General features: G+C 48.6%; 3 protein-coding genes across 3 annotated transcripts in view; 2 read left to right on the plus strand and 1 right to left on the minus strand.

Annotated features, from left to right (window-relative positions):
* Nucleotides 1–2,017: 2,017 nt before the first annotated feature.
* Nucleotides 2,018–5,956, minus strand: LOC310661548 (uncharacterized protein). Its single transcript, XM_083407875.1, has 3 exons — nt 5,893–5,956; nt 4,265–5,220; nt 2,018–2,479 (listed from the first exon to the last, which is right to left on the minus strand). Exons 2-3 carry the CDS (start codon nt 5,171–5,173, stop codon nt 2,105–2,107), a joined length of 1,284 nt encoding a protein of 427 aa, XP_083264001.1. The 5' UTR covers nt 5,174–5,220; nt 5,893–5,956; the 3' UTR covers nt 2,018–2,104.
* LOC310661521 (mucin-17-like) lies at nt 5,502–33,012 on the plus strand. Its single transcript, XM_083407796.1, has 11 exons — nt 5,502–6,093; nt 9,069–9,182; nt 11,887–12,005; nt 12,154–12,212; nt 13,371–13,525; nt 15,240–15,296; nt 22,472–22,634; nt 25,645–25,806; nt 28,297–28,397; nt 30,993–31,054; nt 32,797–33,012. Exons 1-11 carry the CDS (start codon nt 5,610–5,612, stop codon nt 32,833–32,835), a joined length of 1,515 nt encoding a protein of 504 aa, XP_083263922.1. The 5' UTR covers nt 5,502–5,609; the 3' UTR covers nt 32,836–33,012.
* A 24,358-nt stretch (nt 33,013–57,370) lies between these two features.
* LOC310661587 (mucin-3A-like) overlaps nt 57,371–72,089 on the plus strand; it is a 17,101-nt gene continuing 2,382 nt past the window's right edge. The window contains exons 1-10 of the mRNA XM_083407959.1: nt 57,371–57,472; nt 58,692–58,799; nt 61,042–61,160; nt 61,304–61,362; nt 63,349–63,509; nt 64,987–65,049; nt 66,418–66,580; nt 67,290–67,451; nt 69,878–69,975; nt 70,689–70,750. Of these exons, the coding sequence (XP_083264085.1) occupies nt 58,784–58,799; nt 61,042–61,160; nt 61,304–61,362; nt 63,349–63,509; nt 64,987–65,049; nt 66,418–66,580; nt 67,290–67,451; nt 69,878–69,975; nt 70,689–70,750 (903 nt within the window). The 5' untranslated portion in view covers nt 57,371–57,472; nt 58,692–58,783. The remainder of the gene's footprint in view (nt 57,473–58,691; nt 58,800–61,041; nt 61,161–61,303; nt 61,363–63,348; nt 63,510–64,986; nt 65,050–66,417; nt 66,581–67,289; nt 67,452–69,877; nt 69,976–70,688; nt 70,751–72,089) is intronic.

A 72,089-nucleotide genomic window follows, 5' to 3' on the forward strand; every position in this document is an offset into this window, starting at 1 on the left:
TTGTTCAGAAAGCCAGACTATCATCTTCAACTCCAGCCCTGTCAGAATGTTTGGGCTCTGCCCATTTTAGCCTGTCCCCAAATATGTGAGGTACATACCCTCCAACATTTCTGTGATGAAATTAAAGGTAAAGGTAAAGGGACCCCTGACCGTTAAGTCCAGTCGTGGATGACTCTGGGATTGCGGTGCTCATCTTGCTTTACTGGCTGAAGGAGCCGACTTTTATCCGCAAACAGTTTTTCTGGGTCATGTGGCCAGCATTACTAAGCCGCTTCTGGTGAATCAGAGCAGCACGGAAACGCCGTTTACTTTCCCGCCAGAGCGGTACCTATTTATCTACTTGCACTTTGATGTGCTTTCAAACTGCTAGGTTGGCAGGAGCAGGGACAGAGCAACGGGAGTTCACCCCGTCGCGGGGATTCGAACCGTTGACCTTCTGATCGGCAAGCCCCAGGCTCTGTGGTTCAGACCACAGCACCACCCGCCTCCTATTAGGGGATGTCCTATTCCTTTAATTTTTGTTTGTTTGTTTGTTTATACATACCCCACCCATCTGACTGGGTTGCCCCAGCCATTCTGGGTGGCTTACAACATATATAAAAACTTAATAAAACATTAGACTTTTTTTAAAAAAAAATCCCTATAGGGCTGTCTTCAGATGTCTTCTAAAGGTTGGTTAGTTACTTATCTCCTTGGCTTGGGGGGTTGCATGACTCCATAACCTCCAACATTTCTCCGACGAAAACAGGGGCATCCTATGGAAAAGTGGGACATTCCGGGATCAAATCAGAAACCAGGACGGCTTCTGTAAATCTGGGACTGTCCCAGGAAAATAGGGATATCTGGAGGGTCTGGAGGCAATCAGAAAGAAATATGTGCCTTGGGCCATGTGTGCAGATCGTCTTTATTTCACCACTGAGTCAACAATCTGCCAAAAATCTGGGAGGGGGGGGGAGAGATGTTATTCCTGAGGCATGGTGGCTGGTTCTTGGAGCCTTTTTTGCTAGTGGTACCTCATCCATGGAAATCGCTCCTCCTATCATCTTGCCTGTTGCCTGATGGTCTTTAAAGGTAAAGGGACCCCTGGCCATTAGGTCCAGTCATGGATGACTCTGGGGTTGCGGCGCTCATCTTGCTTTACTGGCTGAGGGAGCCGGCGTACAGCTTCCGGGTCATGTGGCCAGCATGACTAAGCCGCTTCTGGCGAAGCAGAGCAGCGCACAGAAACGCCGTTTACCTTCCCGCCGGAGCGGTACCTATTTATCTACTTGCACTTTGACGTGCTTCCAAACTGCTAGGTTGGCAGAAGCCTGATGGTCTTTAGACCCTAGTCAAAAACAGTTTGGTCTCCCATGGACTTCCAGCAGTTTCTGAAATCACTTCTGGGTTATTCTTGAGCTGTTTTTCCTGTTGCTGGCAAATGCTCCCATTTTTTCCCTGGTTCACTGTTATTGTTGCTGCACTGTTAGCTGTTTTAAAATATATGTTGTAAGCCACCATTAAAATGTTTTATTGGAAGGCAGGGTGCAAATATTTTAAATAGTCAAAACAAAACAAAAAGGTGGATTTTAAGACTGAGCAGCCCCACTGATTTTCAGACTAAAGAGAATAGAGTTGGATGATAGTTGACTGAAGTCAACACTGTTTTGAAAATGGTTCTCGAATGGTCAGTCTCATAGGATGGTCTCACTGGAGAAAACGAACAACGTTCACACCCTTCAGGGAATATCACAGATTTTCGATACAATCTGTTGGGTCCCTGTTGGTCTTTTGTCATTCTTCTAGAATTTTCTAGTTTCACTGTTGAATACTCATAGTTCAAAATGTATTGGGATTTAAGGGACCTGTTATTCCATTTACAACATATAAACCTGCTCCCTCAAATACTTCAGAAATAGAAACAGATTTCAGGCCTCAAAAAGAACCATTGAATTTAAGAAATCCAGACTAGCTCATTAAAGGTATGGAGCAAAAGTGACATTGCTAGTATTGACTTTGCTGTTTTGACAGGTGGATTCAGAGATGAAGTCAGCGACAAAATTCAGACTCAGGATCTTGAAAAATGGGAAACGCGGTTGATGGGAAAAGAGGAAGATAGAAACGTTCAGAAAGCAGCACTTGATTCCAGACATACAAGAGATCTCAAGATGGACGTGTCTCCTGCCATCAGTGACACACAAAGACAGAATCCCAGCACAGACACAATGCACACAAGCACAGAAGAAAGGATTGAATCTGCTTTTTCAGCTTCCATACCAGAAAAAACAATTTCCCTCTCACCCGAAACCAGCAGTGCAACTGAGTACACCATCTCAGAGTCCACTGATGCCAGCAATGTCCCAGGGTTTACAAGCACACCACCAGAAGACACAACTTTTTCCTCACCAGTCACCAGCAGCGCAACTGAGAACATCACCTCAGAGTCCACTGATGCCAGCACCATCTCAACTTTTACAAGTGTGGCACCAGAGGACACAACCTTCTCCTCACCTGACACACAAAGCACAACTGAATTCATCACCTCAGAGTCCACTGATGCCAGTAACATCTCAACTTTTACAAGTGTGGCACCAGAGGACACAACTTTCTCCTCACCTGACACACAAAGCACAACTGAATTCATCACCTCAGAGTCCACTGATGCCAGTACCATCTCAACTTTTACAAGTGTGGCACCAGAGGACACAACTTTCTCGTCACCTGACACACAAAGCACAACTGAATTCATCACCTCAGAGTCCACTGATGCCAGTACCATCTCAACTTTTACAAGTGTGGCACCAGAGGACACAACTTTCTCCTCACCTGACACACAAAGCACAACTGAATTCATCACCTCAGAGTCCACTGATGCCAGTACCATCTCAACTTTTACAAGTGTGGCACCAGAGGACACAACCTTCTCCTCACCTGACACACAAAGCACAACTGAGAACGTCACCCCAGAGTCCACGGATGCCAGCACCATCTCAACTTTTACAAGTGTGGCACCAGAGGACACAACTTTCTCCTCACCTGACACACAAAGCACAACTGAATTCATCACCTCAGAGTCCACTGATGTCAGTACCATCTCAACTTTTACAAGTGTGGCACCAGAGGACACAACCTTCTCCTCACCTGACACACAAAGCACAACTGAGAACGTCACCCCAGAGTCCACGGATGCCAGCACCATCTCAACTTTTACAAGTGTGGCACCAGAGGACACAACCTTCTCCTCACCTGACACACAAAGCACAACTGAGAACGTCACCCCAGAGTCCACGGATGCCAGCACCATCTCAACTTTTACAAGTGTGGCACCAGAGGACACAACCTTCTCCTCACCTGACACACAAAGCACAACTGAGAACGTCACCCCAGAGTCCACGGATGCCAGCACCATCTCAACTTCTACAAGTGTGGCACCAGAGGACACAACTTTCTCCTCACCTGACACACAAAGCACAACTGAATTCATCACCTCAGAGTCCACTGATGCCAGCACCATCTCAACTTTTACAAGTGTGGCACCAGAGGACACAACTTTCTCCTCACCTGACACACAAAGCACAACTGAATTCATCACCTCAGAGTCCACTGATGCCAGTACCATCTCAACTTTTACAAGTGTGGCACCAGAGGACACAACTTTCTTCTCACCTGACACACAAGGCACAACTGAATTAATCACCTCAGAGTCCACTGATGCCAGTACCATCTCAACTTTTACAAGTGTGGCACCAGAGGACACAACTTTTTCCTCACCTGACACACAAAGCACAACTGAATTCATCACCTCAGAGTCCACTGATGCCAGTACCATCTCAACTTTTACAAGTGTGGCACCAGAGGACACAACTTTCTCCTCACCTGACACACAAAGCACAACTGAATTCATCACCTCAGAGTCCACGGATGCCAGCACCATCTCAACTTTTACAAGTGTGGCACCAGAGGACACAACCTTCTCCTCACCTGACACACAAAGCACAACTGAGAACGTCACCCCAGAGTCCACGGATGCCAGCACCATCTCAACTTTTACAAGTGTGGCACCAGAGGACACAACTTTCTCCTCACCTGACACACAAAGCACAACTGAATTCATCACCTCAGAGTCCACTGATGCCAGTACCATCTCAACTTTTACAAGTGTGGCACCAGAGGACACAACCTTCTCCTCACCTGACACACAAAGCACAACTGAATTCATCACCCCAGAGTCCACTGATGCCAGTACCATCACAGCTTTCACAAGCGTGGCACCAGAGGACACAACTTTTTCCTCACCAGTCACCAGCAGCGCAACTGAGAACGTCACCCCAGAGTCCACAGATGCCAGCACCATCTCACCTTTCACAAGCGTGGCACCAGAGGACACAACTTTCTCCTCACCAGTCACCAGCAGCACAACTGAGAACGTCACCCCAGAGTCCACTGATGCCAGCACCATCTCAGCTTTCACAAGCGTGGCACCAGAGGACACAACTTTCTCCTCACCAGTCACCAGCAGCGCAACTGAGAACATCACTCCAGAGTCCACTGATGAGAGCACCATCTCAGATTTCACAAGCGTGGCACCAGACGACACAACTTTCTCCTCACCAGTCACCAGCAGCACAACTGAGAACGTCACCCCAGAGTCCACTGATGCCAGCACAATCTCAGCTTTCACAAGTGTGGCACCAGAGGACACAACTTTCTCCTCACCTGACACACAAAGCACAACTGAATCCATCACCTCAGAGTCCACTGATGCCAGCACCATATCAACTTTCACAAGCGTGGCAGCAGAGGATACAACTTTTTCCTCACCTGACACACAAAGCACAACTGAATTCATCACCTCAGAGTCCACTGATGCCAGCACCATCTCAGCTTTCACAAGTGTGGCACCAGAGGACACAACTTTTTCCTCACCAGTCACCAGCAGCACAACTGAAACCGTCACCCCAGAGTCCACGGATGGCAGCACCATCTCAACTTTCACAAGCGTGGCACCAGAGGACACAACTTTCTCCTCTCCTGACACACAAAGGACAACTGAATTCATCACCTCAGAGTCCACTGATGCCAGCACCATCTCAGCTATTACAAGTGTGGCACCAGAGGACACAACCTTTTCCTCACCAGTCACCAGCAGCGCAACTGAGAACGTCACCCCAGAGTCCACTGATGCCAGCACCATCTCAACTTTCACAAGCGTGGCACCAGAGGACACAACTTTCTCCTCTCCTGACACACGAAGGACAACTGAATTCATCACCTCAGAGTCCACTGCTGCCAGCACCATCTCAGCTGTCACAAGCGTGGCACCAGAGGACACAACTTTTTCCTCACCAGTCACCAGCAGCGCAACTGAAGACATCACTTCAGAGTCTACTGATGCCAGCACCATCTCAGCTGTCACAAGCGTGGCACCAGAGGACACAACTTTTTCCTCACCAGTCACCAGCAGCGCAACTGAAGACATCACTTCAGAGTCTACTGATGCCAGCACCATCTCAGCTTTCACAAGCGTGGCACCAGAGGACACAACTTTTTCCTCACCAGTCACCAGCAGCGCAACTGAAGACATCACTTCAGAGTCTACTGATGCCAGCACCATCTCAGCTTTCACAAGCATGGCACCAGAGGATACAACTTTTTCCTCACCAGTCACCAGCAGCATAACTGAATTCATCACCTCAGAGTCCACTGATGCCAGCACCATCTCAGCTTTCACAAGCGTGGCACCAGAGGACACAACTTTTTCCTCACCAGTCACCAGCAGCACAACTGAGAACGTCACCTCAGGGTCCACTGATACCAGCACCATCTCACCTTTCACAAGCGTGGCACCAGAGGACACAACTTTTTCCTCAGTTATTACAAGCATGGCACCAGAGGATACAACTTTCTCCTCACCAGTCACCAGCAGCGCAACAGAGAACGTCACCTCAGAGTCCTCAACATATATTACCACCACAACAACAATTGTCACCAGTAATTCAACAGTAGTTAGTGACAAGACAACACCAGAAGTTAGTACTATTATTCCTACCACATATCCTCCTGCAACACCCACGATCCCAGATACCCAGAGCAGCCACACACCTACTCCTCAAGGTAAGAATCACTTCTTCTTTGTGTATACTGTATTTTTAAGAGGGTTGTTTTTGCTCCGTCTCCAAAACTGGAACATCAAGATAGCTTCTGAATTGGGTTGCATGGACCCAATCATGAGGGTTCCTCTTTGGATTCCACTTATCAGGCCCCTAGAGGCATTCAGGCGTCTTCCTTTAATATGGTTTCTACCCAAAGAATGAGCGTGTCCTGAATTTTCTTCCTTTCTTCAGGGACACACACACACCTCCTCCGTATCTCCCTCTGTGCAGATCAGATTGGGATTTCTTTCATAATGGGACAGCCTCATGTAGACATGCCTCTTTCCCCCACCTTCCTCCACAGAATAATTTTCTTCTTCTTCCTTGTATCCCCCGTCGCCAATCTTCAATACGATTTCCTGTCTCGGTGGAGCTAAGTCTGGCCTCAATCTCCGCCTCTGTTATCCCAGGGGCTTGAGTGGAGATACCATAGGTGGGGCTCTTCCGTCCATCTGCTGGCTTTGGAGATCAAAGTTTATGTGCCCATGAGCTTTGCCCCTAGCTCTGCCCCAAAGCCAATGTGGGACTTGTGTCATGCTCAGGCAATTGTTGTTGTTGTTTGGTCGTTTAGTCGTGTCCGACTCTTCGTGACCCCATGGACCAGAGCGCGCCAGGCACTCCTGTCTTCCACTGCCTCCTGCAATTTGGTCAGACTCATATTGGTAGCTTCAAGAACACTGTCCAAACATCTCGTCCTCTGTCGTCCCCTTCTCCTTCTGCCCTCCATCTTACCCAACATCAGGGTCTTTTCCAGGGAGTCTTCTCTTCTCATGAGGTGGCCAAAGTATTGGAGCCTCAGCTTCAGGATCTGTCCTTCCAATGAGCACTCAGGGCTGATTTCCTTCAGAATGGAGAGGTTTGATCTTCTTGCAGTCCATGGGACTCTCAAGAGTCTCCTCCAGCACCAGAATTCAAAAGCATCAATTCTTTGGCGATCAGCCTTCTTTATGGTCCAACTCTCACTTCCATACATTACTACTGGGAAAACCATAGCTTTTACTATACGGACCTTTGTTGGCAAGATGATGTCTCTACTTTTTAAGATGCTATCTATGTTTGTCATTGCTTTCCTCCCAAGAAGCAGGCGTCTCTTAATTTAATGGCTGCTGTCACCACCTGCAGTGATCATGGAGCCCAAGAAAGTAAAATCTCTCACTGCCTCCATTTCTTCCCCTTCTATTTGCCAGGAGGTGATGGGCCCAGTGGCCATGATCTTCGTTTTTTTGATGTTGAGCTTCAGACCATATTTTGCGCTCTCCTCTTTCACCCTCAATAAAAGGTTCTTTAATTCCTCCTCACTTTCTGCCATCAAGGTTGTGTCATCTGCATATCTGAGGTTGTTGATATTTCTTCCGGCAATCTTAATTCCGGCTAGGGATTCATCCAGCCCAGCCTTTCACATGATGAATTCTGCATATAAGTTAAATAAGCAGGGAGACAAAATACAGCCATGTCGTACTCCTTTCCCAATTTTGAACCAATCAGTTGTTCCATATCCAGTTCTAACTGTAGCTTCTTATCCCACATAGAGATTTCTCAGGTTCAACTCAGACATCCTTGAAAGGGGGTTGGGAAAATCCATGGAGGGGAAAAGACTATCGGTGGCAACTAGTCATGCAAGCTCAACAATTGGATGCAACTTGCCTCTTAGTACCAGTTGCAGAACAAAAGATTGCCAGACTAATAATAATAATAATAATAATAATAATAATAATAATAATTTATTATTTATACCCTGCTTCCAGCTGAATGCTGGAAAATTAAAAAAATGTGGTGATTTGCACACTCTCCAGTGGGAGAGAGCCCCCAGGAGGGTTTAAAAGAGGCAAAGTTAAACAGCAGTATGGAAACAAACTTGAAAGAGAAGTTGCTGAATACAACTTATTACTAAACGGAAAACTATGGAGAGACCTGGTCTGAATAGAGATATTGGATTCTTGTCTCATTACATATGCTGAAGCGATTTTTGGTCATCTGCATACTATCCCTTGCTTCTTCCTGTAGAACTAATTGCAGTCGTTAGCAGTCGTCAACAGGTTTACCATACCCATTGAGTCAATCACCCATCTCCTACTACCCTTCTGAGAAAAACCCCTCTCCACCCTCCCACTATATATAAGGGTCTGGTGACTTCTGTTTCAGTGTATCTGAAGATGTGTGCATGCACATTAAACCTTATACCCAGAACAAACTTAGTTTGTCTCTAAGGTGCTACTGGACATTAATATATATATATGAAATATATATATTTCAATAGCAGTATGGTGTGGGGTTGTAGGTTGTTAGATCCTTTTTGATATCCTGTTTAGTTTGCTTACAGTGTTTGCGTGCCCCCCCCCCCGCCCCCATCTCCCCTTCTGGCAATGAACAGACCACACACTGTTAAGTACGTTTAAAATGCTTTACTTACAAAATCAAAATGGCTTGATTCATGCCTGCATGGGTGCAAAACACACACTCTTGTTTCAAACATGTGGTCTGAGCAAATTCAGACACCCCTGTTCTGATTGGTTACATGGCTGGAACACAGTGAGAGAAAGGAAGAGAAGCAACTTCGCTTCCGTGACCTAGATGAGTCTAGGAGCAGACCTCTCTGGTCTTAACCCCTTCATGCACTAACTAGCCCTCCTGTGTAGTTTGACTGCAATCCCCCACACATTCTACTCCCCCATCCTTTAAGCTTGCTTTCAGTGACACGGTGCCCCTCCTGATGTTTTGCACTGCAGCTCCTATCATCCCTCCCCATTGGACTTGGTAAAGCTGGCTAGGGTTGATGGGAGTTGGAGTCCACCACATATGGAGGGCGCCAGGTTGGGGTATACTGATTTAAGCTGTGAGTGGCAGTTCCCCCTGTCATTTTAAGGGATTCTGTTGTGGTGGGTGGGGTTTACTTCCCAACATTTCTTCTTTACAGAGATTGCTGCTTCTCTCTTCCAGCGAATGAATGTGAAAATGGAGGAACATACAATGGTGTTAAGTGTCTGTGCCTTGATAATTTATTCTATGGGCCGCGGTGTGAATTTGCTGCTGAAGAGATCGATTCGGCTACATGTAAGTAGAAGCGAGAGCTGTCTGACCCTATTCTTCCAGTCTAGTAGAAACTCCTGCCCTCTGCAGTGGCTTTTGTATTGAGAAAAACCAGGGCATCAGCCAGTGGCGTAGCGTGGGTTGTCAGCACCCGGGGCAAGGCAAGTAATTTGCGCTCCCTAACCCGTGGATTTTAGTAGGGGCAGAGAGCTGCGAGTGCGAGCGTGCGCCCCCCCAGATGTTGCGCCCGGTGCGGCCGGCACCCCCTGCACCCCCCACGCTACGCCACTGGCATCAGCACACCCTCCAACATCCCTCAGATGAAAACAGGGACATTTCTCACTCCCTGCCAACTAACCCTCCTCGGACCCCCATATTTTTTTTGCCCCCTCCCCAGAGCATATTCTATCAGAAGAAGGGCGAGTGCCACAACCACATAGCTAAAGGTAAAGGACCCCTGGATGGTTAAGTCCAGTCAAAGGCAGCTGTGGGGTTGTGGCGCTCATCTGGCTTTCAGGTCGAGGGAGCCGGCGTTTGTCCACAGACAGCTTTCTGGCTCATGCGGCCAGCATGACTGAACCACTTCTGGCACAACGGGACACCGTGACGGAAACCAGAGTGCACAGAAATGCCATTTACCTTCCCGCCAGAGCGGTATCTATTTATGTACTTGCACTGGTGTGCTTTCGAACTGCTAGGTTGGCAGGAGCTGGGACAGAGCAATGGGAGCTCACCCCGTCGTGGGGATTTGAACCGCTGACCTTCTGATCGGCAAGCTCAAGAGGCTCAGTGGTTTAGACCACGACAGCAATGGGAAACAGCACATATGCCCTCCTCCATCCTGAAAAAACCCTTAATCCCTAATGCCTATGCCTCAGAGCTGGTGCATCACACGGGGCTGGACCTTGGATGGAGCAGCAAGGAGATGTCCCCTTGCCGCTGCCACTTGGGACAAGCGCCAGCTCATCTTCCTCCGCAAGCTCAGGAAGAGCAGCACTGGCATGGGAAATAGGGACATTCCAGGATCAAATCAGAAGCTAATATGGTTTTCGTAACTCTGGGACCATTTCTGGAAAATGGGGACATTTGGAGGGTATGCATCAGGTGGTCCTCCTATCCCATGGACCCGAGCTGACCAGTTCTAGAGTAGACATGTTTTTAATCACATGGCTAGAAGCCCCCAAGATGGGACTGTAAGATGCTGGCAAAAGCTTCTTCACTTTAGGAGGACCAATTTGCACAATGTTAAAGGTCAGGCTTTGGAAGCTGCTCAGAAGCTGCTGGATCGAACGAGTGAAGACATGCCCAGCTTTGACCAATAAACTGGAAGCGAGCTTGCAGGTTATGTGGGGGCCGTTGTGGGTAACAGGAGAGGATATATTGATTCATATTATCCTTCCTGACTTGCGCTAGCAAGTTTCTTTATACAGCAGAGTGTGTTTCCCCTTTGCACAGCAAGAAGCTGGTTGCAGACTCCTGTGAGTCTCTTAAGATCAGGCATGTCCAAAGTCGGTTTTGGGGACCTAATCTGGCCCGCCGGTCAGTTTAATCCAGCCTCTGTGGCAGCCCTCACAGCCCTTCACTTCATCAAATCTGTCCCTCTTTGAAAAAAGTTTGGACACCACTGCTTAAGATAATAAGCAATTCAATCTGGCTTGCCCAGATTGAAATATGTTCTGCTATTCCTGGTAAGACTCTTTTAAAAGAATAAAGACACAATCTCTCCTAAATAAAGAATAAAGACACAGATCTCTCCTAAAAGAATAAAGACACAATAGTCTTATTCATAAGTAACAAAAAGTAGTTTTACTCATGATCATGCAGAGCACGGTGTGATCCCTGAAGGTAGGTTTTAGGCTTAAAGCTACAAATATGTACAAACAGGTCTACCCCATACAGTGGTAACCTCGGGTTACATACGCTTCAGGTTACAGACTGTACTAACCCAGAAATATTACTTTGCGTTAAGAACTTTGCTTCAGGATGAGAACAGAAATCGTGCTCCGGCGGCACGGCAGCAGCAGGAGGCCCCGTTAGCTAAAGTGGTGATTCAGGTTAAGGACAGTTTAAGGTTAAGAACGGACCTCCGGAACGAATTAAGGTACGTAACCAGAAGTACCACTGTATGGGAGATAACCCAGGGACGTGCAGCCCAGGTGAAGCAGGGAGCAGACAGGACGAAAAAGGAGAGAGGTGGCTACGTGACTTGGCCTTTTACCAGGTCTGGAAAGGTCGCACCCATCTAACTGTTGTTGTTTAGTCGTTCAGTCGTGTCCGACTCTTCGTGACCCCATGGACCAGAGCACGCCAGGCACTCCTGTCTTCCACTGCCACCCGCAGTTTGGTCAGGTTCATGTTTGTAGCTTCGAGAACACACCTAACCCACCTAACTAGTCACATGCAAAAGCAAGGATGCTCCAGCCAGGTGTAACAGGAAGTTCAACTGGCCGGACCAACATTCCCCACGCATGTTCACTCTAGGCAAACAGGAAATGTTGGACTTGACTGCTCCAGAGGATTACATCCCACGAGTTACACAGACCTTGTCTTCAGCAGTTTAAGTAGAAATAGTATTTTTTTAAAAAAATCAAAGCTGTTGGCTGGTGTGAAGAACCTGCTGCTCTTGCTACCGGCACAGGGACTACCTTCCGAGGTTTGACAGCTACTTTGCTGGAAAGCTCCTGGTCCCTGCTGCTAATATGGGTCTCTCTCTTTCTCTCCTCTTTAGTAAACGTGCCCGTGGAATTTGCTGCCAAGGTGAAGATCACCAACCAGGAGTACAAAAAGGAATACGACGACACAAACTCAGTGCAGTTTAAAAATCTGGAGGCAGAATTTAAGAAGGAGGTAACCATGAGTCGTTAGCTCACCCTAGCACATCTTCTCTTGCCACTCTCACCTGAAAAGGTCTTTCTCTTTGTTTATGAAGATATTTCTGTTTCATGCCTTTGTTTATTAAGATATTCTGTGTTTCCCACCACCCCCGACATTATAGATGGGACAAATCTACAAGAATGTGGACGGATACCGTGATGTGATGATACTGAGCGTGAAGTGAGTACTTGAGGCAGAGACCAGCTTGCGAGAGAGATATACAGTGGTACCTCAGGTTACATACGCTTCAGGTTACAGACTCTGCTAACCCAGAAATAGTACCTCGAGTTAAGAACTTTGCTTCAGGATGAGAACAGAAATTGCACAGCAGCAGCGTGGCGGCAGCGGGAGGCCCCATTAGCTAAAGTGGTGCTTCAGGTTAAGAACAGTTTCAGGTTAAGAGCCAATCTGGACATATAATTCAGTTATGCATACTTTTAAAAAATCTATCGATTTTATCTATATAGTATTGATAATCCTAGAATCGTAGAGTTGTAGAGTTGGAAGGGACGTTGCGAGTCATCTGGTCCAACCCCCTGCAATGCAGAAGTCTTCACCACAACCCTCAGATTAAGAGTCTCATACTCTGCCAACTGAGACGCGGGTGGCGCTGTGGGTTAAACCACAGAGCCTAGGACTTACCGATCAGAAGGTCGGCGGTTCGAATCCCCGTGACGGTGTGAGCTCCCGTTGCTCCTGCCAACCTAGCAGTTCGAAAGCACATCAAAAGTGCAAGTAGATAAATAGGTACCACTCTGGTGGGAAGGTAAACGGCGTTTCCGTGCGCTGCTCTGGTTCGCCAGAAGTGGCTTAGTTATGTTGGCCACATGACCCAGAAGCTGTATGCCGGCTCCCTCGGCCAATAAAGCAAGATGAGCGCCGCAACCCCAGAGTCGGTCACAACTGGACCTAATGGTCAGGGGTCCCTTTACCTTTACTCTGCCAACTGAGCTATTATTGTACAGTGGTACCTTGGGTTAAGAACTTAATTCGTTCCGGAGGTCTGTTCTTAACCTGAAACTGTTCTTAACCTGAAGCACCACTTTAGCTAATGGGGCCTCCTGCTGCGGCCATGCTGCCAGAGCACGATTTCTGTTCTCATCCTGAAGCAAAGTTCCTCACCTGAAGCACTATTTCTGGGTTAGCAGAGTCTTTAACCTGAAGCGTATGTAACCTGAAACGTATGCAACCCGAGGTACCACTGTACTATTTTATTTACACTGGATACACAGTCTGTTTGAACAAAAAGAAGCAGCCCCCCCCCCCCATTCTGATTATCAAACCACAAAATGGTGGCTCAGCATCTGAGATGTTGTACTCCCTCCACTTTTGTTTTAGGAATGGCAGCATCGATGTGAACTTCACAATCATCATGGAAATCAATATGCCGAACAACGTCAGTGCTATCGATAGAGAGATCGTCAACCGGACACAGGAGCTCGTGAAGCAGTTGGAACACGCCAACGCCAGGAACTGTAGCCAGCAGGACCAAGGCAAGTTCTGAAGAACAGAGTTCCAGTTTTAATATTGCTTCCCTCCTCTGAGTAAAAGTTCCAGGGACTTACCGTATTTTTCGCTCTATAAGACGCACCAGACCACAAGACGCACCTAGTTTTAAGCATCAATCCCTCTTGCTCTTCTGGCTTCTGGGATAGCTGCGCAGCCTGCATTCACTCCATAAGACGCACACACATTTCCCCTTACTTTTTAGGAGGGAAAAAGTGAGTTTTATAGAGCAAAAAATACGGTAGCTATAAAGTCTGGTTTCCTTAGCATCAAATAACACCAGAGACTGGTGGTCCCTTTATGAACAAATATTCAGATATGTATATATTTTTGGCCTCTGGGAACTGATACACAGTGGCGTATCTCATAGCTGTCAATTTACAGATTTGAAAATAAGGGACCAGCAGCCTTGAAAATAAGGGACCAGCAGCCAAAATAAGGGACCTGCAGCCTCACCTGTTCCAGGCACTCCTGTCTTCCTGTCCTCCTGCAGTCTGGTCAAACTCATGCTGGATAGCTTCGAGAACACTGCCCAACCAACTTTGTAACCAGAGGTTCAACTGAATAGAATCTGAATCACATGCACCACAAGGCCTATGCAGCCTCAACTTAAGATGGCTCCCCGGCCTGGCTTTGCACTGCAAAGTTTGCAGCAGCACGTGCAACAAAATGGCGTCCAGCATTCAAAACCCCCCTCAGCTTGCATTAACTAGCCACACACAAGGCATGCAAGCTCCACCCCCCAGTCGTTCTTAGACTTCTTATTGGGTGAGCAACACAGCCAAGCAACACAGTTGGAGCCTCTCTCCTCCCTGGCCGGCAGGGAGGGAGGGAGAGGAACTGCTTCCTTTGAAATTTAAGGGACATCATTTAAGGGACATTTAAGGGACATCCATCAATAAGGGACAGCAGTGTGACATGGCGCTGGAATAAGGGACTGTCCCTTCAAATAAGGGACACTTGACAGCTATGGTATCTCTTGGTTACATCAAGAAAGGACTGTTCACTGTTGGAGAGAGAAGGTTTGGGAAGAGATTCTTGTTCTTTCCTAGCAGAGTTAGCACTATGGTTGATTGCTATGTGAAAACTTGGTTGGATTTTACATCTGCCCTCATCTACCTTTAAACAAACGTTTGCAGTGAAAGTACTTAGGCTAGAATAAATCACAGACACCTAGCCGATCAGTGAAGTTTTTACTTACAGAGTCCCAGCAGTTCCAGTAAACAAGTCTCATCCATCGGCAGTAAAAGTAATGAAAAAGAAAGGTTCCAAACGATTTTAAAAGCAAAGAACTTGGCCTTATTACAAAAAATATATAATGTAGTCTTTGTGTTAGCAAAGACACGCAGGCTGTGTAAATCTCCAAACTAGGGAGATTTACCCATGTGTGTGTTTTGTTGAGCTGGTTTGAGGTTTGCTTCAATTTAGCACTAGAAAGCAGACGGACTTTTCCCTGGGAAAGGACCAGAGCAATAGGAAAACTGCTCAGACCCGTGTATTTGATGTAGAAAGTGTTGATTAAATGGAAAACTGTTTTCTAGGCAAGCGACAAGCAGAGGTGTGGATGAGTCCTGTCTTTGTGACACACATTAGATAGTTTAGGGTGTGCAGGGTAATAATAATAATAATAATAATAATAATAATAATAATAATAATAATAATCTGGAACTGAACAATACAATCTTCTCCTTCTTGTTCCAGACTACTGTTTCCGTGTTTTAGAGTCCCCCGCTCTGGTTAGAAATTTTTCGGCAGAAGGTGAGTACTAGATATGGGGATGGGAGGGAGAAGGGAGAGTTTCTTCAAGTCCCCTTATGTTGCATTTGCAGTATTGTCCCCACAGCTGAGGGAAGTGGGGAACCTTGGGGCTGGAGGGTCAAATGCCTAAGGCCTCTCTTCAATGGCGCAGCGTGTGCAGGGGGGGCCGGCTGCACCGGGCGCAACATCTGGGGGGCACACTCGCACTCGCAGCTCTCTGCCCCTACATGGCTCACTCACTCTCTCTCACTGCAGTGCTGGCTGTGCGAATCCGATCCGAGCCGCCGGGTCGCCGCCCACTGTGGAGGGGAGGGTGCCAGGCGTGCGGTGCGGTGTGGAGAGAGAGAGAGGGACTATCTGGGGGAGGGACAGTGCAGTGGGGGGGGCCGCAAATTACTTGCCTTGCCCCGGGTGCTGACAACCCATGCTACGCCACTGCCTCTCTTTCTGGACATTGGGACTCTCGCCCAAGCCACAGCCACTCCCCTCAAGAAATAGCCCTCACAAACCCAGGTTCAAGTGTTCCTTCAGTGCTTTCGTCTGGCTAGGATGTGATAATACCATTTGCTTTCCTGGACGGAGAGGTGCAGGCCGTGCGCATATAGAGAAACCTCTGGCCTTGGCCTGACTGGAATGTAGCTTCCCCATTCCAGGGCAACAATCACATCTATGACTTCTTTTTTACTTTTGTCAAAATAAAATAATAATAAAAAGAAAGAAAGTTCTTTTTATTATTATTTTATTTTGACAAAGTAATAATCATATATGAATAAGAATAAAAATGCGCACCCCGCCACCGAGACCATTCCATTGTAACTATCCAACCTCCCCAAATTTCAACACTTCTTGCAATGGTTTGACCCCTTTCCGTTTTAACGGTGCAAATTCTACAAACACCTTCCATATCTCCTCGAAATCATTTGTCCTCCATATTCCCCATCTTACCTTAATGGCATGTATTAATTTGTCACTGATAGCTATATCCCACACCTCTTTATACCATTCTTCCATTTTATATTCTGCTTGCCCCTTCCATTTGTCCTGCATATTCCTAATAATGGACGCAGGTGGCGCTGTGGGTAAAACCTCAGTACCTAGGACTTGCCGGTCGCATGGTCGGCGGTTCGAATCCCCGCGATGGGGTGAGCTCCCGTTGTTCGGTCCCAGCGCCTGCCAACCTAGCAGTTCGAAAGCACCTCCGGGTGCAAGTAGATAAATAGGGACCGCTTACTAGCGGGAAGGTAAACGGCGTTCCGTGTGCTGCGCTGGCTCGTCAGATGCAGCTTGTCACGCTGGCCACGTGACCCGGAAGTGTCTGCGGACGGCGCCGGCTCCCGGCCTATAGAGTGAGATGAGCGCACAACCCTAGAGTCTGGCAAGACTGGCCCGTACGGGCAGGGGTACCTTTACCTTTATTCCTAATAATAACAACAACAACAAGAATATTAATAATAAATTTATTTATACCCCGCCCTCCTAACACTAGTAAAATTACAGTAAAATCATAACAGGGTGGGGGGGACCCAATTTAAAATACAGGTTAAAATGCAATTTAAAAATGCAGCCTCATTTTAAAAGTAGCTCACAGATCAAAACCATAAGGGGAGGGAAAACATAAGGGTCAGACTGAGTCCAAACCAAAGGCCAGGCGGAACAGTTCTTTCCTGCAGGCCCTGCGTAAAGATGTCAAGTCCCGCAGGGCCCTAGTCTCTTGTGACAGAGCGTTCCACCAAGTCGGGGCCAGTACTGAAAAGGCCCTGGCCCTAGTTGAAACCAATCTAACCACCTTGCGACCTGGGACCTCCAAAATGTTGTCATTTGTGGACCTTAAGCTCTTCCACGGGACATACCAGCTCTTACCTTAATGGCAGGTGTTAATTTGTCACTGATAGCTATATCCCACACCTCTTTATACCATTCTTCCATTTTATATTCTCCTTGCCCCTTCCACTTCCTAGCTATCATAATTCGTGCCGCTGTCAATAAATTTGTGAGCAAGCCCTTCCTAGCCTGCGAACTTTCCACCCCGGCGTAAATTGATAATAATGCAACCTCTGGACTTTCGGTCAGCTTTAACCCAGTGATTTCTGTTATCTCCTCAAACACCCTTTGCCAGAAAAATTGTACATATTTACACCCCCACCTCATGCTGGCTTCCTGGCATCCCCTCCAACATAACACAAAATATTCCTTGTTTATTTGATTTAATCTGACTGGTGTTAAATACCACCTCCAAACTAATTTGTAATAATTTTCTTTTATTATTATTATATCTATGGCTTCGCCAATTTTTGCTTCAGGCCCCGCCGGCTACTGTCATGCAGCCTTCAGAATGTTTCCCACAAGGCAATTCAGCCCTTGGAGCACTGAAAAGTGTCTCCTCCGTCTGCCATCGCCTGTCCATTCAGAGCAGACACAGCCGTGTCTAAACCAGTTGTCCTCAGAAAATGCCAATGGAAGCAGGTAGCCGGCCCTGCCAAGTAGAATGCATTTTGTCACCTGTTGTTGTTTAGTCGTGTCCAACTCTTCGTGACCCCCTGGACCAGAGCACACCAGGCACTCCTGTCTTCCACTGCCTCCCGCAGTTTGGTCAAGCTCATGCTGGTAGCTTCGAGAACACTGTCCAACCATCTCGTCCTCTGTTGTCCCCTTCTCCTTGTGCCCTCCATCTTTCCCAACATCAGGGTCTTTTCCAGGGAGCCTTTTCCAGGGAATTATGGAGGCTCCGTCTAGCCCCTGACAACTGAATCCTTGATCCACAGAGGGCTGAGTTTGAGCCAGGAGAACTAGACGTTCTGAAGATACAGCCTACTTGGGTCTCATCCCAGTCACAAGGGGAGTGTTCTTCCGAGATGGAGAAGAAACCCAAACCAGTTAAGAGGGGTGTGGTGACCCACTGTGTCCGTTACACTGCTGGAAGCACCTCAGGAGTGTGGTTGATAAAAGGTTGGGTCACTGACAGAAAGGGCCACCTTGTTTAAGAACCAAAGTAGTGAGATGTGTTGGAACAACTGAGTTATGGAACTGAAGTGGAATAACTGGAAATAAGCTGAGCATTTACCTTCTGGTCTAGAAACCTGTAAGGTCTACCTGAAGCGCGATACAGTGGTACCTTGGGTTAAGAACTTAATTCGCTCCAGAGGTCCATTCTTAACCTGAAACTGTTCTTAACCTAAGGTACCACTTTAGCTAATGGGGCCTCCCGCTGCCGCTGCGTGATTTCTGTTCTCATCCTGAAGGTAGTTACTACAGAGTGTGTATGTAGGTGGGATCTGCCACAGTTGGTATACGGCGGTGGGATCCTCTTTGTTGTTGTTGTTTAGTCGTTTAGTCGTGTCCGACTCTTTGTGACCCCATGGACCAGAGCACGCCAGGCATTCCTGTCTTCCACTGCCTCCCGCAGTTTGGTCAAACTCATGCTGGTAGCTTCGAGAACACTGTCCAACCATCTCATCCTCTGTCGTCCCCTTCTCCTTGTGCCCTCCATCTTTCCCAACATCAGGGTCTTTTCCAGTGAGTCTTCTCTTCTCATGAGGTGGCCAAAGTCTTGGAGCCTCAGCTTCAGGATCTGTCCTTCCAGTGAGCACTCAGGGCTGATTTCCCTGTTGCTACTCAGCTTCAAAAAACAAAACAAACCAAAAAAAAGTGTCCCAGATTCATTGAAAAAAATCTGAGATGCAAGGAGGGAGGTGATGATGGACATGACAATGTCACCAGCATCAAGTACCGTATTGGCCTGAATATAAGCCTGACTTCTCCCCCAAATTCCGACCGTGTGGTATGCAGCCAAGAGCTGGGGGGGGGGGACAAAGCGGTGCCCTCCCAGTGCGTAGTCCCCCCTCCTCTCCCCCAAGGCCAGGAAGGGAGAGAGTGAGGAAGGGGAAGAGCCCCCTGCCCATTATGCAGCCAGGAACAGCAAGGAATGGAGCGACTTATATTCGGGTATTTTTCCTTTTCCTTTTCTTTTTTTCAAATTTTTGAAATTGATTTTCCTCCTTTATAACAGACATAACATGCAAAAACACACAAAAGAAAAGACTAAAGAGAAAAGAGAAACAAGAATATACACTCATAATACTTCTAAAACCCAATTTAACTGACTTCCTCCTAACTGAATTTCATTGTATCGCCTTGTAATACCTTTCCAATATCCTCTTTCTAATAAAATTAACTCCTTCAATTTACTATCTTCTTCTCTTTTCATAATAATGAAATCCATAATGTATTACAATTCATTCTTACTCTAATCCTAAGCCTATCGGATACTTTCAAGTAACTTCTAATTATCTTATGTTACAATATTTAGCTAAATAGTCTTTAAATTTCTTCCAATCTTCTTGGTACTCCTCTTCTTTCTGATCGCTGATTCTCCCAGTCAGGTTGGCCAGCTCCAAAAAGTCCAACATCTTTACCTGTCATTCTTCTACTGTTGGTAGTTCTTGAGATTTCCAATTTTTAGCTAGTAGCAGTCCTGCTGCTGTAAGGTAAAGGGGACCCCTGACCATTAGGTCCAGTCGTGACCGACTCTGGGGTTGCAGCGCTCATCTCGCTTTACTGGCCGAGGGAGCCGGCATACAGCTTCCGGGTCATGTGGCCAGCATGACTAAGCCGCTTCTGGCGAACCAGAGCAGCGCACGGAAACGCCGTTTACCTCCCCGCCGGAGCGGAACCTATTTATCTACTTGCACTTTGACATGATTTCGAACTGCTAGGTTGGCAGAAGCAGGGACCAAGCAACGGGAGCTCACCCTGTCGCAGGGATTCGAACCGCCGACCTTCTGATCGGCAAGTCCTAGGCTCTGTGGTTTAACCCACAGCGCCACCCGCGTCCCCTGCTGCTGTAGTGGCATACAAAAACAATCTAACATCTTTTTTGGGCAGTTCCAATCCTATTATTCCAAGTAGAAAGGCTTCTGGTTTTTTAATAAATGTATTTTTCAACAATTTTTTCAGCTCATTATAAATCTTTCCCCAGACGTCTTTCACCTTAGGACACATCCACCACATATGATAAAAAGTACCTTCTTTTTCTTTACACTTCCAGCATAAATTATTATTTGTGTGGTAGATCTTTGCTAATTTTATTTTTTCCCCTCCCCCCTCCTCCAATTTTAAAGGCACGGCTTATATTCGGGTGCGGCTTATATTCAGGCCAATACAGTATCCCACCCCTGAGACTGGATGTCATTGACAAACCCATGCGCCATGTATCACTCTGCTTTTTAAGATTTCCATGAGTGCCAGTACTCTGATTTGTTGCGTTCGCAAAGTAAAGGAAGGATTGAACTCTGATTAATAAGAATACAGTGGTGCCCCGCAAGACGAATGCCTCGCAAGACGGAAAACCCGCTAGATGAAAGGGTTTTCCGTTTTGGAGGTGCTTCGCAGGACGAATTTCTCTATGGGCTTGCTTCGCAAGACGAAAATGTCTTGCGATTCCTGGGGTTTTTTTCCGCTCCCCACCCCCTTTTTCTAAGGCACTAAGCTGCTAATAGCCTTTTAGCAGCTAATCCGCTAATCCCTTAAGCCTTTAATAGCCGCTAATAGCCGCTAAACCGCTAATAGCGCTAATCCGCTAATCCGCTAATGGGCTTGCTTCGCAAGACGAAAAAACCGCTAGACGAAGAGACTCACGGAACGGATTCTTTTCGTCTTGCGAGGCACCACTGTATACACAGAGGCTTGAACCAGCAAGACTCTGGGAAGGGTGCGTATAATTGTGTCTCTCTGTGCTTGTCCGTCCGATTCTCGCAGCCCCCAGCCCAGGCCATTTTATTCACAAAAGAACTTTTTACAGAGTGTTTGTAAGAACCAATCAGATTTCTTCTGAGCATTTCCACAAACCCACGTGGGGAGAAAGTTAAACCACTAAAACTAATTAAGCACAAATATTTTGGGGGTAAATAAGTGGAGAACTGGGGACGCGGGTGGCACTGTGGGTAAACGCCTCAGCGCCTAGGGCTTGCCGATCAAAAGGTCGGCGGTTCAAATCCCCGCGGCGGGGTGCGTTCCCGTTGTTCAGTCCCAGCGCCTGCCAACCTAGCAGTTCGAAAGCACTCCTGGGTGCAAGTAGATAAATAGGGACCGCTTACTAGCGGGAAGGTAAACGGCGTTTCCGTGCGCTGCGCTGGTGCTGGCTCGCCAGAGCAGCGATGTCACGCTGGCCACGTGACCCGGAAGTGTCTCCGGACAGCGCTGGCCCCCGGCCTCTTGAGTGAGATGGGCGCACAACCCTAGAGTCTGTCAAGCCTGGCCCATACGGGCAGGGGTACCTTTACCTTTACCTTTAAGTTGAGAACTACAAAGAAGAGTATCTGGCAACCAACCCCGGAGGTCATAAACAATCAGTACACATGATAAGGAGGATGGCCAGGAGGACAACAATCACTATCACCTTCATGTGAGATCTGTTTCCTGGCCCTAAGATTAACATCCTAAGATTCCTATTAGAAACTACAAAGACGAAACTGCCCAGTCTTAGAGGACACAGGACGCCTGCCTGCCTAAGTGTGTACGTGATTTGTCAGGCAAGGAGAAATGGGCAGCATGGGCGAAAGGGCATGAAAAGGACATGAATGTAGGATCTTATGGGATTTAATCAGAAATTATCATCAATATATCAAACCCAGTCAACACAATGCTTTCATCGTGGACACAATGGCTTGATGTATATTTTATACAGTGGTGCCCCGCTAGACGAAAGGGTTTTATGTTTTGGAGGTGCTTCGCAAAACGAATTTCCTATGGGCTTGCTTCGCAAGACGAAAATGTCTTGCGAGTTCCTGCGATTTTTTTCCGCTCCCCACCCCCTTTTTCTAAGGCACTAAGCTGCTAATAGCCTTTTAGCAGCTAATCCGCTAATCCCTTAAGCGTTTAATAGCCGCTAATAGCCGCTAATAGCGCTAATCCGCTAATAGGGTTGCTTCGCAAGACGAAAAAACCGCTAGACGAAGAGACTCGTGGAACGGATTCTTTTTGTCTTGCGAGGCACCACTGTAATTCCTCATGGTAATCTCATCTGACCCCTACACTGATTGGTCTGGGTTATTCCACCAGGAAATCTCTCATTTAGGCACTGAAAGTAGACTCGCTAAGTTTCAGCAAACTGACTTGTTATGCCCCTTTGCTTTGACTTGCACCAAACCACCAGATCTCTTCCTTTTTTTCTTTCCCAGATTATTGCAAAAGTATCGTCAAGCCTCAATATGCAGCCTACTATTACGCCGATATGTCCACGGGAACATTGCGCTGTATTACCAACTGCACCAAGGGAACAAAGACCTCCTGGAACTGCCACTATGGAGAGTGTCGCATTCGTGAAACAGGCCCTGAGTGCTTGTAAGTGGACAGGCGGTGGGGGCGTAGCAGAACCCCCCCCCCATCTCCAGGCTCTTCAGTCCACCCACTACTTAAAGCTCGAAATAATGACCCCTATACCTGTCTGCAGGGACGCGGGTGGCACTGTGGGTAAAAGCCTCAGCGCCTAGGGCTTGCCGATCGAAAGGTCGGCGGTTCGAATCCCCGCTGCGGGGTGCGCTCCCGTTGTTTGGTCCCAGCGCCTGCCAACCTAGCAGTTCGAAAGCACCCCTAAGTGCAAGTGGATAAATAGGGACCGCTTACTAGCGGGAAGGTAAACGGCGTTTCCGTGTGCGGCTCTGACTCGCCAGAGCAGCGACGTCACGCTGGCCACGTGACCCGGAAGTGTCTCTGGACAGTGCTGGGCCCCGGCCTCTTGAGTGAGATGGGCACACAACCTAGAGTCTGTCAAGACTGGCCCGTATGGGCAGGGGTATCTTTTACCTGTCTGCACTCACACACACACCCCATTTCCCCCCCTCACATGTCCTGCAAAAGTTCTCATTAGCACGTTGTTAACAAAATGTAGGGACGCAGGTGGCGCTGTGGGTTAAACCACAGAGCCTAGGACTTGCCGATCAGAAGGTCGGTGGTTCGAATCACTGCAACGGGGTGAGCTCCCATTGCTCGGTCCCTGCTCCTGCCAACCTAGCAGTTCAAAAGCATGTCAAAGTGCAAGTAGATAAATAGGTACCGCTCCAGCAGGAAGGTAAACGGTGTTTCCGTGCGCTGCTCTGGGTCGCCAGAAGCGGCTTAGTCATGCTGGCCACATGACCCGGAAGCTGTACGCCGGCTCCCTCGGCCAGTAAAGCGAGATGAGTGCCGCAACCCCAGAGTCGGCCACGACTGGGCCTAATGGTTGGGGTCCCTTTACCTAACAAAATGTAAACATAGCAAAATTTGCACGCACCAACTGGCAGAGAAAGCGGTGGGGCGGTGGGTGTGGTCCACCCCGGGTGTCATCCCTGAGGGGGGTGACATTGCCAAGCCGCCCCCCTGGGACGCTTGCCGCGAGCAACGCCCTCATGGGATGATTATCGCTGGCTGCAGGCCGCGCCCCCAGGACACTAGCCACGCCTCTGCACACACCTAAATCGGAATGAGATATGCATATCAATAGATTTTATCCAGAGATTTTGCAAATGAGCATGGGGAAGTTAGCAACAAGGATTCCTTTGATAGGCTTTCTTTGTCTGAGATGCTACCTCAGCAATTCCCTCCATGTTGAAAACCAGCTATTATAGGAAAAACCTGCTCCTTTTCCCATATGGCAGGCTTCCTCAAACTCAGCCCTCTAGATGTTTTTGGCCTACAACTCCCATGATCCCTAGATAGCAGGACCAGTGGTCAGGGATGATGGGAATTGTAGTCTCAAAACATCTGGAGGGCTGAGTTTGAGGAAGCCTGCCTTATGGGGTATCAAGAGCCCGGATAGAATCCTTAAGTAGGTTTCTTATCGGTAGGAGAAAATAACGGGGGCCAACCAGAGAATATTGAGAAGCAAAGCAGCTAGTAAGCCTGATCTTTATTAAACTATTGCAACAGGGTCCCCACTCACCACACAGAGGAAGAGGTGTGAAAGCCCTTATATAGACTTTTGAAATTGCCCACCCAGTAGCTCAAGACTACCCCCCAAAACATCATACATACATCACAGAAGGTGGTGGGTCTACAGCAGAAATCCTGTTGGCCAGGATACCTGATAATGGTCACTGATTGCTTTACCTGGGCAGCCTGGCCATTCTTTGGTGATGGTTAATACCCCAGTTCCTGAGTCCCAGGTCACAGGCTCACCCTATTCATACACAAATATGCCCTTAAGACAGGATTTCCCCCCTCCCCTTCTCAGTCGTCAACAGCTCCACCCCCCTTACGGTGGCTGCCTAGGGCCAATTGTCTCTTAGCTCTCTGCTCTCCTACTTTCAACGCTTGCTGGGTTTTGGAAGAAGGGGGGGTCTGGAATGCTCTCTAGTGATAACGTGTCCGCCAGCTGTTTTTGCTCTGCTTCTTCCATTATTTCTCACCTTTGCCCCTCTTCTGTCTCTGAGCTGTGACCCCCTGCAAACCACTGTTGTAAATCTATACTATCTCCCTCTTCTCTGGAAGATTCAGGCTGAGGAGGCATTATCCACCATTCCTTCCCCTCCCCTGCTCAGTCCCTGGCAATTATTGTGAAAATAAGAAATATTTTTTTTTTGAGGGAGCCAAATTTTGTCCTTGCTCAGGACACCATATTGCCAAAGTCCACCCCTGTATTCTGCCTTCCCTTCTCTTCCTCGTTCTCGTGAGCATCAGTCCTGCTGTGACTGCCATCTTCCTGAGTTATTTTCATCCTGATATAATGCCGGTAAGAGAATGCATGTGTATTGGGACATTTCTATTTATTTTTTTATGAGATGTTTATTAAAGTTTTCAATATATTACAAAAATTAGAAAATAAAATAAAAATAAAAAGAGTAATAAAAAGAAGAGAAAATATAAAATAAAAACCTTTAAAAACAAATCAGTCTTTCCATTTCATATTTTTCATTTACTTGTTTCCCCAACCTCCCCACACCTCCCCTTCTTGCATTCCAATTCAATTGGTTAATTCAGCAAATCCTTTCCCTCTTTAATTTTATCTTAATCTTTTATCTTAATATATTATAGCTTTAAGTTATCACTGTTAACAAGCCATTTTTACATATTCCTTAACATTGTTGCTAAAAAATCCCGCTTAACTTCAATCCAGCATCATTCTAACATTCATTAATTTTACAATATTTCTGTAAGTAGTCTTTAAATTTCTTCCAATCTTCTTCCACTGACTCTTCTCCCTGGTCTCGGATTCTGCCGGTCATTTCCGCCATGTATTGGGACATTTCTAGACGACGCGTGAAGGGACACCAAACGCTTGCAGATGAAGATGTCAGTGGCCTCAAGCAGGTTGCATGCTAAGGTTTGGGGTATAGCAACACTTCTCATCCCCACCTCTCCATCTTTTCCCTCACAGGTGCAGTGATATGGACAAGTTTTGGTACACAGGAGATTTTTGCGAGACACGCTTCCAGAAGAGTGAGGTGGGCCTTGGTATTGGGCTCGCCATCTTGTTTGTGACCAGTGCTGTCCTGGCTTTCTTCCTCTTCAGAGCCATGAGGAAGAAATCTAAAGAGAGGTAAGAAACACAAGAGTTCCAATGGAGAACTTGGTTCACTGAGAGGGAGAAAGAATGATGGATGAATCTGTCATTCTCGGTTTCTCTCAGTTTATCCCCCACCCTGCCAACTTTTTCAGTTCTTGCCTCATTAGTTTCCATTATATACAGTGGTAGCTCGGGTTACATACGCTTCAGGTTACAGACTACGCTAACCCAGAAATAGTGCTTCAGGTTAAGAACTTTGCTTCAGGATGAGAACAGAAATCGTGCAGCAGCAGCGGGAAGTCCCATTAGCTAAAGTGGTGCTTCAGGTTAAGAACAGTTTCAGGTTAAGTATGGACCTCCAGAACGAATTAAGTACTTAACCCGAGGTAGCACTGTGTGTGTGTGTGTGTGTGTGTGTGTATATGTCCCCATGTCCATTTTTGCAAGCAAATTCCCCGTATATAATGGTTTTTAAAATACAGTATTTTCACGGGGGGGGGGGGGATACAGTATTTTCATGAATATAAGAATTTTTGTGCACAATTTTTCACAACACACTTTTTTACGTGCCTGTCTCAGTTCAAGAACCGCATGGCAAAATTCAGAAAACAGTGGGGGTTTTTTTGAAGGGCTGCTGTGTTTTAGTTCACGTATTGCCCTGCGTCAGTGTGAATTGTTAGGTGACTTCACATTAATACAGTGGTACCTTGGTTTTCGAACGTAATCCATTCTGGAAGACCGTTCGGCTTCCGAAACGTTTGAAAACCGAGGTGCAAAGGGCCACCTGCAATTTCCATTGAGAAAATTGAAAGAAAACCACACAGGGGAAGCTGTTCAACTTCTGAGGCGCGTTTGAAAATGGAAGCAATTACCGTATTTTTTGCTCTATAAGACTCACTTTTTCCCTCCTAAAAAGTACGGGGAAATGTGTGTGCGTCTTATGGAACGAATGCAGGCTGCGCAGCTATCCCAGAAGCCAGAACAGCAAGAGGGATTGCTGCTTTCACTGTGCCACGATCCCTCTTGCTGTTCTGGCTTCTGAGATTCAGAATATTTTGTTTTCTTGTTTTCGTCTTCCTAGGTGCGTCTTGTGGTCTAGTGCGTCTTATAGAGCGAAAAATACGGTACCTTACTTCCAGGTTTTTGGCTTCTAAGACGCTAGAAAACCAAGATACCACTGTATGTGAACTGAACGAAGTTTTCTCTTGAGTTAGAAAAGGCCCAGGTTGTCCCAGGATCTTTGAGAGGGATGTGCAAGAACATTAACAGGGCTATATTTCTGGGTTGTGTAAATGGGGCTGCGAATAGAAAGAATTGAAAAATTGGGCTTCTGAGGCTATTGCAAGAATTTATGTATAGGTTGGGGGGGGGTTGCCCCTCCAGCAGATATCATGCACATGCAGCCCACTACCAAAACCAGCACAATCACGTTTGTGACTTTTGTGATTTGTCCCCACAAAACACTTCATCACAGTTTCTTCCTATCTATTCAAAGGGCCTCTGCTGCACCATACCAAATGTAAGAATTCACTGATAAATGTATCTATGTACTGGCTCACTTCATATAGACATGTGAGCTCAGCTACTCAGCAGCCCCTCTGCCTGAGTGATAATCCCTGGCATCCTGATACCTGAGTGCCAGACAGGTATTGTTATTCCAGAAATAACAAACCCAGATGAAGACAAAAGGGTGTGATTAACTTGGCTGGGAAACAGGGAAATGTAAAGATCTTTTTTGTTACACTTGATGGGTGTTTGGTGGAGGGCAAGGAGAACCATGGGGCAGGGTCCAGGATGCTCAGATTACTGCCACCACACCTCCCCTTTCATGATGTATGAGTGATGTAGTTTTTTTGGGGGTGTAACATGGGGATTAAAGGTAAAGGTACCCCTGCCCATACGGGCCAGTCTTGACAGACTCTAGGGTTGTGCGCCCATCTCACTCAAAGAGGCCAAGGGCCAGCGCTGTCCGCAGACACTTCCGGGTCACGTGGCCAGCGTGACATCGCTGCTCTGGCGAGCCAGAGCCGCACACGGAAACGCCGTTTACCTTCCCGCTAGTAAGCGGTCCCTATTTATCTACTTGCACCCAGGGGTGCTTTCGAACTGCTAGGTTGGCAGGCGAACATGGGGATTAGCAGCTAATAAAAGTTTGGGGGTTCTTTTGTTCGGGGCTTCCATCTTGTTCCACCTTGTGGCAGGTGGGAGTCCTGTCGCGACAGTCTTCAATAAAGACCAAGCCTACTGGCTGCTGTTTTGCTCTGGTATTCCTGGCTGGTGTCCTTGTTTTTTGTCCGAGGGAGCCCTCAGATTTCTCCGTTAACAAGGCAGAACATGGAGGGTGTGGTGATGGGGAAGACAGAGGGACAAGGACAGCCCACCCGTTAGGTAGCGTGAGGCTGCTGCCTCAGGCCGCAAAAGCCCTTGAGCTGGCACCCCTATGAGAGGGAGAGAGAGAGACAATGTGCAACCTTTTCCGGGAGGCGTCATCCTAGGAGTGACCTGTGCATATTGTTCTTGCAGCTTCCTTGACGGAGAGGAGCTCTGGTACGTGGAGGATGAAGAGGAAGAATGGAAGCCTTCCACAGGCCTGAGCATCGTGAATAAACTAGCCTGCGAGGATGGTAATGATTCATTATGTTATAAGAAAAACTGCTCCTTTTCCCTTATGGGGTATTCCAGAGCCCCCATAGAGTCCTTAAGTGGGTTCCCTATTGGTAGGAGAGAATAACAGAGGCCAACCAGAGTACAGTCATACCTCATGTTATGTTTGCTTCAGGTTGCGCGCTTTCAGGTTGCGTCCCGGAAGTACCGGAAAGGGTTACTTCTGGGTTTCGCTGCTCGCGCATGCGCAGACACACAAAATGACGTCATGTGCAGAAGCGGCGAATTGTGACCCGCGCATGCACAGACGCGCAGTGACAGGTTGCGTTCTTTTCAGGTTCCAAACAGGCCTCCGGGACGGATCCCGTTTGCAACCACTGTATATTGAGAAGCAAAGCAGCTAGTAAGCCTGATCTTTATTCAAGGAACTGTTGCAACAGGGTCCCCACTCGCCACACGCAGGAGAGAGGAGAACCCGGAACAATGCTGCGCAAGCCCTTATATAGTCTCTTGAAACTGCCCAACCTGTAGCTCAAGACCACCCCATATATATATATATATATACAGTGGTGCCCCGCAAGACGAATGCCTCGCAAGACGGAAAACCCGCTAGACGAAAGGGTTTTCCGTTTTCAGAGGTGCTTCGCAGGACAAATTTCTCTATGGGCTTGCTTCGCAAGACGAAAATGTCTTGCGATTCTTGAGGTTTTTTTCACTCCCCACCCCCTTTTTCTAAGGCGCTAAGCTGCTAATAGCCTTTTAGCAGCTAATCTGCTAATCCCTTAAGCCTTTAATAGCCGCTAATAGCCGCTAAACCGCTAATAGCGCTAATAGCGCTAATCCGCTAATTGCGTTGCTTCGCAAGACGAAAAAACCGCTAGACGAAGAGACTCGCAGAACGAATTAATTTCGTCTTGCGAGGCACCACTGTGTATACACACACACACACACACACACACACACACATCACAGGAGGAGGCGGGTCTACAGCAGAAATCCTGTTTGCCAGGATACCTGATAATGGTTACTGATTGCATTACCTGGGCAGCCTGGGCATTCTTTGGTGATGGTTAATACTTTAGTTCTTGAATCCAGGTCACAGGATCACCCTAAGGTAAAGATAAAGGGACCCCTGACTATTAGGTCCAGTTGTGGCTGACTCAGGGGTTGCGCCGCTCATCTTGCTTTATTGGCCGAGGGAGCCGGCGTACTGCTTCCGGGTCATGTGGCCAGCATGACTAAGCTGCTTCTGGCGAACCAGAGCAGCGCACGGAAACGCCGTTTACCTTCCCGCCGGAGCGGTACCTATTTATCTACTTGCATTTTGACATGCTTTCGAACTGCTAAATTGGCAGGAGCTGGGACTGAGCAACGGGAGCTCATCCCGTCGCGGGGATTCGAACCGCCGACCTTCTGATCGGCAAGCCCTAGGCTCACCCTATTCATACACAAATACGCCCTTAAGACAGGATTTGCAAGCAAAAAGACAATGGGAAGGCTTTCCTCATTTGCCTCCCTTACCTCAGAGTTATATTTGAGGTCATTGGGAGAGTCCAAACGGCTTCAGGATTGCTCTCCCATACTATTTCAGACACATGGTTCATATATTTAGATATGTGTGCATTTGCAAATATTGATTCTGTATTTGAGACCTTAAAATTCTTATAACAATTATGCCCTCAGCAAGGCGGTATTTGCAGCGTGATATCTTGCTGGCCACAGGCCAGGAACAGAGGCATAGCATGAGGGCAGGAAGGAGGGAGGTGCAAACACGAAGGGCCTCGTCGGCCAGCCGGACTCTCTCCTGGGCAGGTGGGCAGGAAGCGCAACATGACCCCATGAACTCTCCATGCCCTGTGCCTGCCCAGCGGCATTGGCGGTGATGGCTGGGTTGGCCTGGCAGGTTTTGTTCACCCTCCACGCCTCGCCTGCATTCCCAGCTGGCACGCACACCCCGGGTGCCAGCAAAGGACGCAACACCACAGGCCAGGACTGTCTTCTCAGCAGTGGCGTAGCGTGGGTTGTCAGCACCCGGGGCAAGGCAAGTAATTTGCACCCCCTAACCCGTGGATTTGCGGCCCCTAACCCTAACCCCCAGATGTTGCGCCCGGTGCGGCCGGCTCCCCCCCTGCACCCCCCACGCTACGCCACTGCTTCTCAGAGCTTTGGTTCAAAACTCTGGTGCAATGCAGCCCCAAAATTTAGAATCGTAGGGTTCGAAGGGACCACGAGGGTCATCTAGTCCAACCCCCTGCAATGCAGGAATCTTTCCCCCAATGTGGGGCTCGAACCCTGTGATTAAGAGTCTCCGTCTCTACCGACTGAGCTATTCCCTTAGGGAGGAAGAAGTGAGAAGCCTCACTGTGCGCACCCAGGTAAGAGGCGGAAAGGGGCTTTCTGGGTTACGGCCAATAAATCATTCCAATACTCTTGCTGCTCTTAAATTAAGGGTGGAAGGAGCGTTGTTGTTTTTGTTGGTTACTATGACATGCATTTTTGTGTTTCTGTATTGTAAACAGCCCTGTGATCCTTGGAAGAAGGGTGGTATACAAATAAGGATAATAATAATAATAATAATAATAATAATAATAATAATAATACTCTTTGTTTCTTAGGACCTGAAGACAGAAAACAGGTGTTCAGACCAACTCTTGATGCAGTAGATACTGAAATGCAGGTACGTACAGCTATAGTTTCATCTTGGGCAGATTTTTTTTCGGTTATCATCTCCTGAGATCAATCGACAGGTGATGATTGTGTAGACAGCAAAAGCAAGCATGGAGATCTGCGCCATTATGAAACATGAGAGATGTAGTAATAGCCATCAACATATGAATCATTGCCAGCACCAGTTACTATTTATTAAATTTCTATTCCGCCCATCATCCGAGGATCACCAGCGGGGGGGGGGGGGTGTTAAAATGTAGAAACACAAAAATACATAACATAGTAACAAACAACACACACACCACACAGTTTGAAAGGCCTGAGCCATTTGAGTCTTTATAGGTCAAAACCAGCACTTTGAATTGGGCTGAGAAACTGATTGGCAGCTGGTTATATGATTGGCAGTTGGTTATATGCTCAACCATCTTGCCCCGGTGAGCAACAAGGCCACTGAAGCTTCCGAACCGTCTTCAGAGACAGCCCTACATATAACACTTTGCAGTAATCCAGCCTAAGGGTTACCAGAGCATAGACAGCAGAAGTTAAGCTATCCCGGTCCTAATAGAGCACAACTGGACCACCAGCTGAAGCTGATGGAAGGCTATTGAGGCCACCTGAACCTCAAGCAACAGCAAAGGTTCCAGGAGGACCACCCAAGCTATCTTATCTGTTCCTTCAGAGGGAGAAGGCAACCTCCCGTCCATCTGGTCAAGGGAACCGCCCACTGACAGTGCCTCAGTCCTATCTGGATTGAGCTTCAGTTTGTTGGCTCTCATCCAGTCCATTACTGAAGCGAGACAACAGTCTTGTCACCCCTCCCTTAAAACTGCTGAGCCCCTTCTCCATATTACAGTGGTGCCTCACAAGACGAAATTAATTCGTTCCGCGAGTCTCTTCGTCTAGCTGTTTTTTCGTCTTGCGAAGCAACTCTATTAGCGGCTTAGCGGATTAGCGCTATTAGCAGTTTAGCGGCTATTAAACCCTATTAGCGGCTATTAAAGGCTTAGCGGATTAGCGGATTAGCTGCTAAAAGGCTATTAGCAGTTTAGCGGCTTAGAAAAAGGGGGTGGGGAGCGAAAAAAAATCTCAAGACTTGCAAGACATTTTCGTCTTGCGAAGCAAGCCCATAGAGAAATTCGTCCTGCGAAGCGCATTGAAAAACGGAAAACCCTTTCGTCTAGCGGGTTTTCCGTCTTGCGAGGGATTCGTCTTGCGGGGCACCACTGTAATCAGAAAATGTGGCAGTAAAACGGGAGGATATTTCAGTTCAGACTTAGCTGTGTGATGCAAATACGCAAGTGATTAGGTTTCGTTTTTTCTATAAAAATAAATAAATTTAAAACGACAATTCCAAACACCAATTTGTTTTTTTCACATCTCCTTTGTTAACAAGCTCTGTTGATTCCACAGATCCAAAATCATAATTTATAAAATTACATAAACTGTATGCATGCCAAAAATTGATAAAAGTATCCTAAATGTGTATAGCTTTGTCATGCATATCCTGAACCCCTTACATAAGCAGTAAGCTTGCCGTCGTGGCAAACTCATACAACTTTGATTCTCCTTCAGCAGTTGTGGCAATTTTATTCTGTCTCTGATATTTTGCAACGATCACAGGCAATATTCACTCTGTTAAATATGCAGCTGCTTTCGAAGTCAGGAAGAAGCAGAGTTTCGCGTTTCTTCTGGTTTCAAATGAGCCCTGCTTTTTCATGGGCCTCACAACACACTTTATACTTCTCTTTGCAGCTGCAGTTCCAGAAGCCAGAGATAACAACCCAGTGTTGATTCCCAACCTGGGACTCGTTTCGGATAGTTCCCTCCAGGAGCTGAGGTGAATGAAGAAACCTAACACCCAACGGATCGCAACTGGAAGCCCACTAACAGAAAGGCGGGTCTGATGGGTGGCAGTGGAGTTCACATGCCAGCTTAAAAAAATTCTTCTGAAACTGTTTCCTGGATGAGACTCTCTGTTGAAAACAGATCCGTAGAGGAACCAACAAAGAGTACACATGACTGTTTGCACAAAAAAGAATCCATAAACTGTGCTACAATCCATGGAGGGAAGGAAACATCATGGAGTGGTTCATTCGATATCCCTAAGCAATATATGTTGGAGTCCTCATCTTTAAATTACATCCAGGTGTGGTCAACCCATTTTTGTGTGTGCCCCCAATACACCCCTCCCAATTTGCCATTTAAAAAAAAAAATACAGGGTGATTCATAATGATACAGTTTCAACGTGCTGTAAAAAAAGAAGAATATATCTTACGTCACCTGTAACAGAATTGTAGGGGAATCTTGAAAGTTTTTTTTAGAAACAGTCACAGATGTTCTTTGTGTACACACATCGACACACATCGACACACATGACACACATCGAACCAGTAATCCATTTCTGCCCAAACGCAACTCACCCTACATGTTGATTTTCCCAGGCTTCGTTGAATCATAGAATCATAGAGTTGGAAGAGACCACAAGGGCCATCGAGTCCAACCCCCTGCCAAGCAGGAAACACCATCAGAGCACTCCTGACATATGGTTGTCAAGCCTCTGCTTAAAGACCTCCAAAGAAGGAGACTCCACCACACTCCTTGGCAGCAAATTCCACTGTCGAACAGCTCTTACTGTCAGGAAGTTCTTCCTAATGTTTAGGTGGAATCTTCTTTCTTGTGGTTTGGATCCATTGCTCCGTGTCCGCTTCTCTGGAGCAGCAGAAAACAACCTTTCTCCCTCCTCTATGTGACATCCTTTTATATATTTGAACATGGCTATCATATCACCCCTTAACCTCCTCTTCTCCAGGCTAAACATGCCCAGCTCCCTTAGCCGTTCCTCATAAGGCATCGTTTCCAGGCCTTTGACCATTTTGGTTGCCCTCCTCTGGACACGTTCCAGTTTGTCAGTGTCCTTCTTGAACTGTGGTGCCCAGAACTGGACACAGTACTCCAGGTGAGGTCTGACCAGAGCAGAATACAGTGGCACTATAACTTCCCTTGATCTAGATGCTATACTCCTATTGATGCAGCCCAGAATTGCATTGGCTTTTTTAGCTGCCGCATCACACTGTTGGCTCATGTCATGAATGGCGGTGCAAACACTATCGACGACTTCTTCCAATACACACGGCTGTCCAGGACTTCTAAGTTTGCACAGACAACCCATAGATTCAAATCTAATATATCACCATCAATACCTCACTCTGGGATTGATTTTAATTTATAATATTAATCTTTTTTTGGGTTTTTTGATTTCCTTCTTTTTAACTCTGCCTTTTATTGTTACCTTTAATATTTGGTTTATTTTTTCGTAAAACGAGAGATTCTATTTGCAATTAAGCAGCACATGCATTTTACAAAAGAAAAGAATTTAAAAGCATGGCAAATCGTGTGGGTGTGACATTCAAATTCCTTTTGTTGGGGAATTAACTGTGTACCAGGCGTGTGGGGGTGAAAAGGCAGTTTTTCAGAAAGCCACATGGATCAATACACCATGTGGGGCATTTTGGAAAGATTAAATAGCCGCCACCAAAATCAGATCTTTTTTGGCAAATAAAAGGAGAGAAAAAGGACAAGGAATGTGACAGATGGAGGGTGTTCTATCATTGTGTGTGCCAAGCATTATAGCACTTTAGCCATAGTTTTGGTCTGCCAAGTAACAGCTTTTAGGTAAAGGTAAAGGGACCCCTGACCATTAGATCCAGTCGTCGCCGACTCCAGGGTTGCAGTGCTCATCTTGATTTATTGGCCGAGGGAGCCAATAAATGGCCACATGACCCGGTGCACAGCCGGGTCATGTGGCCAGCATGACTAAGCCGCTTCTGGCGAACCAGAGCAGCAACGCCGTTTACCTTCCCGCCGGAGCGGTACCTATTTATCTACTTGCACTTTGGTGTGCTTTGGAACTGCTAGGTTGGCAGGAGCTGGGACCGAGCAATAGGAGCTCACCCCGTTGCAGGGATTTGAACCGCCAACCTTCTGATCGGCAAGTCCTAGGCTCTGTGGTTTAACCCACAGCGCCACCTGCGTCCACACCGCCACAGCTTTTACCTCGCTATTATTTTGTTATAAATGTTTTTTAAATAGAATGCTACACAGGGTGGTTGTATGGATGAATGCCTTAGAAAGGCTTGTATTTATGATAAAGTGTCGTTTCTTGGGCGAGAAGTGTGCAATAGGGCTAATAGGATACTTTGGGGGGGACGGACTTTTCCTCCTTTCTACCTCCAAGCTGCGGCCCCTAAAACGGGCATTCCTTTCCCATGCACATCAAATTTCAGGGGATTTTCCAGACATGGCAGAAAATGATTTAATTGCTGCTGGTTGTTTTTGTATGTGCGTGTGTGTGTTTTAAGTTTCGAATAGAGATTATGTTTCTCAAGGTGTTTTGTTTTCAGATTGTGTAAGCAATTAAAGTATTTATATTGCACCATAAACTTTGCTCTCAGAGTGCTGTGCTTTTTCTTCTTCTGTCCAAAAGCAAAAACATACCTGCTTGCCGTTATAACCTCTGGAATCAGTTGTTGTTGCCATAAATCGTATATGCCGTTGCTCCTGACGACGGCGCATAAATTGCACCCGGTGTGCTTCATATCACATATCACTCCACTTGCGATGACATGTACTGGTTGCCAATCAACCTCTGAGCCCAATTCAAGATGTCTAGATAAAGAAGTCTCGATAAATTTGGCCACCAGTTACTTAGAAGACCACATTCTCCTGGGCAGATCTCCCTGCCTGTTGAAATCAGCTGAGGAGGCACTGGTGTTTTTTTTTTAATTAACAATTTCAACATAACAACGTATCAAAACTGTTAAGTTGTGGGTGAACATATCAGATGGCACAGCGATTCTTCAAACAGCTCTTGTTTATTCACAGGCCAGAACAGAACTGAACTGAAGGGTTCAGCCAGCCTGCTTATATAGAGCTCCACTACAACGCAACAGTAACCACTTTCTGTAACTATCCAATCACTGAACGTCACTTTCAATCCCTTATTTGCATATGTGGACCTGAGTGAAAACTATCTACAGTATCCCGCTGCTGGCCCAGGGTGAGAACTTCAGTACATAACAAAAACATCTCATATTCATCATTTCCCTCCTATTTCCCTCCACCTCCCCATCAAACCCTCCCTCCCTCCCCCCACAAGACTTCCCTCAGCTCCTCTCTCTGATTTCTCAACTCATATTGTTCTCTGCATACTGTAAAATTGTATAAATCCTTATATTATCTATCTACTACATTAACAATCAATAGATTTGTGTATGTTTATTCAAAACCTGCCAAGGAGTCCGATTCATTTTGTTGTCTTTTTAAGTAATACAGTCATACCTCGGGTTAAATTCACTTCAGGTTGAGCGTTCTCAGGTTGCGACCCGCGGCGACCCGGAAGTAACGGAATGGGTTACTTCCGGGTTTCGCAGCTCGCACATGCGCAGACGCTCAAAATGATGTCATGCGCAGAAGCAGAAGCAGCAAATCACGGCATGTGCACCGCAGACGCAGGTTGCGTTCTGCTCAGGATGCAAACGGGGCTCCGGAACGGATCCTGTTCACATCCAAAGGTACCACTGTACGTAAAATGTTTTCATTCTTCTTTAAAGTCTGTTTGTCAATTTAGCCATTTCTGCATAGTTCATCCATTTCTCTTGCCATTGTTCTTTCGTCGGGATTTCCTCATTCTTCCATCCTTGTGCTATCAAGACTCTTGCCGCTGTTGTTGCATACATAAATAAATTCTTCATTTCCCTTGGCAGGTCTTGTCCTACAATCCCTAACAAAAATGCTTCTAAAATCAGCTGGGGAGGCACTGTTGGCAGTGCCATCCTCTGTGGTCCTTCGAGGTGGCAGCATGACCTGGCCCTTCTTGGCAGCAGCCTCCAGGTTATGAATCTTCTCAGGAATCATACCCTCCAAGCGTCCCTATTTTCCAGGGACAGTCCCGGATTTACAGAAGCCATCCTAGTTTCTGATTTGATTCCAGAAAGCCCACTTTTCCATAGGATGTCCCTATTTTCATTGGAGAGATGTTGTAGGGTATGGAATAGGAACTCAGTTCCAGCCCCTCCAAGTGGCCACCGTTGTCAGTACCTTGGCTCCCGAACAAATCGGCTCCCAAACGATCGAACCTGGAAGTGAGTGTTACAGTTTTCAAACGTTCTTTTGGAAGCCGAATGTCCGACAGGACTTCCGTGGCTTCCAATTGGCTACAGGAACTCCCTGCAGCCAATCAGAAGCCGTGCTTTGGTTTCCCAACGTTTTGGAAGTCGAATAGACTTCCAGAACGGATTCCGTTCGACTTCCAAGGTATAACTGTGTAAGTGAACAAGTGAGGTGTTCATGGTGAGTTCTGGCACCTCTTTTCTAGAAAAAGAGCATTGTTTGTACCCCGTCCATCTGGCTGGGTTACCCGAGCCACTCTGGGCAGCTTCCAACGTATATAAAAACATAATAAAACATTAAACATTTATTTAAAACTCCCTTATGAGGCTGCTTCCAGAAGTCTTCTAAAGGTTCTATAGTTTCTTCTCTCCTTGGCTGGGGGGGGGGGGGCAGATAGCTCCATACCCTCCAACATTTCTCCAACGAAAACAGGGATGTCCTAAGGAAAAGCAGGACTTTCAAGGATCAAATCAGAAACTGGGATGGCTTCTATAAATCTGGGACTGTCCCTGGAAAATAGGGACCCTTGTTGGGTCTGCAAATAGAGTCCTGGAAGGCTGCATTAAAATCCAGAGCTCCCCACCTCCACCTTAGTCCTCCTGGGGCCACCCTTCCATTAAGTTCCCTTTCTCTTTCTCTAAATCGTCCTTGATGGTGTACAACAGGCATGTCCAACAGGTAGATCGTGATCTACTGGTAGATCACTGGATGTCTGTGGTAGATCACTGGTCGATCACTGGCTCCACCCAAAGAAGCTCAACAACTTTGTCTCCCCTAAAAAAACCCTCAACATTATTGCCTTGCATCCCCCCAAAATGGGGATTTCCTCCTCCCTAAAAAAAACTTTGACCTGAACCCCTAAAAAACAGACCATCCCATCCTCCCCCAAAATAGGGCTTTCATTCCTAAAAAAAGTGCTCAGCTTTCACCTGAACCCCGCAAAAGGGGGTAGATCACTGCCAGTTTTTAACTCTGTGCGTAGACCGCAGTCTCTTGGGAGTTGGCCAACAGCTGCTACTATTTTCTGCTGTAAATCAGGAAACCCAGCGTCCTTCCAATTGTAATAATAAAATTTAAGGTCTTATATATAATAATAAATGTTCATAAATGTACCAACCAGGCACGTACATAGATCAGCACAGGAAGCCCGACCTGAAACCATTTTGACTCCCAAACTGACCAAATGTTTTCTCTGCGAGGAGGGAGGGGGTCAGGGAACCTTCCCATTGCCTCAGGAATTGGGAAATCACCATCTCAAAGGGTGACAAATTACCAGGAAAGGCAATCAGATAAGGCATCATCAGATAACCTGACAGACAGGAAAAGCAACAACATTCAAATTTCTGTTGTAGACCACCTTTTCTGTGATGTAGGTATAATGTTTGTGGGGGGTGGTCTTGGGTTACACTCCTTCTGTGATGTATGTATGATGTATGGAGGGGTGGTCTTGAGCTCCAAGGCAGGGAATTTAAAATGTTTATATAAGGGCAGGCTCACCTTGGTTCTGGGTCCTCCTCCTTTCCTGCGTGTGAGGGGAGCACCCTGTTGCAACAGATCCATAAAGATCAGGCTTACTAGCTGCTTTGCTTCTCAATATTCTCTGGTTGGCCTCTGTTATTTTCTCCTACCAATAGGGAACCCATATAAGGACTCTATATGGGCTCTTGGATACACCATAAGGGGAAAAGGGCAGATTTTGTTTACAACAGAAGATTAGGGTGTTTTATCTCCTCTCCTGCTGATAAGTAGTTGGTAGATTGAGTTGAGCTGGAGCTAATTAAGGCTTTCTCCGAGACTTTCCAGGGTTTTCTCTAAAACTTTTAGCTTAAACTTATAGCAATTAAGAAAAAGATACAGAGCAATAAAATACTAGAACTGATAAAAGCTAATAAAAACTAATAAAAACCGCACAACTGACGGGGCGCTCAAATCGATGCCTCCTCTAACGACACCATCTTGAAAATAAGGCTGCTTTCCTCTTCAAGATTTTTACTGTCCCCCGCTGTGTACCCTATGAAGCCTTGTGTCTGAAGGGAGGTCAACACAAGGTAGAGACTGTTACCTGGGCGAGATTTCTCCTATGCTGGTTAAACATCTGCCTTATATCAGTTAAAGATCCTCTCCTCAGCGAAGTTTTGTTAGACCCCTTTCTTTCCCCAGGGCTACAACAGTTTAACAAGAAGGTACAACAACTTGGGCTGTCAGTGGAACTTTTGCGATGTCCCTACCATCTGCCAAGGCTATAATAAAAACTAGGTTGTGGGATATTGACCGCCAGGAACGAACAGTAGCAGCAGAGAAAACATGCTCCCCTCTTTATTTTCAACTTTCTTGAGCACATGAAACTCACCACAATTACCTTGAATTTCTGCTTAACCCTCAAGAAAGAAGGGCATTTTTGCTGGCCAGGTTTAATTCAAATCCATCCAACCTCCTTTGGGGAAGGTTCTCAGGCAGGGTGGAAGGAGAAAGAACTTGCCCATGTGAAGACCACCTGGTGGAAACTCTCACACATATGGTTCTCAATTGTCAACTATAAGCTGATCTCCATCAGCAATTTCTAGATCAACTCTGCATCCCCAAATGGAAAGCAGTCGGAAGTCATACATTTTCTATTACTGGGGAATGATCAGGAGCTCATCAAGTTAGTGGCTAAATATCTCTGTTTGGTTTTTTGTCGTCGAAATACACTGCCGACGTCTGATCTCCCTGGAGACCTAGAGATGTGAGGATAGACTGCTCTGCCTATTTTCTTTTAGCAAATGTTTTGTGCCACTGGCGAAGTGGTGATTCTGTACTGATTTGTTTTGGATGTTTGCATGTGATGATGATTTGTGATGATTTGTGATGATGATGTGATGAAAAGGTTTGATGATGATTGTTATGTACTGAAGTTTTTACCCCAGGCCAGCAGGGGGATACTGTAGATAGTTATGCAAATGAAGGATCGAAAGTGACGTTCAGTGATTGGATAGTTTTAGAAAGCTGCAACAGTTGCGGTTGTTCTGGAGCTCTATATAAGCAGGCTGACTGAGCTCCTCAGTTCAGTTCTGTTCCAGCTTACAAATAAAGAGCTGCTTTGGAAGAATCGCTGTGTCGTCTGATATGTTCACCCACAACTTAACAATGATGATACAGGCATGTCCCTTGCGGCGGTGGGAACAGTGGAGTGGGCAGAGTGCCACCTCTTGCACTTCTGCCATCTGAGGCAAGCGCTTCACCCTGGCCCAGCCATTAGGTGGGGTGAAGGGGAAGCCCCTCAGGCAGTGGCCCCACAGCCACCCTGCCAACTCCGCCACTGTCCTTCGTGTTGATTTCAGGTGAGATCTTACCAAAATCACACAAGATCTTGTGGTGTGCACCAGCTCTCGCCCAAAATCGGTGCTCATGGCACTGCTACTTCTCTGCCGGTGGTGAAGGTGGCACGGCAAGTGGTGCAGGTTGCAGTCCCAATTTTCCAGGGACGTCCCTGATTTAGAGAAGCCGTCCCAGTTTCTGATCTGATCCCAGAATGTCCCGCTTTTTCTTGGGATGTTCCTATTTTCATCAGAGATAGGTTGGAGGGTATGGAGTTATCTGTCTCTTGAGCTGTCTGAAGGGATGGTTGTTTTTTTAATGTTCAATGTTTTATTATGGGGTTTTTTTATGTTAGAAACCGCCCAGAGTGGCTTGGGCATCCCAGTAAGATGTGTGGAGTATAAATAGTTAAATTATCCTTATGGAATGGGACGTTCCTATTTTCATTGGGAAAATGTTGGAGGGTATCAAGTTGCAGTGGCAGGGCAAGACAGCACCTGCTGTTTTGTTTTATTTATTTATTTTAATCGGGTTAAGTACTTAATTCGTTCCGGAGGTCTGTTCTTAACCTGAAGCTATTCTTAACCAGAAGCACCACTTTAGCTAATGGGGCCTCCTGCTGCTGCCGCACCGCCGGAGTACGATTTCTGTTCTCATCCTGAAGCAAAGTTCTTAACCCAAGGTAATATTTCTGGGTTAGCGGAGTCTGTAACCTGAAGCGTATGTAACCTGAGGCGCCTGTAACCCGAGGTACCACTGTATCTATAACCATATTTTTACACATTTTTTTAAACAATATCTAGGATTTGCCGATCAGAAGGTCGCGGTTTGAATCCCCACGACGGGGTGAGCTCCCGTTGCTCGGTCTCTGATCCTGCCAACCTAGCAGTTCAAAAGCACGTCAAAGTGCAAGTAGATAAATAGGTACCACTCCGGCGGGAAGGTAAACGGCGTTTCCGTGCGCTGCTCTGGTTCACCAGAAGCAGCTTAATCATGCTGGCCACATGACCCGGAAGCTGTACGCCGGCTCCCTCGGCCAATAAAGCGAGATGAGCGCCACAACTCCAGAGTCGGTCACGACTGGACCTAATGGTCAGGGGTCCCTTTACCCTTTACCTTTATAATCATTACATTACATTCAGATTTCAATTTCCCCCTTCCCTGCTGACTTCCCTCAATTTCCGTCCCTGGTTTATTACATCTCACATTACATTCTGCTGTTTATATATCCTTCTATATTGTCATACTATTAAGTTTCCTGTTTTGTGTAAATAAAATTGCAAACATTTATTTAAATCCTGCCAATGACTCTGGTGTTTTTTTGTTGTTTCTGCAGATATGATGTAAAAGGTTCCCATTCTTTTTCAAATTCACTATGGTCTTCGCCCCCACAGTTTGTCTGTTAGCTTTGCCAAGAGTTGGCAACGCACCTCTTTGTTTTAGCTCTAACTGCGAAATGGGATGAGCCACCCCCGGTACGGCTTTTGGTCCACAAAGCCAGACATTCTCTGGTAATCAAGTATTGTATTACGCAAGAAGAATCAACTCTACCTGGAGAGGGTAGGGTTGTTGAACCATCATCATTTTTTATTATGCCAGACAGTCCACCGTCCTTGTTCTCTGCTAACTCCGAGCAAATTATATAACCCAATAATTTTTTATTTGCTAGTACTAATTCTGTTCCAATGGAATGCTGGCTCTTTTCGATTCGTTTAAGTGAGTAGGAATGATGCCCTGTGCCTGGGAGGTCAGAGATCTACTGGGCTGAGTACATACCCTTTACACAAAAGTTGACAGCGCCATTCAGCGTGTTGGAGCACCAGAGCCACAGTCTTGCTCCTGCGCTTGGCAGCCTCTTCAAAATCTTGAGGCCTAAAACTGAGGACCTCTCTCACCTAGCAAGGTGCAGCAGAAGATGAAGGGAGTTTGGGTGTTGCTCCTGGCAACCTTTTTTGCCAGCTCTGTTGCGGAGGCAGGTGAGTGGCAGCCTAGGGTGAGGAGAAGGTTGTGTTGTGGAAAGGGGGGGGGCAGCCCCAGGATTTTGAGACAGCTACAAAGCAATACTGAAGAAGGATGTGCCTTTGAGTGTGTGCATCATGACTTTCCTTTGCCAAGTCGTACCTTGGAAGTCGTATGGAATCCGTTCCCGAAGTCCATCGGACCTCCAAAATGTCCAGAAACCGAAGAGCAGCTTCCAAAAGAACGTTCGAAAACCGGAACCCTCGTGTCTGGATTTCGATCGTTCGGGAGCCAATTTGCTTCGGAGCAAATTTGTTTGAGAGACAAGGTACGACTGTATATCATCGCGACCATCCCAGGTCATTAAGAAGGGTTTGCTGGGGAAGGCTTCCAATGTCTCATGTTTGCCAGCAGATCTGGAGAACCTGTGGTCCTCCATATCTTGTGGGGCTCCATCTTCCACTATCTCTGAGCATTCACCATCCTGGCTGGGGCAAAGGGGAGTCCATTAACATCCATTAACATCTGGAGAGCCAATTGTTTCATCTGGAGGGCCATTGTTTGATAGAATAAGCTCAGCTATGGCCCTTATCTCAGAGAACAATGCTTCTGGCTAGACAGGCGCCTCTGTTCTTACTGAGCCACCTTCAAGGCTTCTGGGTCTGCCTAAAATAACGGCTGGAGTCTTCTGTTGCTTTTTGTGACTTTGGAAGATGAAGAGTCAGGCTGGCACTCATTGTTAAGTAGTAATCAAATGGAGACTATTCTGTGTGTGTGTGTTTATTTTCAATATACTTCAGTCATAAACAGTGATTTATACACAGCAGTTTTATTTATTTTGCAATCCCATCCTGCCCAGAAGCACTAAATTTCTATTTAATTACATTTAACTTTTAAGTTGCTTCAGGTTTTAAACAAACTCATGGAGGGCTTTGGAGAGTCTTGTTGTAATAATATGGATTGGACAATGACGGCTCATCAGGACTTCCTTTTGAGACATGTTTCTAGGCACAGATCTGTGCTTTAAAACCCATATTTATTTGTCCCGACAAAACCAGCATTTTACTGTTGAATCAGAGCAAACGGCAATCAGGTTTTCTGTATGAGCCCAATGCCTTTGTTGGAAGGAAGATGTGCTGGGTGATTTTGTGCTTGGTTGTTTCATGGCATTTTGCTCTATAGGTTGATATCCTGATATTTTTTTAAATTTATTTTTTAAACCATAGTCAGAATATTAAAAAGATGGTGGTGAGGAGCCACAGCTGGTCCTTTGCTAAACACCTAACAGATAAAGTCGCTTTCATTTGTTCGTACTTCCCCTCTATTTTACCTGGTTTTTCTTAGCAAAAAAACCATAGCCTAGTAGTAATAATAATAATAATAATAATAATAATTATACCCTGCCCATCTGGCTGAGTTTCCCCAGCCACTCTGGGCGGCTTCCAACAAAATATTAAAAATACAACAAAACATCAAACATTAAAAACTTCCCTAAACAGGGCTGCCTTCAGATGTGTTCTAAAAGTCAGATCGTTGCTTATTTCCTTGACATCTGGTGGGAGGGTGTTCCACAGGGCGGGTGCCACTGCCGAGAAGGCCCTCTGCCTGGTTCCCTGTAACTTGGCTTCTTGCAGCGAGGGAACTGCCAGAAGGCCCTCGGCGCTGGACCAATACAATATGATTGTATTTATGCGTGTGTTTTCTGTCAGAGTTATGATTGATAGCTGAGTTGCTTCGACAATGGGCATTAGGAATCTGTGGTGACCCAAAGAGCTGCGATTCTCCCTCCCCTTTAGTACACTTTCCCATATCTGCCTTATTTCCTAGCAGTCTTGCTCCCCCTGCCTGGGAGAGGCTGCGTGTGGCTAAGCCAGAAGCCAGGACAGCAAGCGGGATCGCCTGGCAGCGGGAGGAAGGCTTCCCCAAGAGCTGCGCTCCCTTTAAAGAGCGCACGGAGCATGTTTGCAGCTCTTGGGGGTTTTTCCCCGAGGAGGGAGACAGGACTGATGGGCTGCCCTCTTCCCTCCTCATGGAAAAGCCCCCAAGAGCCACACACACGCTCCACGCGGCTCTTTAAAGGGAGCGCTGAGCAGAGCCTCCCATCTGCATTCGCTCCATAAGACGCACACACATTTCCCCTTACTTTTTAGGAGGGGAAAAGTGCGTCTTATGGAGCGAAAAATACGGTACTTCCAAACAGAGCTTAATCCCAGAACCTGCTTTCTGCGTCCAGGTTCAAGCCTGGAGTTGGGTTAGAGATAAAGGCATCTGATAAAAGCCTACATTTTTTTGAGGATTGTCCCGCGGCAAAAGGGACCAGTGTTTATTTGGGTTTCACAGGGCTTGCTCCCAGGTAAGCTGGTACAAAATGGCAGACTCAGCTTCAGCATTAGGGCTGGTACTGGGCAGAACAGGGTTATTGTGCCTTTAAAAACCATATCTCCACATTCAGGACCAGCGGGACATAGCTAGCTTTCCTTGGTCCAGGTGGGAGCAGCAGCAGTGGCAGAACTGTTATGAGTTGGGGGTGTCAAGCTGCGTGCCAGACCCCACTTTTCGCTAGATCTGGATTCCAGATCCTTCTAATCCCTGGATCCAGGAAGTATTAAAGGTTAATCAAGCCAAACTGGCTCCTTGAAGAGGATGAAATAAGATCTGTGTGAGTCAGCAGATGAGTGGGGCCACTCCCTCAACAGATAACGCCACAGATGAGTTGAGTTATGTAAGCCAGAAGCCGATTTCTGCTGGAAACCAAGGCTGAGGTTATGGGAGAAACAAGACCCTTTTAGGGCCTTGATGCTGTGAACCCTTCCATCAGGCTGGAGATATGTGTTTCAAAAAACCCATATACCATAAAGACACCACGATCTCCGCTGTGCCTCATTCCGCTCAGAGACTTGGGTGCTGTGTAACAGTACCAGAACTCCTAGAGACCAAGGTCCCGTCAGCCCCCACCCATAAAATATTTGAGGGGGCCGGGGGCTCTCAAAGTTGATGGGCATTGCCATTCAAATGGTTTGCCTGCAACACATCATGTGATTGATTATTTAGGGCAGGTCTTACCTGCCAATCGCCTGCCAACCTAGCAGTTTGAAAGCACTCCCGGGTGCAAGTAGATAAATAGGGACCGCTTACTAGGGGGAAAGTTAACGGCGTTTCCGTGTACGGCTCTGGCTTGCCAGAGCAGCGATGTCACGCTGGCCACGTGACCCGGAAGTGTCTCCGGACAGCGCTGGCCCCCGGCCTCTTGAGTGAGATGGGCGCACAACCCTAGAGTCTGTCAAGACTGGCCCGTACGGGCAGGGGTACCTTTACCTTTACCTTTACCTGCCAATATTTTATTCAAGTCAGCAACCCTGAACAGTACAGTGGTACCATGGTTCCAGAGTGGCTTGGCTCCTGAATGCCGCAAATCCGGAAGTAAGTGTTCCTGTTTGCGAACATTTTCCAGAAGCTGAATGTCCGACGCGGCTTCCCCTTTTGTGCAGGAAGCTCCTGCAGCCAATCGGAAGCCGCACCTTGGTTTTCAAATGGTTTCGGGAGTCGAACGGACTTCTGGAACGGATTAAGTTCAACAACCAAGGTACAACTGTACTAGTTATACCGCTGGGTACAATTCCTTCAATGTAAAGCTGTGTTCTGATTGTTTTTATATACAGTCATACCTCGGGTTAAATATGCTTCGAGTTGAGCGCATTCAAGTTGCGCTCCTCGGCAACCCGGAAATAACGGAGCCCGTTACTTCCGGGTTTCGCCGCTTGCGCATGCGCAGACGCTCAAAATGACATCACATGCATGCGCAGAAGCGGCAAAAAACGATGTGCGCGTGCGCAGACATGCCATCACTAGTTACATTTACCTCTAGATGCGAACAGGGCTCTGGAACGGATCCCGTTCGTATCTAGAGGTACCACTGTACTGGTACCTTGGGTTAAGTACTTAATTTGTTCCGGAGGTCCGTTCTTAACCTGAAACTGTTCTTAACCTGAAGCACCACTTTAGCTAATGGGACCGCCACGCCGCCAGAGCACAATTTCTGTTCTCATCCTGAAGCAAAGTTCTTAACCCAAGGTACTATTTCTGGGTTAGCGGAGTCTGTAACCTGAAGCGTATGTAACCCGAGGTACCACTGTACAACACAAAGCAGGGGTACCAACTTGAATAAAAGACAATCGTACCTTGGAAGTCAAACAGAAACAATCTGGGAAGTCCGTTCGACTTCCAAAACGTTAGAAAACCAAAGCGCAGCTTCTGATTGGCCGCAGGAAGCTCATGCAGCCAATCAGAAGCCACAGAATCCCCGTCAGACATTCAACTTCAAAAAATAGTTTGCAAACTGGAACTATCCAGAGAAGGCTGGCCACACATAATTAATCACATGATGTGGTACACACACATTTGAATGGCAATACCCATCAACCTTTTGGGGGGGGTCCAGCCCCCTCAAATATTTTATTGTAGGACCCAGGCCCCCACGGTCCCTAGGAGTTGTCTGCTATGACAAATAGCATCAAATTGAAACACTCCCTAGCAAATTTTTCTATCCTCGCAAATCCCCACTAATTCTAGCGGTAGCAAACATAGAAGAAAAAGAAAAATACATTGCATGACTCCCGTAGCGATCTGCAAACTGAGTTAACGGGTGTTAAACGGCAAAATGTAATTCAATTTAAAGGAAGACATAGTAAGCTATAGAACGGTAGAATCATAGAGTTGCCGATTTCAAACAAGTGGGGTCATACTAAACAACTCAATGAAGCTTTGAAAAAAATGCAAATTACACACGAGGGGTCATTAGGAAAGGAATTGAAAACAAAACCGCTGGTATCAAATCGGCTTTGCAGAAATCTTTGGGACAATTGCATTTCGAATACTGCTAAATGATACCTCAGATTGACGCACAGAAATTATGAATTACCCCTACGCCCATCTTCTATCTTGTAGATGTTAGCTGGAGAGTAAAAGGGAATGAAGAAGAAAGGGGTGAAATGGATACAACAGAAAGACCAAGCAGGATTCAGCTCACGACCCAAGAAACCACCAAAAGCGGGAATAACTTTCTCAACATCGAAAAAAGGATGGGAAACGTAGAGGAAAGGGGTGCTCCAAAACAAACAAGCGGATCTGCCGACACCACCACAGAAGAGACCACGACCAGCACCTTGCCTGCCGGGCCTGCCTCCATTCTGACAACAACCAAAACCAGAGAAGACAACAATAATATGACCTCACTGGCCACTGCTTCCGCCACTGAAGCAACCGCCACCACAAATGAAACCGCTGCCACCACAAAGGAGACGACCGCAGCAACCACAAAGGAGAACACCACCGCCACCTTGCCGTTGACAACTGCCAACAGTCCCACAACAACAACTAAGGCCTCGCCTCTCACGACTACCACAGCTAGCACAACCACCACCACCGCATCGCCGGTCAAGACTGCCACCACACGAACAACCACCTGCCCTCCGACTACGATTACCAACACTCCCACAACCAGCTCAATGACCACAACTACCGCCACTCCCACAACCACCAGCACTGACTCGCCTGTCACGACTACCGCCACTCCCACAACCACCAGCACTGACTCGCCTGTCACGACTACCGCCACTCCCACAACCACCAGCACCACTGACTCACCTGTCACGACTACCGCCACACCCACAACCACCAGCACTGACTCGCCTGTCACGAATACACCCACTCCCACAACCACCAGCACTGACTCGCCTGTCACGACTACCGCCACTCCCACAACCACCAGCACTGACTCGCCTGTCACGACTACCGCCACTCCCACAACCACCAGCACTGACTCGCCTGTCAAAACTACAACCACTCAAACAACCAGCACCACTGACTCACCAGTAAAAACTACCACCACTCCCATAACCACCAGCACTGACTCGCCTGTCACGACTACCGCCACTCCGACAACCACCAGCACTGACTCGCCTGTCACGAATACCGCCACACCCACACCCACCAGCACTGACTCGCCTGTCACGACTACCGCCACTCCCACAACCACCAGCACCACTGACTCACCAGTCACGACTCCCGCCACACCCACAACCACCAGCACTGACTCGCCTGTCACGACTACCGCCACTCCCACAACCACCAGCACTGACTCGCCTGTCACAACTACCGCCACTCCCACAACCAGCACCACTGACTCACCAGTCACAAATACCACCACTCCCACAACCACCAGCACTGACTCGCCTGTCACAACTACAACCACTCAAACAACCAGCACCACTGACTCACCAGTCAAAACTACCACCACTCCCATAACCACCAGCACTGACTCGCCTGTCACGACTACTGCCACTCCGACAACCACCAGCACCACTGACTCGCCTGTCACGACTACCGCCACACCCACAACCACCAGCACTGACTCGCCTGTCACGACTACCGCCACTCCCACAACCACCAGCACTGCCTCACCAGTCACAACTACCACCACTCCCACAACCACCAGCACTGACTCGCCTGTCACAACTACAACCACTCAAACAACCAGCACCACTGACTCACCAGTAAAAACTACCACCACTCCCATAACCACCAGCACTGACTCGCCTGTCACGACTACCGCCACTCCGACAACCACCAGCACTGACTCGCCTGTCACAACTACAACCACTCAAACAACCAGCACCACTGACTCACCAGTCAAAACTACCACCACTCCCATAACCACCAGCACTGACTCGCCTGTCACGACTACTGCCACTCCGACAACCACCAGCACCACTGACTCGCCTGTCACGACTACCGCCACTCCCACAACCACCAGCACTGACTCGCCTGTCACGACTACCGCCACTCCGACAACCACCAGCACTGACTCGCCTGTCACAACTACCGCCACTCCAACAACCAGCACCACTGACTCGCCTGTCACGACTACCGCCACACCCACAACCACCAGCACTGACTCGCCTGTCACGACTACCGCCACTCCCACAACCACCAGCACTGACTCGCCTGTCACGACTACCGCCACTCCCACAACCACCAGCACTGACTCGCCTGTCACAACTACCACCACACCCACAACAACCAGCACTGACTCGCCTGTCACAACTACTGCCACTCCCACAACCAGCACCACTGATTCGCCTGTCACGACTACCGCCACTCCCACAACCACCAGCACCACTGACTCACCTGTCACGACTACCGCCACACCCACAACCACCAGCACTGACTCGCCTGTCACGACTACACCCACTCCCACAACCACCAGCACTGACTCGCCTGTCACGACTACCGCCACTCCCACAACCAGCACCACTGACTCACCAGTCACAACTACCACCACTCCCACAACCACCAGCACTGACTCGCCTGTCACAACTACAACCACTCAAACAACCAGCACCACTGACTCGCCTGTCACGACTACCGCCACACCCACAACCACCAGCACTGACTCGCCTGTCACGACTACCGCCACTCCGACAACCACCAGCACTGACTCGCCTGTCACAACTACAACCACTCAAACAACCAGCACCACTGACTCACCAGTCAAAACTACCACCACTCCCATAACCACCAGCACTGACTCGCCTGTCACGACTACTGCCACTCCGACAACCACCAGCACCACTGACTCGCTTGTCACGACTACCGCCACTCCCACAACCACCAGCACTGACTCGCCTGTTACGACTACCGCCACTCCGACAACCACCAGCACTGACTCGCCTGTCACAACTACCGCCACTCCAACAACCAGCACCACTGACTCGCCTGTCACGACTACCGCCACTCCCACAACCACCAGCACTGACTCGCCTGTCACGACTACCGCCACTCCCACAACCACCAGCACTGACTCGCCTGTCACGACTACCGCAACTCCCACAACCAGCACCACTGACTCACCAGTCACAACTACCGCCACTCCCACAACCAGCACCACTGACTCGCCTGTCACGACTACCGCCACTCCCACAACCACCAGCACTGACTCGCCTGTCACAACTACCACCACACCCACAACAACCAGCACTGACTCGCCTGTCACAACTACTGCCACTCCCACAACCAGCACCACTGATTCGCCTGTCACGACTCCCGCCACTCCCACAACCACCAGCACCACTGACTCACCTGTCACGACTACCGCCACACCCACAACCACCAGCACTGAATCGCCTGTCACGACTACCGCCACTCCCACAACCACCAGCACTGACTCGCCTATCACAATTACCACCACACCCACAACAACCAGCACTGACTCGCCTGTCACAACTACTGCCACTCCCACAACCAGCACCACTGATTCGCCTGTCACGACTACCGCCACTCCCACAACCACCAGCACCACTGATTCACCTGTCACGACTACCGCCACACCCACAACCACCAGCACTGACTCGCCTGTCACGACTACACCCACTCCCACAACCACCAGCACTGACTCGCCTGTCACGACTACCGCCACTCCCACAACCAGCACCACTGACTCACCAGTCACAACTACCACCACTCCCACAACCACCAGCACTGACTCGCCTGTCACAACTACAACCACTCAAACAACCAGCACCACTGACTCACCAGTCAAAACTACCACCACTCCCATAACCACCAGCACTGACTCGCCTGTCACGACTACCGCCACTCCGACAACCACCAGCACTGACTCGCCTGTCACAACTACAACCACTCAAACAACCAGCACCACTGACTCACCAGTCAAAACTACCACCACTCCCATAACCACCAGCACTGACTCGCCTGTCACGACTACTGCCACTCCGACAACCACCAGCACCACTGACTCGCCTGTCACGACTACCGCCACTCCCACAACCACCAGCACTGACTCGCCTGTTACGACTACCGCCACTCCGACAACCACCAGCACTGACTCGCCTGTCACAACTACCACCACACCCACAACAACCAGCACCACTGACTCGCCTGTCACGACTACCGCCACACCCACAACCACCAGCACTGACTCGCCTGTCACGACTACCGCCACTCCCACAACCACCAGCACTGACTCGCCTGTCACGACTACCGCCACCCCCACAACCAGCACCACTGACTCACCAGTCACAACTACCGCCACTCCCACAACCAGCACCACTGACTCGCCTGTCACGACTACCGCCACTCCCACAACCACCAGCACTGACTCGCCTGTCACAACTACCACCACACCCACAACAACCAGCACTGACTCGCCTGTCACAACTACTGCCACTCCCACAACCAGCACCACTGACTCACCAGTCACAACTACCACCACTCCCACAACCACCAGCACTGACTCGCCTGTCACAACTACAACCACTCAAACAACCAGCACCACTGACTCACCAGTCAAAACTACCACCACTCCCATAACCACCAGCACTGACTCGCCTGTCACGACTACTGCCACTCCCACAACCAGCACCACTGACTCGCCTGTCACAACTACAACCACTCAAACAACCAGCACCACTGACTCACCAGTCACAACTACCACCACTCCCATAACCACCAGCACTGACTCGCCTGTCACGACTACCGCCACTCCGACAACCACCAGCACTGACTCGCCTGTCACAACTACCGCCACTCCAACAACCAGCGCCACTGACTCGCCTGTCACGACTACCGCCACACCCATAACCACCAGCACTGACTCGCCTGTCACAACTACTGCCACTCCCACAACCAGCACCACTGATTCGCCTGTCACGACTACCGCCACTCCCACAACCACCAGCACCACTGACTCACCTGTCACGACTACCGCCACACCCACAACCACCAGCACTGACTCGCCTGTCACGACTACCGCCACCCCCACAACCACCAGCACAGACTCGCCTGTCACGACTACCACCACACCCACAACAACCAGCACTGACTCGCCTGTCACAACTACTGCCACTCCCACAACCACCAGCACTGACTCGCCTGTCACAACTACAACCACTCAAACAACCAGCACCACTGACTCACCAGTCAAAACTACCACCACTCCCATAACCACCAGCACTGACTCGCCTGTCACGACTACTGCCACTCCGACAACCACCAGCACCACTGACTCGCCTGTCACAACTACCGCCACTCCCACAACCACCAGCACTGACTCGCCTGTCACGACTACCGCCACTCCGACAACCACCAGCACTGACTCGCCTGTCACAACTACCGCCACCCCAACAACCAGCACCACTGACTCGCCTGTCACGACTACCGCCACACCCACAACCACCAGCACTGACTCGCCTGTCACGACTACCGCCACTCCCACAACCACCAGCACTGACTCGCCTGTCACAACTACCACCACACCCACAACAACCAGCACTGACTCGCCTGTCACAACTACAACCACTCAAACAACCAGCACCACTGACTCACCAGTCAAAACTACCGCCACTCCGACAACCACCAGCACTGACTCGCCTGTCACAACTACCGCCACTCCAACAACCAGCACCACTGACTCGCCTGTCACGACTACCGCCACACCCACAACCACCAGCACTGACTCGCCTGTCACAACTACCGCCACTCCAACAACCAGCGCCACTGACTCGCCTGTCACGACTACCGCCACACCCATAACCACCAGCACTGACTCGACTGTCACAACTACTGCCACTCCCACAACCAGCACCACTGATTCGCCTGTCACGACTACCGCCACACCCACAACCACCAGAACCACTGACTCACCTGTCACGACTACCGCCACACCCACAACCACCAGCACTGACTCGCCTGTCACGACTACCGCCACCCCCACAACCACCAGCACGGACTCGCCTGTCACGACTACCACCACACCCACAACAACCAGCACTGACTCGCCTGTCACAACTACTGCCACTCCCACAACCACCAGCACTGACTCGCCTGTCACAACTACAACCACTCAAACAACCAGCACCACTAACTCACCAGTAAAAACTACCACCACTCCCATAACCACCAGCACTGACTCGCCTGTCACGACTACCGCCACACCCACAACCACCAGCACTGACTCGCCTGTCACAACTACCGCCACTCCCACAACCAGCACCACTGACTCGCCTGTCACGACTACAGCCACTGCGACAACAACCAGCACCACTGACTCGCCTGTCACGACTACCGCCACTCCGACAACCACCAGCACTGACTCGCCTGTCACAACTACCGCCACTCCAACAACCAGCACCACTGACTCGCCTGTCACGACTACCGCCACACCCACAACCACCAGCACTGACTCGCCTGTCACGACTACCGCCACTCCCACAACCACCAGCACTGACTCGCCTGTCACAACTACCACCACACCCACAACAACCAGCACTGACTCGCCTGTCACAACTACTGCCACTCCCACAACCAGCACCACTGATTCGCCTGTCACGGCTACCGCCACTCCCACAACCACCAGCACTGACTCGCCTATCACAACTACCGCCACTCCCACAACCAGCACCACTGACTCACCAGTCACAACTACCACCACTCCCACAACCACCAGCACTGACTCGCCTGTCACAACTACAACCACTCAAACAACCAGCACCACTGACTCACCAGTCAAAACTACCGCCACTCCGACAACCACCAGCACTGACTCGCCTGTCACAACTACCGCCACTCCAACAACCAGCACCACTGACTCGCCTGTCACGACTACCGCCACACCCACAACCACCAGCACTGACTCGCCTGTCACGACTACCGCCACTCCCACAACCACCAGCACTGACTCGCCTGTCACGACTACCGCCACTCCCACAACCAGCACCACTGACTCACCAGTCACAACTACCACCACTCCCACAACCACCAGCACTGACTCGCCTGTCACAACTACAACCACTCAAACAACCAGCACCACTGACTCACCAGTAAAAACTACCACCACTCCCATAACCACCAGCACTGACTCGCCTGTCACGACTACCGCCACTCCGACAACCACCAGCACTGACTCGCCTGTCACGAATACCGCCACACCCACAACCACCAGCACTGACTCGCCTGTCACAACTACCGCCACTCCCACAACCAGCACCACTGACTCGCCTGTCACGACTACAGCCACTCCGACAACAACCAGCACCACTGGCTTGCCTGTCACGACTACCGCCACTCCCACAACCACCAGCACTGACTCGCCTGTCACAACTACCACTACACCCACAACAACCAGCACTGACTCGCCTGTCACAACTACTGCCACTCCCACAACCAGCACCACTGATTCGCCTGTCACGACTACCGCCACTCCCACAACCACCAGCACCACTGACTCACCTGTCACGACTACCGCCACACCCACAACCACCAGCACTGACTCACCTGTCACGACTACCGCCACTCCCACAACCACCAGCACTGACTCGCCTGTCACAACTTCCGCCACTCCCACAACCAGCACCACTGACTCGCCTGTCACAACTACAACCACTCAAACAACCAGCACCACTGACTCACCAGTCAAAACTACCACCACTCCCATAACCACCAGCACTGACTCGCCTGTCACGACTACTGCCACTCCGACAACCACCAGCACCACTGACTCGCCTGTCACAACTACCGCCACTCCCACAACCACCAGCACTGACTCGCCTGTCACGACTACCGCCACACCCACAACAACCAGCACTGACTCGCCTGTCACAACTACTGCCACTCCCACAACCAGCACCACTGATTCGCCTGTCACGGCTACTGCCACTCCCACAACCACCAGCACCACTGACTCACCTGTCACGACTACCGCCACACCCACAACCACCAGCACTAACTCGCCTGTCACGACTACCGCCACTCCCACAACCACCAGCACGGACTCGCCTGTCACGACTACCACCACACCCACAACAACCAGCACTGACTCGCCTGTCACAACTACTGCCACTCCCACAACCAGCACCACTGATTCGCCTGTCACGACTACCGCCACTCCCACAACCACCAGCACCACTGACTCACCTGTCACGACTACCGCCACACCCACAACCACCAGCACTGACTCGCCTGTCACGACTACTGCCACTCCCACAACCAGCACCACTGACTCGCCTGTCACAACTACAACCACTCAAACAACCAGCACCACTGACTCACCAGTCACAACTACCACCACTCCCATAACCACCAGCACTGACTCGCCTGTCACGACTACCGCCACTCCGACAACCACCAGCACTGACTCGCCTGTCACAACTACCGCCACTCCAACAACCAGCGCCACTGACTCGCCTGTCACGACTACCGCCACACCCATAACCACCAGCACTGACTCGCCTGTCACAACTACTGCCACTCCCACAACCAGCACCACTGATTCGCCTGTCACGACTACCGCCACTCCCACAACCACCAGCACCACTGACTCACCTGTCACGACTACCGCCACACCCACAACCACCAGCACTGACTCGCCTGTCACGACTACCGCCACCCCCACAACCACCAGCACGGACTCGCCTGTCACGACTACCACCACACCCACAACAACCAGCACTGACTCGCCTGTCACAACTACTGCCACTCCCACAACCAGCACCACTGATTCGCCTGTCACGACTACCGCCACTCCCACAACCACCAGCACCACTGACTCACCTGTCACGACTACCGCCACACCCACAACCACCAGCACTGACTCGCCTGTCACAACTACTGCCACTCCCACAACCCGCACCACTGACTCGCCTGTCACAACTACAACCACTCAAACAACCAGCACCACTGACTCACCAGTCACAACTACCACCACTCCCATAACCACCAGCACTGACTCGCCTGTCACGACTACCGCCACTCCGACAGCCACCAGCACCACTGACTCGCCTGTCACGACTACCACCACTCCCACAACCACCAGCACTGACTCGCCTGTCACGACTACCGCCACTCCAACAACCACCAGCACTGACTCGCCTGTCACGACTACTGCCACTCCCACAACCAGCACCACTGACTCGCCTGTCACGACTACCGCCACTCCCACAACCACCAGCACTGACTCGCCTGTCACGACTACCGCCACTCCAACAACCACCAGCACTGTCTCGCCTGTCACAACTACCACCACACCCACAACAACCAGCACTGACTCGCCTGTCACAACTACCGCCACTCAAACAACCACCAGCACTGACTCGCCTGTCACGACTGCCGCCACTCCCACAACCACCGCCTCACCTGCCACAACTACCACCACACCCACAACCACCGCCTCGTCGGCCACAACTACCACCACTCCCACAACCACCGCCTCACCGGCCACAACTACCACCACTCCCACAACCACCGCCTCGCCGGCCACAACTACCACCACACCCACAACCACCGCCTCGCCGGCCACAACTACCACCACACCCACAACCACCGCCTTGCCGGCCACAACTACCACCACTCCCACAACCACCGCCTCGCCGGCCACAACTACCACCACTCCCACACCCACCACAACCGCCTCAGCAGCCACATCTTCCACCACTCCCACAACTACCACCACCGCCTCGCCTGCCACAACTACCACCACTCCCACAACCACTGCCTCGCCAACCACAACTACCACCACTCCCACAACCACCGTCTCCCCAGCCACAACTACCACCACTCCCACAACCACCGCCTCGCCGGCCACAACTACCACCACGCCCACAACCACCGCCTCTCCGGCCACAACTACCACCACTCCCACAACAACCACCTCACCTGCCACAACTACCACCACTCCCACAACCACCGCCTCGCCGGCCACAACTACCACCACTCCCACACCCACCACCACCGCCTCAGCAGCCACATCTACCACCACTCCCACAACTACCACCACCGCCTCGCCTGCCACAACTACCACCACTCCCACAACCACCACCTCGCCAGCCACGACTACCACCACCACCACCACAACAACATCGCTTACCACTACCAGCTCCGCCACGCCACCAGTTACAACTTCATCCACCACCACTACTAGACAGACCATTACAGGTGATCATTTCGTTTTATTTTGCTGAATCTGTTTTCAATGGCTTCTATATATCTGTGTGGGAAACTGGAAACAAATATGAAATTTAGCTGCTTCCTTTTCCTTGAGGCATTTTTTTCATGTAAGGTCTAACCCGAGATTCAGGTTTCAGAGTTCTGTAGCCCTTCCATTTCATCTGCACGGGGAACCCTTGACTTTAACCTGGTGGTTTCTGGAATTTCCGAGTTCCCTGAGTATTAGTCATTATCAGATTTGTGGTTCTCCTTGCCCCAGAGAAGCCTTCCTTTTCTCTGGGAAGCTTCTGCAAGGTTTCTGGTGAGGCACTGATACTTCCTACAGGTATGTCTTGGCTCAGGAAGATCCCTTGTGGCACAAGAATGCGATGAAGGCCAGCTTTCTAACCAGTTACTTCCAGTGCTTTTTTTCTAGGGATACGCAGGGGTACGCATAACCCTAAACATTTTATGACTCTTTGTACTTTTGTCCATTTACTGTATTTATTTCCCCCCGATTTGAACTATAAAATGGTGGTTTTCTTGAGCCAAAATGAGAGTACCCCTAAACATATTTTAAAGAAAAAAAGCACTGTTTACCTCAGTTCCCCTTCCCATGGCAGTCCATTTTCATTGGCTTGCATCCCCTTCTCTTTCTTGCCTTGCTGTGGTCTAAGCCACTGAGCCTCTTGGGCTTGCCGATCAGGAGGCCAGCGGTTCGAATCCCCACAACGGAGTGAGCTCCCGTTCCTCAGTCCCAGCTCCTGCCAATCTAGCAGTTCGAAAGCACATCAAAGTGCAAGTAGATAAATAGGTACCGCTCTGGCGGGAAGGTAAACGACGTTTCTGTGCGCTGCTCTGGTTCGCCAGAAGCGGCTTAGTCATGCTGGCCACATGACCTGGAAGCTGTACGCCGGCTCCCTCGGCCAGTAAAGCGAGATGAGCGCCGCAACCCCAGAGTCGGCCACGACTGGACCTGATGGTCAGGTGTCCCTTTACCTTTACCTTACCTTCCCGCTCCACTCTTCTTCAACCTGTGGCACCTTAAAAGGGTAGCAAGTGTTTCATGACAATCCTCGGCTGAGATAAAATTTTCAGCTCTGAGGAATTGTGAAACGTTACTTGAGTGTCAAGAATAATTTCACTTTCCCTCTGTGTTTTTCTCTATATACCTGTACATTAGATTACTGCTAACCACATGTTGTGGGGAAAACCTTCTCTCTTCCAGAAACGTGTGAAAATGGGGGAACACACAATGGAATCAAATGTTTGTGCCTTAGCAATTTCGATGGGCCAAAGTGTGAGTTCCCATTTGAAGACATGCCTTTTGAAGTGGGTAAGTAGAACCGAGAGCAACCTGACCCCCATTTCTGCAGAGCAGACCAAGAACACTCCAATCCCTTTTGCGCCGGATATAAGACGGGAAAGACTAGGGTATCATCAAACATCAATAATAATAACAGTCTGATCCAATACAAAAAAAGTCACAATAACTTAAAAATAAACAACCTATATCAAATAAAGTGATATTCAATAATCCGTTAGAATCTATACCAGTAAGCCGTAAAATTAAATATCGGCAAATAATAAACCGTTCAGACTGCAATGAAGAATGATTAAACTACAAGCCATAAAAGTAACAGCAAGGCACAATGCATAAAATACCGCAAAACGTACAAAATGATGTATTAACAACAACTACCGGTACTACTTATTATTAAATTATTAAATTAATTATTAAATTAAGTTATTCAGCTATCTTCTCTTTAAAAGACATCCAGGGGGATTGGAGGGGTAAAGCAAAAACATTTGGGGTGGGGACCACAGTTGGGGGCTTTAAGCCGTATGTTTAAAGCACTCTTAACCACTACAGCGGCCATAGCTTCCCCGCAAAGAATCCAGGGAATTGTAGTTTGTTCCGGGTGCTGGAAATTGTAGCTCTGTGAGGGATTTTCTGACAGCTCTCAACACCTTTGTATATATAAATATAATGATAATGATAATGATAATGATAATGATGATAATGATAATGATAATGATAATGATAATAATAATAATAATAATAATAATAATAATAATAATAATTATTTATTTATACCCCAGACACTCTGGGCAGCTTCCAACAGAATATTAAAATACAATAGTCTATTAAACATTAAAAGCTTCCCTAAACAGGGTTGCCTTCAGATGTCTTCTAAAAGTCTGGTAGTTGTTGTTCTCTTTGACATCTGGTGGGAGGGTGTTCCACACGGCAGGTGCCACTACCGAGAAGGCCCTTTGCCTGGTTCCCTGCAACTTGGCTTCTTGCAGCGAGGGAACTGCCAGAAGGCCCTCGGTGCTGGACCTCAGTATGATATAAATGAGATTAGACATTTATATGGCACTTTTGAGCTCTTAAAAGAGCACTCAGAGCACAATAAATCCCATGGACAAAGTTATAAATAGAGAAAATCATATACAATCTTGGCAAGGATGCGATTTCTCCTCTTCTAATTTGCTCTTGGAATAGAGCCATTAGCAACAGCTATCAGGAATCGCAAGGGAGCCTTTGAACTTTGGGCAAAACGCCACGTTGTGTTAAACACGCTTTTTTAAAAAAGGCTTATGCTGACCATTTTTATTTCAAAGGAAAGCAGAATTCCCCACACCTTTGATCTGGATTCCACTCTAAATCTGGATTGGAGCCCCACAGTAGATTCACACCCCAGCTGCTCTTTGCCCCTGTAGGTCATGCTTATGGCATCTTTGGGGGGTAAATATCAGCTGGGGGGGGGCAATCCCTCCAGCATAATCAGAACCAATGCCTATAAAACCGGGCAAGGCTTCTGCAAATACAGACTTTTTCCTGGCAGAGGCAGATGTTCCTAGACCAGGCATAGGCAAACTCCAGCCTCCAGATGTTTTTGAGACTACAATTCCCATCATCCCTGCCCATTGGTCCTGTTAGCTAGGGATGATGGGAATTGTAGAGCCAGTGTGGTGTAGTGATTAAGAGTGGTAGACTCGTAATCTGTTGAACCGGTTCGTGTCTCCGCTCCTCCACATGCAGCTGCTGGGTGACCTTGGGCTAGTCACACTTCTCTGAAGTCTCTCAGCCCCACTCACCTCACAGAGTGTTTGTTGTGGGGGAGGAAGGGAAAGGAGAATGTTAGCCACTTTGAGACTCCTTAAAGGGAGGGAAAGGCGGGATATCAAATCCAAACTCTTCTTCTTCTTCTAGTCCCAAACATCTGGCGGGCTGGAGTTTGCCTATGCCTGTCCTAGACTGAGGATCAGCCAAATCTGAATGAGGAGGGTCAATTAAAGTATAACTAATAGCCATAACTATTACTAATAGCATAGATCTGCCATTTAGACATTTGCCCTGCCCCATTGCAACCCATGTTAAGTTCTAGTGTTAGGAGATGGGAAGAAAAACTTCTGTTTCTCCACATCATACATTTTATGAGGTTTTCTCTTATTCATGTCTTTCTTAGTGGGGTGGGGTTTCACCTTAACTAAAACATCTCCAGCATTTTAGCAGTTCCTCAGAGGGGGCATGTTCCAATCGCCTGGTGATCAATCTCCCTCCATTTTAGAAAGTGTGCCCGTGACAATTGAAGTCCAAGTGAAAATCACCAACAAGGAGTTCGTTCCAGAGCTTGAGAACCAAGAGTCAGAAGCATACAAGAGCTTGGAAGAGGAATTTAAGACGCAGGTAACAATGAACCATTGGCTCATCCTTCAACACCTTGCTCTGTTGGTTTATAGAGTTCTCTTTCATTCTGTTTACCTTCCCTGTCTAAATGACTCCAGCCTGGATTATTAAGACATTCTGTGTTTTTCCTCTCCACCCTTTAGATGGACAATGTTTATCAGGGCGTCTCTGGATACCAAGGTGTGGTGATCTTAAAACTGCGGTAGGTACCTGAAGCAGAGACCACTTTGAGATGCCATATTGTCCAGTGGCCTATTCATGTTTCAGATTAGGCTAAGGTGAAGCCAGTGAACGAGTCCTCCTGGCTTCCTGTTGCCACCCTACCAGGTCCCTCTCTCCTCAAAGGAAACCCAAGAGGTTGTTATTCCCAGAATCCCCCTTGTTCCGTATCATTCCCAGGCACCAAATCTCTCCCTAGGAAATCTTAGGCTGCTCCTGTCTGTACTCCTGTTATCTGGATGACTAAGGCTAACGTTCATCTATTGATTGAAGAGTAGCCCATTTTTTGAAAACATCCCCAGTCTAGATTCCAAATCAAGAATGTTTCCACATACAGAGACAGTTCGTGCGTTGTTGTTGTTGTTGTTGTTGTTGTTGTTGTTGTTGTTGTCCTTGTCCTCGTCCTTGTCGTTGTCATTAATAATTTTTATTAGTTTTCAATTACAATCCAATACAGTGGTACCTCGGGTTACATACGCTTCAGGTTACAGACTCCGCTAACCCAGAAATATTACCTCAGGTTAAGAACTTTGCTTCAGGATGAGAACAGAAATCGTGCTTCGGCAGCATGGCGGCAGCGGGAGTCTCCATTACCTAAAGTGGTGCTTCAGGTTAAGAAGTTTCAGGTTAAGAACAGACCTCTGGAACGAATTAAGTACTTAACCCGAGGTACCACTGTAATAGCCTCATTATAACAATACCAATTTATAATACAGTTACTAATACCAATCGTTCAAATACCAAATTATATCATTTAGATAAGGTCCCGTCCCCATGCGTGTTAGAATTGATGGTTTGATGATTTCTTTATTTCTGCGTTACAAAATCTTATGAATTTCAATTACATTCTGGTCATAATAACAATCCCTTATACGACAACTGCAATATTAATAACTTCCATTCATGCTGACACATTAAATGATTTATAAAACTACAAATGAGGCACTCAAACAATATCCTTGTTCTTTCTGTGTGTGGCAATTATTCTGTCTGTGGTGCTTCTTCCTGTCCTTGTAAAATGTTATGTTTATCTTTTCCCGGTTGTTGCTGTTATCCATCAGGCATTGGGCGGAGCTGATATCCCATTGTTGTTGTCCGTGTATTGTTATGCATTCGGCTTGTGCGCCATACATTGAAAGCACATTGCATTCTGCAAATAATCATGGGAACAGGAGGGCATCTATCAGAGATCTGCAATTCCCAGCACCCTTCACAAACTACAGCTCTCAGTATTCTTTGGAGGAAAACATGTCCTTTGAATGTATATGGTGTGCATACAGCCATGCTGATAGGACAAGATTTAGGCTGCCGCCATAGCACTGATCTTGCACATTCATAAGGACATAAGTGCATTTCCAGTTTTGGCTTTCTCCTCGTCAACGTGCGCCCCTGCCACATAGCTGTCAACCGTCCCTTATTTGGCGGGAAACTCCCTTATCCCAGCACCGTGTCCCGCTGCTGTCCCTTACTGATGATGTCCCTTAAATTTCCCGGGTTTCATGCTCGCCCGGTTTGGGATCCTCTGCCGCGCGAGACAGAGCGCACTGGCGCCGTCGTCCTGGCGCGAGGAGTTCCATCGGCCCATCCCTGCCCGAGAGAGGGGGGGAGGGAGAGAGACTCTCTCCCAGGCCGCCCACGAGCCCGGAGGCGGCTGCGGTGGTGGCAGCTGAGGAGGCAGCCTGAGGGAGGAGGAAGAGGAGGGGATGGGGAGGGCCGCAGAAGGGTGGCGCTTCAGCGGCCACGGCAGGAACCGCAACCGCCTCATGTCGGATTGACAGCATCTGTCAATCCTACCAATGTATGTAACTCTTTGCAACAGCAAAACCCCTCATTTTGGCTGCTGATCCCTTATTTTCGAGGCTGCTGCTCCCTTATTTTCAAATCTGTAAGTTGACAGCTATGCCCTGCCGTGCTCTTTTTAACAACAAAATGGTGGTTGAGATATTGCCCTTTTTCATCACTGTGTTAGGAAAGGCAGCATTATCGTGGACCACGAAGTCATCATTAAAGCTGTAATAAACAACGACGTGAACATCATTGACAAAACTGTCCAGAATTTGACCGAGGTCGTGCGGAAGCAGCTGACTGCCATCAACTCCACTCAGGAGGAATGCAATATGGGGAACTCATGTAAGCTCTGGGCAACAGTCTTCCAGTTCGAGATGATATTTCAATATTATTGTGTCCTCCTGGCTAGAGAAGGGTACTCAAAAGGTTCCATGGCTGGCAGTCCCTGCACTAGATAGGAGGCCATATCTAGAGAAGGAGTCAGATTGATCTCTTTCAGCAAAAACAAGAAAAGGGGTTGTGGCACCTTGGAAAAATTCATTATGGCATAATAAGCTGTTATGGACTAACTCAGGCTTCCTCAACCTCGGCCCTCCAGATGTTTTGAGACTACAATTCCCACCATCCCTGACCACTGGTCCTGCTAGCTAGGGCTCATGGGAGTTGTAGGCTAAAAACATCTGGAGTGTAATGGTTCTAGGGGTTGCTCGTGCGTAAATCGGCACCACACCTGGGTGGGTTGCCTGAGTGAACCCTTTCTGTCTGGACAGCCACTCGCCCGTGGCTGTCTCAATCGCTGGCAGAATCCGTCAGTGGGCGTTTCTTGAACTTCTTCCAGCATAGAAGTTCTTTGACGCCTAGTCGTCTCCTACTCTCCCTGCGCGGAAGCCTTCTGCGCAGGGAGGGTGTGGGCATCGGAGGACCCGTGCTCCCCCCGCTGGTCCCCGGCGAGGAGTCTTGGAGCCACCTCGCCGATTCCCCCATCTGCCCCTCTTCTCCACTGGTGCTACGCTGATTTCCTTCCCCAGAAGATGTGCTACTTCTCTCCCTCCCGGGACGCTCTCCGGAATCCCTCTGGAGCCCTCCCTCTCCTTCTGGCTCCGATGGCAGTTCCCTGACATGGAGGGCCAAGGTTGAAGAAGCCTGGACTAACTTCTACGTCATCAAATGCTTCAGAGAGCCAAGATATGTGTGCCTGATTTCCTCCAACTCCATCCACCTATTCCTAACAAGAGCTTCTTTCACATACCGTCCAACATTTCTCCGATGAAACTGGGACGTCCTATTCCATTATTGGGACGCGGGTGGCACTGTGGGTTAAACCACAGAGCCTAGGGCTTGCTGATCAGAAGGTCGGCAGTTCGAAACCTCGTAACGGGGTGAGCTCCCGTTTTTCGGTCCCTGCTCCTGCAAACCTAGCAGTTCGAAAGCAGGCCAGTGCAAGTAGATAAATAGGTACTGCTCTGGTGGGAAGGTAAACGGCATTTCTGTGCGCTGCTCTGGTTCGCCGGAAGCGGATTAGTCATGCTGGCCACATGACCCGGAAGTTGGCTCCCTCGGCCAGTAAAGCGAGATGAGCGCCGCAACCCCAGAGTCGTCTGTGACTGGACTTAACTGTCAGGGGTCCCCTTACCTTTACCTATTCCATTATTATTATTATTATTATTATTATTATTATTATTATTCCCCACCCACCTGACCTATGTTCAAGATTAGACTTTAGAGAGACTGTCAGGGCATTTTGAAGAGGTGCAGAAAAAATATATAAGAAAGGAAATAAGTAAAATCATGCAATGTAACCATCCCTTTCTTTCCGCAGCATTTTGCTTTTCAGCTTCACCTGACCCTATTCTGAGCGCAAGCACAAATTTTTCAGCTGAAGGTGAGTCCCAGAACTAGGGAGGGACAAAGGGATTATTTATGCACCCGCAGCCTGTCCAGTGAGAGCAAAAACAGGGAGCTGCCTGGAATTGGTCCTGCATGCTTGCTCATTCTAAGCCCAAGGGGAGCTGCCTGCCTGTTCTTCTGGCTGCATCATGGTGCCAGCAAGTTGGCACTGCCAGGCCTCCCTTCTTCTCTTTCATGGTGGGATAGTTTGGCAGATGCCCTCCAATGTTCCTCAGATGAAAACAGGTACATTCTATTCCGCATCAGTATCACTAGATCCACACTGATCTGTTAAACCAGGGGTCAGCAAACTTTTTCAGCAGGGGGCCGGTCCACTGTCCCTCAGACCTTGTGGGGGGCCGGACTATATTTTGAAAAAAAATATGAATGAATTCCTATGCCCCACAAACAACCCAGAGATGCATTTTAAATAAAAGCAGACATTCTACTCATGTGAAAACACCAGGCAGGCCCCACAAATAACCCAGTGATGCGTTTTAAATAAAAGGACACATTCTACTACTGACACTGAAATATACTCAGAGTCGCAAAGTGATTTCATGCTCTTTATTCAGCTCATAGTGGTGAGGAGGAATGAATGAAAGTCCCCTCAAAGTATCTGCTTTATATACATTATTTACACAATGGGCTGCACATGATTGGCTAATTCCGGAATTCTACTGTAAGCCAATCAGGTTGTGGATTCACTTCTATCTGGAGCATGATTGGGTGGTTCCTGCCAACCAATCATACTGCTGCATTGTTCTAGGACCAATCAGACTGCTGCATTCTGAATCCTATTGTTCTAGGACCAATCAGACTGCTGCAGTTTGGATCCTATTCAACTCAGTACATAACAGACACATTCTACTCATGTATAAACACGCTGATTCCTGGACCATGGGCTGGATTTAGAAGGCGATTGGGCTTTTAGAGGTGCTTAGGTAGGGCATGGCCAAGAAAGGTTGGGAACCACTGTCGTAGTCGCTGCTCCCCTGGACCCCCTTCCCCCCATCGGCAGTACCCACTGAGCTGCCTCTGCTTCCCTGAGTGTGACTTTGGTCCCAGACAGTCCTGGCCAAGGGGAGGGGAGAGGCAGGCAGCTGGGCGAGCAAGTGGAGTTGGGTTTATTGGGGAGGCACAGTGCAGCCCTGCTGGGCTCTAGTGGGTGGGTGGGTGGCCGCTGCAATGAACGAAAAGGTGGAGAAAGATTTTAGGTTTCTTTAAGGGGAGAGGGGAAAGTCTTGCATCTGGGAATCTGGGGCTCTGCCTGACAAAGCGAGAAGCCATGATAGCCTTAAGGGCTTCATGAAGGTCCTGGCAGTTTTTGTGGCAGTGGTCTCTTCTTCTTTCTCCTTCCCAGCTGCTTGCAGAAAAAACATTGATCCCAGATATGCAGACTACTATTACCCCGATAACTCCACAGGCACGCTGCGCTGTATCTCCGACTGCACCAAAGACACCAAAAACACCATGAACTGCAACAATGGCTTTTGTAGCATATCTGAAAGAGGCCCTTACTGCAGGTAAGTGGACAGAGGAGCGGATAGCAGAAATATTCCTGGATCCGGGCATCCCATTGCAAACCTGAATTTGTGCCAGTACGTGATAGAATCCCAGCTGAAAACTGTGACAGTCTAAAAGAACCCTGTTCCTCTTCTTCCCCTCTGCAAGAAAATCCAGATGTGGGCTGGGAAGGGGGGAAAGGCTCTCCCCTAAAACCACTTGCACATCTCTCCCATACACCTGTCCTACACTCGAGTAGGAGCCTGGCAGAGACACATGTCTGACTGGCATGCTCTCTCCCTCCTGGTCGTTCGTTTGGGAGCTTCAAAAGCTTTCTTCAGCCCAAACATCACAGCAACCGATGCCAACAGACACACTTAGGGATCCGTGGAGTTTGCACATCATGCACGTGACAGACCTCAGCAACTCAGCATTTTGGCTAATCTACTTTATTTACATATAAACACACACGGAGCACTGCAACATGGCTCCCTCTCTCTCTAGCATCAGACAGCAAAGAGAAAAAGAACAAAGGACAATAGTCCCACTTCACGGAACGCAAACATCCTGTCTCCGTCACTTCCCACTCTGTGGAGTCAAAACATATACCGTCATGTGCAAGACAACAATCCCATGACTGCAATCACGGAGCAGGAATTCTAACACCCGGCAAGGCCTTGGGAAGGGGGAATGCACTCCCCTAAAACCACTTGCACATCTCTCCCATAGGTGCTATGATGTGGAGTCCTTTTGGTACATGGATGATCGCTGCCAAACACCGATCCGGAAGAGCGATGTCGGCTTTGGGGTTGGGCTGGCTGTCCTCGCAGTGATCAGCACCGTCCTGGCGATATTCCTCCTCAGAGCCAGACGGAGGAAGTCTCATTCCAGGTAAGAAGCACAAGACGTGCATGGGTAAGATGCAGGCTGGAGGAGAATAACCTAAATTTCTGGTCCTTCTTAGCAGGGAGCCGAACCTAATGAGTTAGCGATTTCCTGGGATCTTGTATAGCAATGAGATGGGGATCTGTTTGGTCCCACGAGCTGGATCAGGTTTGAACTCGCAGGGCAAATTTGACAGGTCAGTCGCCCGATGCCACGGTGCCAACTGCTGCAACATGCTTTGAAACCGTGGACTTCGAAGCATCTCTCAAGGTGCTGCTAAAACAAAGGCGCTTTCCTTCATTTTAGAAGGGGATTTTATGCATTGGAATCCCCTGCTAAAATGAATGTTTTCTTCCCCATGTCTTAGCAGCGGATAACAAAGGGTGAAAGGAGCATTTTAGCTGGAGTTTCTGTGAAAATCCTTTTTTTACGTATAATTATTTTATTTTTATTTGCACTTTTAACAAAACAAAAAAATAAAAGGAAGGGGAATAGATGTATAAAATGAAATAGAGGAAAATAAATGACGTACAAATAATACCACCACCGACAAAAGCAAACAAGCCACACAACACCATCACAGAATTGAAGAGTTGGAAGGGACCACAAGGATCATCTAGTCCAACCCCCTGCAATATACAGGAGTCATTTTGCCCAATGTGGAACTTGAACACACAACCCTGAGATATCGGTATGCGACCTGTTCAAAGGTAGCCAGTACAGCAAGGTCCTTAGATGACTGAGTAATAGATGGTGCATATTCTTCCCCACAGGGACATGGGTGGCGCTGTGGGTTAAACCACAGAGCCTAGGACTTGCCAATTAGAAGGTCGGTGGTTGGAATCCCGACGATGGGGTGAGCTCCTGTTGCTCAGTCCCTGCTCCTGCCAACCTAGCAGTTCGAAAGCACGTCAAAGTGCACGGAGATAAATAGGTACCGCTCAGGCGGGAAGGTACATGGCGTTTCCGTGCGCTGCTCTGGTTCGCCAGAAGTGGCTTAGTCATGCTGGCCACATGACCTGGAAGCTGTACACCGGCTCCCTTGGCCAATAAAGCGAGATGAGCGCCGCAACCCCAGAGTCGGACATGACTGGACCTAATGGTCAGGGGTCCCTTTACCTTTACCTATTCTTCCCCACAAGCTGAAAGCATAAGTCTTATGAACCATAAAGGTAAAGGTACCCCTGCCCGTACGGGCCAGTTGTGTCCGACTCTAGGGTTGTGCGCCCATCTCACTTAAGAGGCCGGGGGCCAGCGCTGTCCGGAGACACTTCCGGGTCACGTGGCCAGCGTGACGAAGCTGCTCTGGCGAGCCGGCACCAGCGCAGCACACGGAAATGCCGTTTACCTTCCTGCTATAAAGCGGTACCTATTTATCTACTTGCACTTAAGGGTGCTTTCAAACTGCTAGGTGGGCAGGAGCTGGGACCGAGCAACGGGAGCTCACCCTGTTGCAGGGATTCGAACCGCCAACCTTCTGATCGGCAAGTCCTAGGCTCTGTGGTTTAACCCACAGTGCCACCTGCGTCCCACCTTATGAACCATAAGAGCTAGCAAAAGAGCTAGCTAAGGGAGAGGGCAGCCTGCGCTGGAAGAGCGGTGTTAGAAACTCAGATATATAGGTTACGTGCCAAATAGCTCCTTAAACCAGAGTTACAGTCTCCAAAACAGAATGCCTAGTTGCCATTTTGGGGCCAGATAGCTCGAAAGTCCTATTTCTCAATATGGCCTTTTGGTTGCCGAAATTTGTTCTGAGTGTGCAGATAAAATATGACTGGTAGAATTCCGCAGGATGTGTTGCTAGTGTGTGAAAACAGTCGAGAGGATCCTCAGACATGCACCTCCAGGTGGTGGAGACATCGGGCATCTTCACCTGGTTGCAAATGGCCGGTTTTGTTGTTGTTTAGTCGTTTAGTTGTGTCCGACTCTTCGTGACCCCATGGACCAGAGCACACCAGGCACTCCTGTCTTCCACTGCTTCCCGCAGTTTGGTCAAACTCATGCTGGTAGCTTTGAGAACACTGTTCCACCATCTCGTCCTCTGTCATCCCCTTCTCCTTGTGCCCTCCATCTTTCCCAACATCAGGGTCTTTTCCAGGGAGTCTTCTCTTCTCATGAGATGGCCAAAGTCTTGGAGCCTCAGCTTCAGGATCTGTCCTTCCAGTGAGCACTCAGGGCTGATTTCCTTAAGAGTGGATAGGTTTGATCTTCTTGCAGTCCATGGGACTCTCAAGAGTTTCCTCCAGCACCACAATTCAAAAGCATCAATTCTTCGGCGATCAGCCTTCTTTATGGTCCAGCTCTCACTTCCACACATCACTACTGGGAAAACCATAGCTAGGTGCAAAATGTACTTGGCACATGTTGCATGCTGTCATCCTTCTGTCTGCCTCCAGGTCCTAGTAATGACCTCTTGCTTGTTGTTCCTGCAGCTTCTCTGACGATGCTGAGGCCTGGTATGAGGAAGATGAGGAAGAGTGGAAGCCCTCAGGAGGTCTGACCATCATGAATGAAGGAGCTGCCAATGAAGGTAAGGACTCTTCATGTCATACATTAGGCAGCCTGTGTGTTTCCAAAGACCATGGGCCAGGGATTGCTCTTCAAAGCTTAGGCTTGGGACCTCTTAGCAGGGCCACATATCGGCACTGGGATAAAACAAGGCCGTGAATCTATACCTGTGCAGAATACGTCTGTCTCTGGTGGAGGAACCACAAGCAGGCACCCACTCCCCGCCATATTATGGAAGCGTTCCTGGCGTACAGGCAGACTACAGCCATTCCACAAACTCTCTCCCTGTGTGTGTGACTTTACGGAGCAACTGAGTGGCAGGGTCAAGGGCCAATCTGTGCACCGGGCTGACCAGGGCGGGCCCAGGAGTTTTGATGGCTTCCAGGAAAGCAAAGGTCTTGCTTTGCAAAAAGCAAGGAGGAGGGCACTGCTGCAAGGCTTGTGTAGACCAGGAGCAAATCTGTGTGTGTGTGTGTGTGTGTGTGTGTTTTCTTGGTTTGTATGTACCTTTCCCCCCCTCCCCACATCCCATTGCTGCTCTCAGCAACAGCCCTCCCTTCCCTTTGGTCACAAGCTTGTTCTTTGAAGCACACAGGAGTCTTAGTACTCGGCTGCAATGAAAAGAACTGCAGTCGGGAAGGTATGCCCTCAAGGAAGGCTTTGCAATGGAGAAAACAGGCTCTCTGTTAAGGCCAATCATTCATTTTGGCTGTTCTGTGGCCCTTTCCTCCTCAGAAAGCCAAGACAGAAACAGGAGTTTCCAGGTCTCTCTGGACTCGGTTGATACGACGACACAGGTGAGTACAGCCAGCTCTCATGCAAAGCTTCTCACTTCTCATCCTCAGGGACCAGCAACTGATGCAGATCTGGTAAATCGGGGGGGGGGGGCAGATGGAGATCTGCAAGGGAACATGTGGGAGCTGCCAGAATGAGCTTTGCAGCTTCATCATTACCAGGCGCTGTACACACACAAGCCCATTTGTAAAGTAAAGGTAAAGGGACTCCTGACCGTTAGGTCTAGTCGTGGCCGACTCTGGGGTTGCGGCGCTCATCTCGCTTTATTGGCCGAGGGAGCCGGCGTACAGCTTCCGGGTCATGTGGCCAGCATGACAAAGCCGTTTCTGGCAAACCAGAGCAGCACATGGAAACGCCGTTTACCTTCCCACCGGAGCAGTACCTATTTATCTACTTGCACTTCGATGTGCTTTTGAACTGCTAGGTTGGCAGGAGCAGGGACTGAGTGACGGGAGCTCACCCCGTCGCGGGGATTCGAACCGCCGACCTTCTGATCAGCAAGTCCTAGGCTCTGTGGTTTAACCCACAGTGCCACCCACGTCCCAGCCCATTTGTAGCATACACCGAAAATGTCATTTTCCTCAATCCAGAAATGTTAGTGCTGATCCTCAACTTAGAATCTGTATAGCTTGATTCTAGAGCCTGCTGCCCACCAGGGTGGTTGAGCTTACTTGATACACATTGGAAAACCTTCCCCTTGCTTCGGTAATCCATGTTTTCTCCCTTTGCACATGCCTCAGGTAAATGAAGCAGGGAGCAGTGATTATGCTATTGCAATGCACCCACCCAAAATGTCATCGGGCAGGTCATGGGCGTAGCCAGGATTTATTTTAGGGGGAGCAGAACAGACGCAATTGGCCAATTAGATTTAGAGGGGGGCAGCTGCCCCCCTGCCTATGCCCATGTGGCAAGTGTAGATACACGCCCATTGCTGGGACCGACTAGATCTGTTTTCATCTGTTTGCGTGTCGAGATCCCCAGGGCCACCCCAATAACTCACACATCACACAGAATTTTTTGTTTAAGATTTTTGGCATAATTTTGGCCACAACGTTATTGAAATACAAATTTGTGAGTGGTTGCTTAGGCATTGGTTGCGACTATCTGCCCCCACCATGGGGGACGGACTGACATTCCGCACGATGCGAAAGTCAGAATAGGGGAATACACTTGGGGGTAACGACAGAGCAGGGAACCTGCCCTCACCCCAAATGCAACCAGGAGCTCATTGCTATGGCCCGAGCCCCCTTGACAGAGTGGACAAGCAATAGTTAGCCCCCAATTCCTTTAACGGAATCCCTTGCAGCAGCAGCATTAGAGGGGCAGGCACTCAACCTACCA

This window comes from Podarcis tiliguerta, assembly GCF_965153285.1.
Source record: "Podarcis tiliguerta genome assembly, chromosome: 13".
NCBI classification, from domain to species: Eukaryota; Metazoa; Chordata; class Lepidosauria; order Squamata; family Lacertidae; genus Podarcis; species Podarcis tiliguerta.

Coding starts and splice junctions, on each gene's coding strand:
- LOC310661548 (XM_083407875.1), bottom strand. CDS start 5,173: ATGGTGCTGGCATCAGTGGACTCTGGGGTGACGTTCTCAGTTGCGCTG. Junction 2,480..4,264: donor TGGTGACTGGTGAGGAAAAA/GTTGTGTCCTCT, acceptor GGTGAGGAGAAG/GTTGTGTCCTCTGGTGCCAC.
- LOC310661521 (XM_083407796.1), top strand. CDS start 5,610: ATGGCACCAGAGGATACAACTTTTTCCTCACCAGTCACCAGCAGCATA. Junction 22,635..25,644: donor GAAACAGGCCCTGAGTGCTT/GTAAGTGGACAG, acceptor TTTCCCTCACAG/GTGCAGTGATATGGACAAGT. Junction 28,398..30,992: donor TAAACTAGCCTGCGAGGATG/GTAATGATTCAT, acceptor TTTGTTTCTTAG/GACCTGAAGACAGAAAACAG.